General features: G+C 46.0%; 1 protein-coding gene across 2 annotated transcripts; it reads right to left on the bottom strand.

Annotated features, from left to right (window-relative positions):
- Window positions 1-17,859: 17,859 nt before the first annotated feature.
- Window positions 17,860-71,205, bottom strand: LOC135901193 (uncharacterized). 2 transcript variants are annotated; one of them, XR_010564039.1, is made up of 3 exons: window positions 70,837-71,205; window positions 50,538-50,675; window positions 17,860-18,051 (listed from the first exon to the last, which is right to left on the bottom strand). XR_010564039.1 is itself a non-coding variant. In XM_070538090.1 (3 exons), the coding sequence occupies exons 1-3, from the start codon at window positions 71,001-71,003 to the stop codon at window positions 50,229-50,231; spliced, it is 348 nt and encodes a 115-aa protein (XP_070394191.1). In that variant the 5' UTR covers window positions 71,004-71,205; the 3' UTR covers window positions 50,179-50,228. The 2 variants fall into 2 exon arrangements, 1 of the variants encoding a protein (XP_070394191.1); XM_070538090.1 differs by lacking the exon at window positions 17,860-18,051 and adding an exon at window positions 50,179-50,271.
- Between the last annotated feature and the right edge of the window lie 884 nt (window positions 71,206-72,089).

Genomic DNA, 72,089 nt, shown 5'->3' with positions numbered 1-72,089 from the left:
GGTTAGTCCTCCTCGAGCAAGTATTAAGTCTCGCCGCTAATGTATTCACGTCTAAAACGAGGGATAGTAACCAATGAGAATATTTAAAAGGAACTATTAGTACAGATAAGCAATGTGTGAAGGGCTGCAGAGGACGCATTGAAGAGAGGGGTAACAAGCCAGCTCCTTCTGCTTACCGCATCCATGCAACGTTAATAATTGTTCGGATGAAAGTAATGTAGAAGTAATCAATTACTATTGAGTAATTCCTCAATTATTTTCGTGGGGTAGTAACTGGTAAATGTAACCAACATTACTTTTTTGAACGAAGTAATTGTATTAGTAATCGGTTACTTTTTTCTGTAACGTGTAACAAGGCTAAGCAGCATTCGTAAGAGACGAGAAAACATGCGAAGAACATGCACCCTGTTTGCAATGATCAGACGTCACTGCTTAAGGCCTCGTGGCGCCCTCTGTCCTCGGGCCTCTGAGTGAGACGCGGCAGAGCGCGAAATCTAAGGCCGTTGGCAGCTGCATGTGGCTTGGCTGCCGCAGACGTTATTTTGTACGCCATGTTGCAGAATTCGCCTGCGATGAAGACGGCTCAGGACACCGCCTTCAAGACGACCGCCCACGAATACACGAAAGAACCATAAAACAAGGAAGAAGAGTAAACGGAAGTCTGGGAATGTTGGGATGGGGGGGAAATGGCGCGACGTTCAGGGCGACAGTGTTTCTGAAGAGTGTCCCAGGCATCATTCACCCGTTGTCCTTGCAAGTAGCCACATTTAAATTTCGAGCACAACTGCCATTTATCATCAGTAAAGCAAGGGGTAGGTTTACCGAAAACTCGCCATGTACTTCGACCTGCGGCCTGCTACTCTGCGCGTAACCCAGAACTTCAGTTTACTCTCAGTGATTTTTAAGTTTCCTCGTCTATCGCTGTTCTCACCAGCCTGACAAGGCGAACGGCACAGTTTTATGGAACGTGTATAACGCTTCCAATGTATTGGAACCGTTTTGCAGATCGAGTTTATCCAATAAACCTCGATGTAATTTGGTAAGCAAACCAACGCTGATTAGATGCAACGAATCTAGACGTCCGCGATGATGCCGTCGCGCATCGGTGCCGCCACTTGATCCTGGGTGACGAAGGTGCTGCAAATGACAAACCCAATGTCGACCGCCTGACAGTCCGAAATAGTCAATCGCCCTCGCTCGCTACGGCTAGACTGGCGTCTTCACACATTCGCCGAAAGATGTAACAGTGTCTAGATCCAACCTCGACTGCTTGTAGCGATTTCACTACGACGTTTCACTACGGCGTTGACGCGATAGAAATTGGTTTTGCTTGGAAGTTACTTACATGCGGCTATGCGAACGGCCCCCTGCTATTGTTGCTATAACTTCCGAACGTATAGGACATTCAGTCGTCCACCAGAGGTGGTCTATCGGCCAATGATTTGCAGTTCCTTTATCGTTTAGCATTAGAGAAAGTAAAAAAAATAGTAATAAAGCAAAAACTAAAAAGAACCCGCACCTACGCGACGCTTGTGGATCACGCGCGTGCGATAAAACATCAATAACGTCGGACGAAGTAGAATGAAGAGGGAGGGAGAGTTGTGTAGCCTGCGCTGTTCGCGCTAATCCTATCGACGCGCGTGAATTCTCGCGGCTTCCGAGGGTGCCTTTGCCAACGAATACTTGCCGGCCCGCTTCACTTCACCGCTAGCGCGCAGGAAAGCGGCTGCCTGGTAAACGGATTACATCGACCCCAATAAACCCCCGCCCTTGATCACCACCTCTCTGTGAACCGCTGCTGGCGCGCTAATGAATCCGCGGTGAAGCAGCCGACAGCGCTTGCTGCAACGGTGGAGCTGATAGAACAAAGCCAGCTATAGTTATAGTCTCGGTGGACCGGCATCGGGCAAATGAAGCGAAACATGGGCACACCGCCGCACGGACCGAAATTTCCGAGATGAAGGTGCTTTTGGAAACGAGGCTCGGAAAAAGTGGAATACGCTTCGAATCATTACCCCTTTTCGTTGGGTCGGTCTTCTCGCAGAGAGAAGCCAAGACTCGAAGATTGTTGTTCATAACGAACACCTCAATGAGGAAAATTCTGAACGCCTTTGTTACTAGCTTCAGATGGGGTACTGCGACGCGAAAGAAAGGCTTGATCCTTGGTTCTTATAGAAGGAAACTGGCAAGGCTATCCTTTTTATATTGGCGCCGTCTGCCGCTGATGTGAGCCAATTTGTTTGGAACCCAGAAACGAGGCTGCAGTATTCGCCCATTAATGGGGTCCATCTGTTGTTTACTGGCCAGCATAGAAGAAACGAATGAGTGGGAGGACTCGCTTGGGCGCAGTTATGCTTCCTGGTCTTTGCCGATGCACGCTGGACATAAACCCACAGTAATCAGCTGTAATCACGTAGTTTAGATGCAGTAGGTCCCGCTTTTGTTGTTTGTCATGCGTTTGCATTTCATCTAAGCTTTACTTATACGCAGTCCGGCGTTGGATGAGAACGAGACAGTTTTGCTGATGTTTGCCGCACAAAATAAAAAGATGTCGCCAAGGGACGTAATGATAACCTTGGGGCCAAATGAGCGCACCATGTCTGTCGGTCAAATGCGTACTTTTATTTATTTACGCAGCCGTACATGTTTATCTTCTCTAACTTCCTATCTGACTATCTTCAGCGGCTTCTTGAACTCGAGTGCATAACTTTGTATGTGTCTGTGCGTTCTGATTGTATTCAGTGTTTATAGGTCCACTTGTCATTTTATTTGTATCTCAGGCAATGACAAGCATTCGGTGCCATCTAAAACGCCAACCTTTACTCTAAGAATCGCCATTAAAAAAAACCTTTTGAATTCTCTAGCACTAAATGGAAGCAACGCGAGATGACAAATTTTTCACGTCACGTTCACTTTAGCGGCACCTTTTTCATTGCTTGCCTGTCGACAGAATATCCTCGTCTTTTACATTTGTTTATATCATGATCATTTATTATCATGATCATTATTGTCATTGTCATTATTATCGCTATCATTATTGTCATTATCGTTATTATAATGATCATTATTATCATCACCGTTATTGTCATTACCATTATTATCATTAACGTTATTATTATTATCATTATTATCATTATCGTTATTATCATGATCATTCCTATCATTATCGCTATTATCGTTATCATTATTATCGTGTGTTGTTGTTGTTTGTTGTTGTGATTGCAATGGTCACGGTGTCAACAGCGTCTTCGCCGCAAAGCAATACGCACCTCGTTCATGACAGACAAGCTATCTCAGAGCTCGGAAATAACACCAGTAAACGTGAGCATCAATCTAAGCACTGTACACAAACATCATCGCATCGTGCTTACTTTGGAACGTGGATGTCGCTGCCTGAAATTGTACCCTGCTAAATAAGCAAGAAAGGAAGATGTAGAGCTCTTAGAAGTAATCCTTAACTCAAACGAATTTCCTTCTACAGCCTGCATTGCTTTGTGTGCGTCTGATGTGTCATGTGTGTGTCACCCCTTGAACGCGCGTCGATGTACTTACAATATTTATTTCTAGTAACGCTAAATTACTTTATCATATTCTAAATGGTCTACTACAAGATCATCTGCACAGCCTTACAGCAAACATCGTATGACAGATGCTACACAGTGTGAAAAATCACATGTAAATATATTTTGCCCAATTCACTACTGGACGTTTTTTCAGCACTCGCTGAGGATTTTAACTCATTTCTCCTTTCCCCCCCCCCCGTTTTTGTATATTTTGAAAGAATAATTTCTGGTACAGCAATGTCAGGATATAAAATACGCTACAGCTCATTGAGGGCTGTAAAACCGCGCGAAGCCGACGTGAAGAAAAGCAATCGCAATAGGCACCGCAAGAAAGAGTGGTTTTCAATTCAAGATGGAAAATAAGAGCAAAAATAATTCGCGGGCGCTTTAAAATAACTCAGTTACATTGAGCGACGCTTTAAAAGATAAGAGCAATACGATTATCAGCAGCTCTTTCATGAGTTGTGCTTTTTAATTTCTCAAACTGTTTTCAATTTGGTCTTCGATTCCTCTGCGCTTTACTGGTATTAGTCGGCAACGGTGATGATGATGATGCTAGTAAATATGATTTCAAAACCAGCACAGAGTGGTCTGACCTGAGCGCGTTGTTTTTTAGGGCACAACATACTCTGTAAATAAGAAGGGACTAAAGACTTCGGTAGAAATGACTTCTTTCGGCAGAGAGAGCGAAATAACCCAACTGGTAAGACGAATTTACTGAAAGTGTAGTTTGCTGAAAAAAGAAATCGGGAGAGAGCGCATAAAATTGGTTACTTTCTACACATTACGAATCCCGCGTGCCCGTTGAAATCCAGCAAACGTGTTTGCATCCTTTTTCAGTGCCGGTATGTCTCCTATCATTTCGGGACGTGGCCAATTTCGGGAATCTCTGTCTTTGCGCTCTTGCACGTGTGCTAACTAGAAGCCATACTCACGGGATGCGCAGAGTATTAGATTGAGTATCTGAAGCCTCTCCGACACATCACATGTGCAAGAGAAAGTTACGCCACTATCCCATCAAGTCACCACTAGCCCGAGCCAATCAGCTGAATTGGTTCACAGCAGGGTTGCTGAACTTCTTTCCCTGGCCAGACAGGGCCAGATTAGGTTTTCTACACAGCCACATTGCGCAAATGTTTCCAAGTACGCTGCCTAAACTTAAGCTAACTATAAAGCAAGGGCTCACGCTGATCAGGCAAGAACGTTATTTCGCTCGCACGTATATTTTGCGCAAATATCGGTAGCTGTCGTTACATGCTCCACATTAGAGAGAATGGAGTGCACTCATTAAGAAAAAAACGAAACTTAGCACCATGCAGATCCAATAGCTATACTTTGGTGACCAAAATAAAGAATGTGCAGAAATGGTAATAACTAGCGGCCTCCGGCCACGTCATGCACAGATTCACGCAGTTGCGAAAACGGGGATTAAAAGCAACGCAAAAACATCCCCGGAACAGGCACAAAGACACAAGAACAAAAATCTGGATACAAAGGCGATAACCCAATGCATACGTATGCAAGATCGAAATCGAAGCCCGTCTCGTCGTCATCGCAGTTTATTAGGCTGTCGCAATTCCCGCAGGGCCAAAAATGTCGGCTACCGTTAACGTGATATGAGCGACGCGACCCGCGATTTGCCGACTCAACTGCGACATCGAAGCTGCTGTTGCTATTTTCTTTTTTATGCTTCGTTCCGCATCTTTTGTTTTTGCCTTTTATTTCCCGCTTCCAAGTCTTTCAAAACTTTCTCCGAGCTTTCTCCGACCCCTTCGCGGCCCAACAAAGCAGTGGCGTTTCCGAATTCGCGTCTGAACGAGCATCACATTCACTGCGCGAGCTTAGCTGTCGGTCGTTCTTTGTGGATGGCCGCGGAGAAGCAAAAACGGCGCGACAGTTCGAGTGCCCGGAGAGGGCAGAAACGCTGAAATAACATTAGAAGGCGCTGAGGTAGTTAACTACGCATGACACTGTGTTTGTTGCGCGGGGCATGGGAGCGACAGGGCGCCGCCGAATAAACGACGCGAGCTTGATTTGTGGCGTCGGCGGCACTTCGCGCGTCTGGCTTACGCGTCGTATTTTCTGTCGTGTTCATTTTCAATTCATTACCTTCCATTGGAACACGGCCGGCGAAAGTGAATTGCGAATGTCGCTTAAGGCCTCAGCGAATTCTCGGCGGGTTTCAACGAACACCGCCGTTCATTTACAGCCGCTAATCTGCCAGGTTTGCTCATTTGCAATGGCTTGCTTTCTTGTTGAACATTGCCTTACGCCTGCTTTTTGGTGGTGACTGAAGTAGTAGCATGCACTGTGTGAAGTTTCAAAGTTCGGTTGTTGGAAAAGGTGTAAGAGTCCCGAAACGTGAAATCGACTTACTTTGTACAGGTGGATTTCCTTCATAGGGTACGTTCCCAAAACCTGCGCCCGCTTGCATTGCCCAAGCTACGCAAAAACTCTGTGAAAACTGTGAGTTCATGATTCGAAATCACGACGATAACTGATTCGGAACTGTCTGTAGTCGCTTAGGAGCTGTCTTACATAAGTACCTGAACAAAGGCAGACTACCTCATAGACGCTCTCAGACATCTCGTGCCACTGTCAAAAACTTTAAAGATATGAAGACCAAGAAACAGAATACCGGCAAAACAAGGCATGAGATGCAGCTGGAGTGAATAGCACAGCCACTGTTTCCTCTTTTACGCAAGAAGCACTCCTTGCTGAACACGCCACGACAAAGTGTATTCTTTCAACCGCGCTCGAACAACTCTGGATATTATCACACGTGCTAGCATAACCGTAATAATCCAGAGTTACGGGAACAGGATAAATTCTTACGCAGGGGAACATGATGTCATTGCTTTCTGTTACTGCTACACGAATACGTCGACGTTACTTTATGGTAAAGGCTCAAAAACGTGAATGTTTATGTACATCAGTTTTCTGCTCCCATTTGGTGTACGGAAGAGAATTGACAAGATCTAGGAAGCATATTTGGTCCTATGCTTTCTTCTTCAAAGCCAATTCCAGCTTTAAATTATTTTTTATTCCTTCAACACATTAGCCTAATTGACAATATGTAACTTATTTGCATCAATAGCATTACCATTATCGAACTTGTAAATGATGTATGATCCAATAGTTCCTTGCCATTCGTATTTCTCACCCCGCTCTGTCCTCCCATAGGGCCTTTCTGTCCCCTATCCCTTTCCTTATACAGTAGCATGCAGTACAGATGCTCTCATATAATCCGGCAGAATTATCTGTATTACAAAGCTTTTGACCAATGTTCTGGTAAAATGAAATGTGTATGGATGAAAAATTGCCACGCGACTGGCCGCTTGAGAGACTTTGCATGCATTCGCAGGCTTCTTTCACGCTTGGAAAAACTTTTATGCAGCACGTACTGAACAACAGAAAGCTATATCGGGAGTTTTTCATGTTGCCCTACAATCTTCTGATTGACATTTTTCATCTAATTATACGAGAGTTATTAAAAAGAATAAGGACCGTTTGCCTGTATTTACATATTTACACGTCAGAATAAAGCTCTATTCGTGCAGCGCCAACTGTTAATTCTTCGCGAAGGTAATGAAGTTATTGTTTTGGCCCAGTAGTCGTCTGCTTGTCGGGGAATGTGGACGACAATGTCCATGAAAATCGTTGCTCCCGCCTCTCGTGAATTGCGAGCTGTAATTCTATTTTTGCATGCAAAAGGATCATCAGCTTCTCAAATTCATAAGGAGTTATGCCTAGTTGATTGGCATACAGTGATGAGTGAAGGAAAGGTCAGAAAATGGTGTCGAGACTTCAAAATGGCCGCACAAATGCACAAAATGAAGAGCAGAGTAGCAGACCTACCATCCAAACCAATGAAACTGTTCAACAGTTGGACGGGGAATTACGATTAGCTCGAGGACTGACAGTTAGGGGTCTGGCTGATAAATTTCCTCTTTTTGGACGCACGACAAATTTACACGATTGCGATTGAAAAGCTCGGATATCGCAAAGTGTGTGCAAGGTGGGCACCAAAAATTCTTACTGATCAACTCAAACGGCAAAGAGTATCAAGTCGACTAGCATTTTTGGACCTCTATCGACAGGACAGAGACGAGTTGTCTTCGCACATTGTTACAGGTGACGAGACTTGCATGTCCTATACACCACTGCAGAAACAGAATAACCATCAATGCAGTGGCGCCACTCATCTTCACCAAAACCGAAAAAAATTCAAGCAATCTCCTTAGCCGAGTCAGGAAATGATGGCTACCATTTTCTGGGACCCAAAGGGCGTTCCCTTGGTTGCTTTCATGGAACGTGGAACTACGCTTACAGCTGACGTATAATGTGAAACGCTCGCCAAACTGAGAAGTGCGATCAAAAATTGACGGCGCGGGAAACTGTCGTCTGCAATTGTCCTCCTCATGCATGACAACACATGTCCTCACACCACTGCACGAACCAAGGAGGAGCTTAAAGATTTTGGTTGAGAACTTCTTGCTCCCCCACCCTACAGTCCCGACCTTGCACCAAGTGCCTGTTTTCTCTTCTTGCACTGGAAACAGTGGCTTGGGGGACAGGGGTCTGAAGGCAACGTTGTCAACTGGTCCAATTCCCAACTACTATGCAGAGGGACTAAAGAAACTGGTACATTGATACGAAAAGTGCTTAGAAGTTAATGGTGATTGTGTAGAAAAGTGAAGTAGGTTTTTACTAAACTAAACCCGCCAATGAAGGCATTTACTAACGAATATACATTTTATTGGGACCAAACGCCCTTACTTTTGAAATAGCCCTCGTAGTATTTGAGAGATTGATCAAATATATAAGGCTAATTGGGTAATTAGGTGTCATGCGATAAAAATAATCTGAGCACCTGCAAGAGACAGCAAGCAACATTACCTCAGGCCCCGTACACTCTCAAGTTCAACAAATGGCCACAGAGGGCGAAAAGTCAATCGAGGCGCGTTTCAGCGTAAGCGCGCAAGTGGAGCTACTGTAATTTGGTCGAATACTTTAATTTGTGCTTTCTCTGCTAGGGGCGCTGAACATGCTGAATTTTTTACTTTACACAAACCGTTGACATAAACAATCGAGGCGTCTAAGGATGTTTTGTTACCTCAGGCAAATAGGCAGTTGATTTTTTTTTTAATTTGATTGTTGAAGCTGCTTTTTAGTCATAGCGTCAAGGTTTTTGTACTTGATTAACCTCCGACAGCCAACAGCCTATCGGTATCGGTGTGTTTCCTGGCCGTTGGCGTTCGAATACTGCGGCGGTAAAACCGGTAAAACATTTTCGAAAGCATGCTGGTTTCGTCTGCGAGTCATTACATTGACTTGCTGTAAAGAGGTCTACTCTTGGCAAAAAATAGTGCCTCATTTTGTTTAGGCGTTGATTATCATAACGAATGCGGCGGAGGTTGCAGGAGTACGCTTGAAGGTACGTTTTTATGCCGTTGATCTCCATAATACCGTGAGTACGCAAACCGATGTCACAGAACTCCCGATGCATCATTATTGTGTGTTCTCCGTCATCGCTTGTTTGCTGTATGTACGCCTACTAATTCTACATTTCTTCAAGTGTTGTACCCTCCTTTTGTTCTTGTTCTCTTGTGCTTCACTTACAGTATGTCGTTCCGTCAGCTGTAATGCGCATTTGCAAAACCAATACGTTTGATAAGACGCAGTGGTTATCATAATTTCACTACACATGTATTAAGCTGACACATATGGTTCAGATACAGATGCCTGTATGCGGACTTGCACGACGTTGATGCGGAGATTAGGATAATTATGACACCCATAAGGAAGAGGCAGCTGACGGCCGTAAGCTGTTGCGTTCTTTCGGCCAAACTGATGCTGTATAAAAGTGACACGCGGTGACAGGGAAATTTTACTTAGCAGCCGACCGTACGTTTTGTAGCTCGGTCTTCTTTTTTGTGCGTTTGTGCTACCCTTAATTAATGAGCCATTTCTTGATTATGTTCTTGACTATGTAACCGCGTTTGTGTGGATGCCTAGACGTGTGCTTTCTGTTTGTACTTGTAAAATGCAAATAAAATATTTTCAGGCTTACTCAATCTTTGGTGTCATGTGCGTTTATTCCAGTCGAGGCCATCGTGCCACCTGGAAACCGCATTCTGTCAGTAGCTTTACACGAAATGCAACAGCTGGAGCGCGGCGGCACAACTCGGGGTAACGGCGGCGTAATAAACGAAAAACCGCTCGGGATGCCCTTAAAAGTCAGTTCAGAGTGTGCCTTAACTCGATATGACTCAGCGCTACATGTATTCTGCTGCGCCTCGATCGCGCTCCCGCCAGTTTGGTTGCTGTGTGGCAAACGTAGCGCCTACATATACACGTAGGCGCTACATTTGCGACACAGCAACCAAACTGGCGGGAGCACGATCGAGGCGCAGCAGCCAGAAACCCAGTGAAGCCACAGAACACCTGGTAAAGCGTGTGCAAAACCCCGTTTCCGTTTCCTGTCGTACAGCGCCACCGGTGGTCGCATACTTTAGTTCACGACGCCACCGCTACGCTTATTTCCGTAGCACTGTGGAAGGTACAGTTTCCCTTCTCTAAGTTTGTATAGGTGTTCTGTGATTACCTTGGTTCTTTTCAGCTACGCAGCATTTGCATACCTTTAATATTTGGTTAAGGTCATGTGCGGCACCCGGCATAGTGCATAGCCTACTAATGCGACATGATCATCTGAGGTCTTATTGGCGCGTTAGCCAGTTTTTTTTTTCTTTTTGCGAACGTCCAAGATGAAAACAGGTTTTTTTTTTGGCCTTTTTCATCAAGCCCTCTACCATGCACTCACCTTATTTATGGAAATTGTATCCTCACAAATAGTCGTCGAATACTTTTTATTGAATCCCCTTTGTATATTACTGGTTTCCAGGGCTATAACGTTATTCCCGAAGCACAAAACTTACATATGTCATGCTGGTTTCCCAACCACAGTGATCGTTGTGTTATGCAACGCCGTCAGCCTCATACAGGAGGCTAACGCAGACATATCAAAGCGATTTCAGGTCAATTAGACTTGAAACGCGTGAGAACGTTGCCGCTGGCTGAAGCAAATATTTTATAACGATCGGTGCTTTGATGTTTCGGGGTTGCATTAGGTTGGCCGTGCACGAGTTCTCTTATATTTCGGTTCTCACGCCAAGTGGTGAGATAGGGAGAGGATTTTCCAATTCACGCTGGCAATTCACAGACGCCGCTGCTATTCGTGTCTACTGATGCACGTCACATGTTTGCTCAACAAATATGACTTTCCGCATAATGTAGCTACCGTTGCACCGAAAGGCTACAACGCGTTTATTTCGAGGATCTCGTACCACGAGCTAAAGCATCTCCCAATTGTTCCGCAATACAAGCCATTACACAGCGAAAGAACTGGTACTGCACTTCAAGCGCGAACTCTACAGCGCACTGTATAAGTCACTTTAGTAGGCCACAATATATGCCACGCTTACTTGTAAATTCCAGTAACTTTTTCTTCAATAAGACATTTGAAAGCAACAAGTTCTTGCTTTTATAGAATATAGTATAGTCGGGAGCACTAAACTTTTAACCTAATGTAGGAACTTCATTACTGTCTCAGATATAAGCGATTTATGCACAACAGAGCGGCTGGGGATTAGATAGCGCTGTTAGTAACCGACTGCTCCTGCAGCGCGAGGAGAAACAGTGGATTTCCACACTTTAAGTGTTGAAAGGAACCGCCATCAATGATGGAGCGCACTCTGCACGTCATTTTAGTCGGCCACAATATATTGCGCGCTTACTTGTTAATTCCAGTAATCTTTTCTTCAATAAAAATTTTGAAATCGACAAGTGCTTGCGTAACATAGTATAGTCGGGTGCACTAACCTTTTAACCTAATGTGGGAAGTGTATTAACATTTCAGTGTTAATAAGCGATTGACATATAACAGAGTAGCTGCTGCTTAGACAGCACTGTTAGTAACCCACTTCTGCTGCATCCCTAGCGGAAACAAATGAATACTGCACTTTAAGCGTTGAATGAAAGCGCAATGAATGATGGAGCGCACCATTCATGTCATTTTAGTGAGCCATAATATATGTCACGCTTACTTGCGAATTCCAGTAATTTTTTCTTCGATAAGAAATTTGAAAACAACTTCCTGCTTTTGTATAACATAGTAAGTCGGGTAAGCTAACCTTTTAACATTATGTGGGAACCTTAATAACATCTCAGTGGTTATAGGCGATTTATACAGAACACAGCATCTGCTGATTAGACAGCACTGCTAATAGCCCACTGCTACTGCAGCCCGAGGGGAAACAAAGGAACACTACAGTTTAAGTGTTGAATGGAGCCGCAATTAATGATCACTCTGTACGTCATTTTAGTAGGCCACAATATATGCCGGGCTTACTTCTAAATTCAAGTAGTTTTTTTCTTCAATAAGAAATTTGAAAACAACATTTTCTTCCTTTTAAAGAGCATAATATAGTCGGGTGCACTAACCTTTTAAACTAATGTAGGAACTTTAATAACATCTCAGTGGTTATAAGCGATTTATGCACGACAGAGCAGCTGCTCATTAGACAGCGCTGTTAGTGACGCACTGCTGCTGCTGCCCTAGGGGAAACAGGATGGTTAGAAGAAGTTTATTTCAAGAAGAGAGGATACGAACACAGTCACAATGACGGCACGATTACACCAGGGCAATAACATATACAAGAAATGAAGGATTGTATACACGGCACGTTCTCAAAGTAGTGTCCGAGTCCTCACTCACTGACATATAACCACATAGACCAACAGACAAGCGTAGTTACACATAAACTAATTGTCACATGTATAAAATGATGCTCCATATATACAGTGCGCACAAAGGCTACGTACAATGATCATTGGATGTGACAAAGACAATTTGCATAATTTTGAAGTCATGTTATGAGATGTGTATATACAAAAATGATGTGTACGAGAGCACGCGCATAGAATAGTCACAGGCACCTACATTCTGCGCACATTCAATGAACACTTCTGATGGCCTGGCTGCAAGAACCAGGCTCGCCGAAAATTAAGCCGTACCCGTCTATCAGCCACCGACAAGAAACGGCATCACCACTGTCGAAGGACGCTGCTGGTCACCGCCCGATGCTTGCATTGGCGGTTGCCCAAATTTGACATCACGAGATTGGAATAAAGACACATTGGAATAGTTTTACGTTTTAGGGCCCGAAGACACTGATCACGCTGTAACAGATGGAGCAGAAATCGCACAGCAAGCAGCCGGCAGAGGACACAAACGTGTGAGATCGCGAACCCACTGCGAGAGTGTGGTTGCCCAAAGTGCCGCGCGCCAAACCAGTTCTGTAGTACCTGGCCAGAAGAAGAAACCGAGAAGGATCTGCAAAGACCTAGTAACCCGTAATAGTGGCTGTGTAACATGACAAACGTGCCACAGTCGGCCAAAATATACAGACTCTGCTACGTACCTTCTTTCTAATAGGGGTAAGTCACTTCCTTGAGAATCTTGAATATTTGGACTTACATCTGAAAGAATTGAGAGCCACAAAGAGTCTGATATGTCATCACAGGTGGAATCAAGGCCTAAAATACGAATAGAGCCACTCTTTTGAAGATAAAAAACGGGACTTAGGCGTCTCTGGTGGTGAACCAATGAACAAATAACGACATATTGAAAATTTTAGCGCAGCAACTGAAAGATTTTCGTACTCAGTGAAAATTCGAAGGCTAAGGGATAAGCTGTCTTCATTCCTGAGATACAATGTGATGTCATCGGCAAAGGCTGTCACCTTCACAAGACCGCTACCAGGCAGTGGGAGACCACACACGTAAGGGTCTCTCAATCCTGAGCGCAGAAATGGCTCAAGGCTGAGCACAAAGAGTACTGGGTATAGAGGGTGCTCTTGAACACCGTGAGTAGGCAATGGTGCACTTTCCCGACCACCAACAAACAATGTACTTTGGATATTTGAATGGGCAGTGTCCTACTCAGTTCAACAAAATTTGACGAAACGCCAAACGAGGTCAGTACATTAAATATGTAACTATGGTCAAGGCCATAGAATGCTTTTTTTGATCTAGTGAAACTAAGAGACCACGTGCTGACCTGGCCAGCGTGTATGCCATTATGTCACGCGTAACGATCGAGAGGCTGTATCTCTCTCTCAGGGACTGAGCATGCCTGATGGTGTCCTATTAAGGAAGGCATCAGACTTCCCAAGCGTCGAGTGAGAACAGCTGTAAAGGTTTTGCAGTCAACTAGCCGAGAACTCAAGGTTCTCAAAGCTCCGGTTGATAACAGATAGGAAAGTGACACCAATATCTTCCCAGAACGGGAGATAAAACTCAATGGGTAACCCGCCCGGCCCTGGGGCCGAGCCACGCTCCATGGAAGATAATGCTGCCTTCACTTCATGAACTGATGGTCGTGCCCAAAGACGGTCAGTTACTTCAGATGGAAACTGAGGCAGCCCGTTTAGAATTGTACGAGATCCTCCAGAACCAGGATCTATTCGCATAGCGTACGCGTCATGTTTTCAAAATGCGTTACAAAGATCGAATAATCACGCGCGGGAGGCAGCATAACAGGAAGTGCTCTTAGGGCTGCTGAACCTAATGCATTGGGCTGTCTAAAAAGCCAGTTTCTTGCAAAGCGCTGACCTTCGGAGTGGCACACGGATAACATCTGCATCGCCAAGCAGCAGCTGACAAAGACGACGCTGCGATGAGGCATTGGAAACGCCTCCGCAGCTCACACTGCCTTGAGAATCAGTGGAGTCAGTTGATTGACTCGAAGGGCTATACGTAGCTTCATGGCAGTATCCGCCAGTACTTCTGGCGTGCGTCGTCTGAGTGCACGACCTGCAACTGAACAATGCAGACACCACTGCACCTTGAGCGCGTCCCAGGACTCTGGGTCATATCTAGAAAGACAGGCGCGCAAAACTCTTGATAAACAAGACCAGGAGCGCGCGCAATGTAGAAGGCGGATGTAGAGGCGCCAAGGGTTTGCTGATGAAGAAGCAGGGAAGCAAACTTCAAGCATAACTGGTGTGTGATCGGAAATGTAAACAGGAGATAAAGGTAATGTTACCACATCAGATTGGGAGACATACTGAGCTAAATTGCTTGGCTCGTAGGCACGGCCTAACCTGCTTCACGACGCGCCACGTCGCCATGTCCAGACAAATGAACAAACATGAAAACGTCGATATTTATCCAGCAACGAAGAGTGCGGAAGAGGCGACGCAACTCCCGTGCGTTCCAATCAGAGCGACCCCAACGCGGGCATTGCACAGCGCCTCGCGTGCCTAAAATGCAATTAACATCACCAACAGGAACCACTTCATGACCGTCCAAGAAATACACATCCAGGTCACCAAAAACATCATTGGACTTTGTGGCTTGCGCACAAAATACGTAACATAAATGAAGGGAGCCTACAATCAAATGCCAATATCCGCCCTGTCCCATCATAAAAAAACGTGATGATCTCGAAGTAAAACTTTATTGAGTATAATAATACCAACTCCACTTGAGCGTGATTTCATGAAAGAGAAAAAAAAGTTAGGATGAAAGTGTGTTTGAAACAAGAACATGTCCAATGGTGAAAAATTTTGCTTCTTGCAAACACAGAATGTCACAATTTGTAGTGCGGGCAACGCTGATAATTTCGGCTTGTTTTACAGAACTTCGGAACCCCTGTGCGTTTAATGAAATAACATTCAGGGTGTCAGTCATATTTAACTAAAAGTGTCACCGCACTGACCTGGTCGTGTTCAAGCCGGCGCCTCGGGAACAAGCTCGGGGGACATGCAGCACACACGTCACTTCTTCGACCTTTTCGAAGAAGGGCGAGGTTTTTTTTGACTGCTGTTACTCGGGGCGGCGATCCGGGGCGCGGTCCTAGCCAGAGGCTGACGCGTGGACACGCTTTACGTCTCGTGGCACCGTCATTTCTACGTCGAGTTCATGCAGGCATGGTGAGAATCCAACGCTACTATCAACTCTGAGGCTTAAGCTATTTTCAGATGATAATGATGCTAGTAGCGGTTGCGCTGCGGGATCGATGTCATCACCCCGGGCGACTTTGGCAGCCGGGGGCTCATTCAGATGCAATGGCGCGGCGGCTTTTGCAGAAGAGCCACAAATCGGATGGGGCGCTGTAAGCGATGCAACTGAGGCGGTTGAAGCCACCGCAGACTTCGTTGGTGCAGCGAGCGCAGAAATCGCAGGGCCAGGTGTTTTAGCCGTGTCCAAAACTTCGGTGCGATCAGGACTGATCGTAGCAGCCGAAATAGAGGCGCCAGCGGCCACAGCACGCGTGTCCCTCGCTGCCTGGGAGGCCAGCGAACATAGCGTGCTGCGATCAGCCACGTCATCAATAGCACGGTCCTGCCTTTCGGCCAATGAGGCCGGCGAACATGGCGTGTTGTGAGTATCAAGCTGTATGCTTCTTCCTTGTCATTTGCCGACGCTGGTTGAGGTGGTGTCAAGGCAATCTCTTTGGTTGCGGCGTCACGCGCAGTCGCGACCGCAGCTGCGCCGGCGGTAAGGGGGGAAAGGCACCAGCAGTAGCGGCTGGCTATGAACAGCGCACAGGGCATTCATACTATACGGTTACCATCCATGCAACACCGTGCCGGTGTTGCAGGACTGATCCAGGACGATGCGCACCGCATCGCAGAACGCTGCGGTGCGCTCCGCACAGTAGTGGTAGCTGGAGCCGCACCGAGGACACGCGCGTTGCAAGTCGCGGTAGTCAAACGTCACACGATGACCAGATACTCGCAGATAATTGGGGACAGGGGTTGTGATGGTCATTTCCATCCGAACGAAGCGGGTGCCGTCGTCCGCTCATAACACCAGCGTTGACAGACAGAACCTTGCCGTATGGTGGCAGTGCCTGGACGAGGACTTCGCTCGGAACGAACGACGGCAAGAAGAGGCAAGTTACGTTGGGGACCTGCGGGCTGACGCGAAGGACAGGACAACGCTCGCCACCGATGAAGAGGCAGCCAGCATCGACAGTTAGAGCCATGAAAGCCATGCTCTTGGCGGGGACTTGGAAGTTGAAGCCTACCATGCGATGAACGCAATAAACGTCAGAGCGGCCAACTATTCATGCCGTCGCGTCTACAACAGTCTCGGGACCATTCCCCGCGGGGACAACAATATCGAAGACCTGGGCCTTCGAAGGAGTCTACGGCACGGTAGGTGTCATGGCGTGAGAGGTGGATGCCCCTGACGTGAAATATGCAGGGCCGTCAGCAGAAACTTTTCTTCCGACGAGCAAAGTTCGCACACGTGGTTACGGCTACTATCCACACCGTTTCAGGAGTGTCTTAGGGGCCGCGGCCGCTACGTGGCCTCAACGTGGGAGAGCACAATCACAGAAATTTGTGCACTTTAAGGGTTGAAAGCGACCGTAATTAATGCTCGTAATCAACCTCTGCACGTCGTTTTAGTAGGTCACTATATATGCCACCCTCACTTGTGAATTCCAGTAACTTTTTTTTCAATAAGAAATTTGAAAACTGCAACTTCTTGCTTTTGCACAATATAGTATAGCCGGGTGCACTAACCTTTTTTACCTAATACGGGAATTTTATTAGCATCTCAGCTGTTAAAGCGATTTATGCACAACAGAGCAGCTGCCGATTACACAGCGCAATTCGCAACTCACAGCTGCTGCTGCTAAACGAGCAGAAACAGAGGAATACTGCACTTTAAGTGTTTAAAAGAACCGCAATCAATGCTGGAGCCCACTCTGCACGTCATTTTAGTAGGCCACAATATATGCCACGCTTTACTTGTTAATTCCAGTATTTTTTTCAGCAATAAGAAATTTGTAAACTACAACTTCTTGCTGTTATACAATATAGTATAGTCGGGAGCACTAAGCTTTTAAACTAATACGGGAACTATATTAACACCTCAGCTGTTAAAACGATTTATGCACAACAGAGATTAGACAACGCTCTTGGTAACCACTTCTGCTGCAGCACGAGGAGATTCGATGCCCTCATTTGTACCCGCCAGCACACGCTGTGCGGCATGCTCCTCGTCTGCAAACGAGGACGTTATCGTGGTGAAGGTAAACCGCGTTTGAAGTTTGCATCATTGTTAGGCCTTGTTAGGCTGCAACAGGGATGCAGCCACAGTGGGATACGTGAGACGTGCTGCTCGTACTTCCGAGTGTGTATGGGCATCACGGTACAGAAATGACGTAACCAAATGCAAACGTGACATTTATTCAACAATTAAAAGGCTACATGTTTATTTCTCGACTTACGATACGGCCAAAGGGGACGTCTGATGGTCTAATCTCGCAATCGCGTTCTCTCCCTATTCGTGGCCGTGGTCGAAAGTGGTGGGCGAGGATCCTCTGTCTGTGTTCCCGAATTCCTTCACGCCATTTGTGGACCCCACGCGTCGAACGCGGGAACACCATAGCCGAGCAATTGCCAAATTTCTGGAAGAAATTGCGCATTTGTTGCCTTTGTTGCATTTGGAGCACAAGTTTGAGTTTTCTGGGTTATACCTAATAAGGTTCCCGATGTTCTAGTTTCTTTTTTTAGTTTCTTTACCCGAACTGAGTTGAGAGCTATAAAGACTGGATATTTAGTTCGCATCCAAAGTTTTTGGAGATGAGCTCTCACTGCATGTGTCTCACGGATCATGCAGTGAGAGTGAGTCATGAGTCTCAAGATCAGACGTTGAAATGCAAGGAGGTGGTGACAGGACGACTGAGACTCGTGCAAAACCTTGCTACTGGCAGTTGTCCGTGGCACGCCAAGAGCTTTCCGGGCCTTTACAATGCAGAGACTCCAATCGAGCGTACTGGAACTTTCACGGCAATATTAATGGCAACTGTAAAAGCGCACGATACATCAGCAGTGCCGAGTGTAACTTCGACATTGAAGGAAGGTGACTGCCCCAGCGTGCATCAGCCATCCTTTCCGTCACGCTAAGGCTTAGTTCGAGCGACGAAATGATGGTGTCTACAGCACGTCTCCAGCACATCCTGGAGTCAAGTGTTACTCCTAGAAATCGTACGTGATTTACTTGGTGAACTGATGGGCTTCCGATGCTAATGATCATCAACATTACCCTTCACCCCAGCCCAGGAAACAGCACAAAACGGGACTTGTCCATTGAAATGGTTAAATCGACCGATGAGAGATACACTTGTGCAGACGCAACTGTCCCTTGATGCATCAGTTGCATAATTTCCAGGCGTTTGTGCTGGTGCCGGATGGCCAAAGGCTGACATCGGCATATATTTACATGTACGCTGTCTTGCATGAATTCCTCAAAGCTTCTGGTATTTCAGCCATGGCAAAATTAAATAGCAGAGGCGACAATACACTTCCTAGTGAAACGTCTCCTGAAACTGCTCTCACGGTACTCAGCATCGTCTCTAGTTTCACCGGCACCTTCTCATCCCTCATTAGCGGGTTTATAAAACATATAAAGGTAACTCGCGGCTCCCATGTCCACTAGCCGGCCTAATATTGAGCCCTGGAGAACATTGTCATAGGCTTTTTGTACGTAAAGGAAGATTGCAAATTTAGGAAAGCCGTAAACATTGATAGCGATAGCAAAAGTATCAGACAACTACACTAATTCCAGCTCGTAGTTCTATCTACCGTATAAGTTGCACTAAGCATTCGCTTACTAATTAAGTTAACATTCATGGTGTCACGCGCACCCACGCAAGCATGAACAGACCTCACTCAATCAGCGCGAGCACCCGCTGTCACAACCATGGCGTGATGAGGAGGGCCGGCAGCGGAAAGGGAACACTTCGTTCTGCCTCTAGATTCACAGTCTCTCCGAAACTTGAGCTTAAGCGACTTCCAACACTGGACGCACGAAAAGACAGCGCGCACGAATCCACCAGCCAGCTCGGCATTCTAGCCACCCTACACTCGGATCGCCCATACCCTGCGCTGATTGGCTTCAAGATACGGCGCGTAGGCCACGTATGCGCTCAGCAGGCTCAGCCATGCAGACAGCCATGCGCAAGTACTGCTGGGGTAGCGGAGGAGACGCTATAGACGAGGAGGTGCGCGCTCTCCTCCCATAGAGCGCGCTCGATAACGCGGCGTCTAAATTAGGAGGGCGAGCAAATGGACAGCGTGCATCATGCCGTGATCATTCACGGCTCGCACTCGCAGCGCTTTCCCTCACAGCACACGGCTTGCTGGGCGCTACCTTATCGTATTTAGACTTTATACGCAACAGCAAGGTGACGGTGCAAATTCGCCTGGAACGTCCACGTAATTGATATTACATAGAAACGCCACGCACGTAGCAAACGTGGAATGTTGGACATGAGTTTCTGCGCGATGCGGTCATACTTTGGCGCTAATAACATTGGCTTCAGAAAACTAATTAACGAAAGTTCACAAATAACGCTGAATTAGCACTTTGGGGGCGGGGAGGGGGGAGCGCAGTTATTGATATACAAAATGTGGAGGTAGCCACCTTTAAATCACAAGTCTATCCCAACCGAATTCATTTATCCTGTTCAGGGTCGAATGATGAGTATCACCTTGGTTCATGCTTAGCGTAGCAGAGTGCGTAGAAAATTACTAGAAAGCAGAATCTCTTGGCAAATGCACAACCTGTAATACCTTAAATACTCGAAGTAACCAAAGTAATGAGAAAGAAAGAATGGATCGTGAAGTAGAGCTTTCAACATGAATTGCTGAAGTACACCAGAAGCTCTATGTGCAGCTCACAATAAAAGCGAATGTTGACGCTCTTGAAGACATTATTACCACCGTTCATGCCATTGAAAGGTCTGGGCAAACATTGTTTTACAAGTACGATGAAGTTGAGACCCTCTTGAATACCGCTTGAAATGCCAAAGCGCAATTTTTTACAACACATCCCTAGCTGACTTACGCACTTCTAATTTTGCCCACACAATTCTCTCGATTTCCATGTCCAGCATTCATTCTAAATTTTATTGCGATAGTTACGATTGTTCTCGATAGCTTAGATGAAAACGGAAGTTTTGGAATGACCATTCCCCACCACGATTAGTCGCAGCAATAGCTTGCTTGTAAAATTAAAGCACTTTACGCCGAACAATTAAGTCTTGGTGATGACGTATACTACTTTTATAGTCTACAAATCTGTACAATCTTTAGAGGGAAAAATAAAATCTTTATCGACAGTTCTGCTTTCTTTCTTTTCGGACAACAAGCTAAAATGTTTACGAGCAAGAGATATCTTTGCTTATTTCTACTTCAACAATAAGAAAAAGAAGAGAAAAAGAAAACGATCAAAATTAAATGGAAAAAGAATCAGAAAAAGAAAAGAAATTTAATCGTAGATAATTTGCGGGACAGATGTGTTCAAACGCAAAAGAAAAAGAAGGGTATGACGCGCTTCAAGACTGGAATGTGCAGCGCGCAGAGCTCGACGTGACAAATCCTATATGAGCTTCCGTCTATCGAAGCAGCTCAACTGTGTTGCGGGCAACAATTTTTTACCTTGTTTTATTTTCGCGTTACCTTGTTCTTTTCAAGTTCTTCCTTTCTGGATTTTGTACAAGTTCTCGGACACCTCAAAGAAAGCCGAACCAAGCTCTTCTGGCCCAAAACATCTGAGGAGCTTTCGCTCGCGTTCGACGATGGGACTCTACACGGTACGGGATGATGCGTAGACAAAACTAGCAATTTATTCCAAGTCATGAGGAAACAAATGTTTATGTACGTGGGCCAACAAGCGTATTGGAAGTGATGGCACTTGGGCGACCTCCCTGATTTTGTTTGTTCGTTTATTTCTCAATCTGTCCATATCCACTCACTTTTGCCTTAGTCGTACTGTAGCCCAAACCTTTCTCTCTCACTGCCGACAGCGTCCCTGAAGTCAGAGTCTAAGCGAATTACGTCGAGGTATCCAAACAGCGTCGACAGCGAGAAATCGGTATGACTGCGTTTTCTGTCTTAAAAATATGGCGGCAATCTTGTCTTTGTGCCTTCTCAAATTCTGAACAGCACGTTCGCTCGTTCCCTGCATTCAAACAAAAAGTAAGCGATTCCAAAGAACACCCGTAGGTGAGTAAAGGTGGAAAAGCGGAGTAAAAGCCAAGCCTTCTTTTTATTATTAATCTTTTGTGGCAAAGCCAAAATTAGCTGGCCATCTTGTTCACAAAGACAAAGGAACGTCAGTCACGGGATTCTACAGCAGATTGTGAAAAACAGCTGAGCCTTTACCTGGGTAATTGCCGATAGTAAAAATTTAAGCGAACGAAAAATGTCAAATCAGTGATTGAGTCGCACCACATACCAACCGCGCTAAAACACGTAGGATATTAAGAAGCAACTGCTTCATGGTTTATAGAATCTCGGCCCCGTCAAATCTAACTATCGACGAGAACGGTTTCTGAAACACAGAATCGCGCTGCTTTGTAACAGCGCTTGGCCTAAAGAAATGAAGTGAGGTGAACGTAGCGGGCTCTTCTTACAACCCCACTATAGCAGGAAGGAATTCGTATGTCTCACAGATGTACGCTATACCAATCCCTCACAGTATGTAAGAGCCATTGTTTGGAAACAAATAAACACGAAATCGTGCTTTATATGGCTACACAGTTTTGTTAAAACAGAACCTTAAACGGAACTGAATAATTTTCTGGTAAGCTACACGGTCTTTTCAACGAAAATATGTCATTTCTTGCTGCTATTGTGCGCTGCGCCTCCAGCCATATCTTTAGTGGCTGGCTTTGCAATGATCCTGCTGCCTTTCCCACTTCGTCTTCATGTTGTCATATAGTTACACCACGCCGCTTCTGTGAGTGTATATTGGTACGTGCGTGCGTACAGTCCTTTTTAGGTTTTAGTTTCTTCACGTGCGATTCATTGCCGAGCTACTAAGAACGTGCATGCGCTTGAGCTCGCGTATTGCATGGCATATTATTTAAACTAATGTGCGACATTGACATCGTCCGCGTTCTATTATTTCTATTATTTCGTTTTACTTTACATTCAGTAAGTTTCTTTTTCAACCCTTTTCGCTAAAAGTATGCGAATATTCGAGAAGTTCCAATAATATCGAATATTGTATTTTTTTTAATATTCGTATTCGATTCATAAAATAGATATTCGAAAATGTTCGAATATTCGGTTGGATACGAACATACGAATGAAAAAGAATATATTGCTGCGTCAGCGGGAGCAAGCACGGTTTCTAGGATTTGTTTCTATCTACTCGAAGAATATTGGCGCGATTTAGTGCTGAATTTAGTGATTCTGGAGTATGCGAAGGAATAAGTTTACCTAGGACAATTACACACAGGGGACCCTGATTATGAGAAGGAAATTTACAGAAGAATAAAATTGAATTGGAGGGCACACGCCAGACATACTCAGATCCTTACTGGAAGCTTACCATTATCACTAAAAAGCAAGGTGCACGATCAATGCATTCTACTGGTGCTAGCATATCGGGCAGAAACTTGGAGACTGACAAAGAAGCCCGAAAACAAGTTAAGGACTGCACAAAAAGCGATGGAAAGAGAATGATAGGCGCAACGTTAAGAGATAGGAAGAGAGCGGTGTGGATCAGAGAGGAAACAGGCATAGTCGATATTCTAATCAACTCAGCTCCATTCTAATGCACCGTTCTAATAACCCAGCTCCTGTCTAATCGAATGCAGCTGGCCAGGTCATGTAATGGGTAGGTTAGATAAACGGCGATATTCTAATCTACATTAAGGGAAAGAAATGGAGCTGGGCAGGTCATGTAATGGGTAGGTTAGATAAACGGTGGCCCGTTAGGGTTACAGAATAGGTGCCAAAAGAAGGGAAACGCAGTCGAGGACGGCAAAAGACTCAGTGGGTAGATGAAATAAAGAAATTCGCAGGCGCAAGTTGGAATCGGTTCGCGCAACACAGGGGTAACTGGAGATCGGAGGGAGAGGCCTTCGTCCTACAGTGGACTTAAAGAACGTTGATTATTATTATTATTATTATTATTATTATTATTATTATTATTATTATTATTATTATTATTATTATTATTATTATTATTATTATTATTATTATTATTATTATTATTATTATTATTATTATTATTATTATTATTGCTGAATTTTGTGATAACTTCACCTGTAAAACTCAACCACTATATGCCTAGCTCTGCGAAAAAGCCAGCCTCTCAATAGCAAGGGGCACGGGTTTGCAGACAGCGAGGGTGCACTTTTTTTTTTTATTCCTTAATTGCGATAGCAAATATATGGGCACTACAGGCGCATTTCTGCCCTTGGCGTCGCAGCTACCGTTATGTTTCGTATACAGCCCAAGCACGACAACATCGTCGCCGCGCACCGTATGCTCTATGTGCGAGCTAAACTTGTTAGGGTCACCCGACGAACGCCGATCAATCTCGCCCGCTCAAGAGAGGAAAGCTGGGAGGTAGCACGACGTCATCCGTCGCGCGCGAGGCATGGTGGAGGGGGGGGGGGGGGGGGGTTCTACTGCAGCGGCTGCTGCGTACGGCGAGTCCACTCCCGTATCTTAAAAACGATCTCCGTGCGCTGTGGACAAAGTGCGCTGCCGCGGAGGCCTCATTTTCAAAGCGATCTGCGATGTGGACAAAGTTCGCCTACTGCTGGTAGCTTCATATGCTTTGTGCTTGGAAGCTTAGTTCGCGTTGCAGCGAGAGACAGCACGAAAGTCAATTCGCTCGCTGCTGCTACAGCGAGTTTCCGCGGTCATCGAGTGAGGTGCGTTCTGCTTACCTGTGGGCGCGTGACACCGTGCTTCTTTAAGTTAGGTATTAAGCGAATGTTTACAAGTTTATACGGTCGATAACACTACTACCCTTACTTCGTGTAGCTGCCTTCTTATTTGTTATGGCAGCCGATGTTTCGCCTTTCGGGCGAAACTGCGACTCTTCTTTTGCAGCGCCACCCCCGATATCGAACTTATTGCTTGGCAGCAAGTGCGATGAGTGACTCCGGGCACAGGTGCAAATGCCTCAGAGTTTAAGGGCATTTGATGCAGTATAGTAAGGAACAGGCTGGCGAGGACAGCTAGAGCAAAATACTCAATTTTCCTAGTTGGCATGAGCCAAATACACAATGTTTTAGTAGAATGGCTTACTAATCTAGTTTTTAACATTTACAATGCAATTGCAGCATTCCAACAGAACAAATTAACCCAACTTGCTAATAAATGGATGTGCATATCGCTATTGGATATTTGAAGCTACTTATTTGTATTCGATTAGTATTAAAAAAATATGATGCTCGCACACTCCTAATTTTAACCGTTCCTGGCACCGTTGTGCTCACTTTCTAAGGTTTATCAGACGCGTTTTCCTGTTCAACGTTGAATTTTCGCACACATTCAGAAGTAAACTGGGGTAGCAGGAAGCAAAGTATTTCCAATCTTCACACCTAATACTATAGTTAAAGCTACTTAAATCCCATCAACCAATTTTATTATGTTAAAGTTTTGCATGAGTCCAGATAAATAATTCCGAAGTTGACATCCCGACTCTGGCAGCAACTGCCATCAACGCTCAACGAACCTTGTGTTTTCCTTGGCCCGCGTATGAAGAAAAAGAAAGAGAAGAAACAAAAAAGTGAAGGTCAAAGGGTGAAGCGCCTCTGTATCTGATGAAAAACGCGGAAAAACACGGCAGGTTCATGTCTAAACATGCAGTCAACTAATCTTAACAATTGTTTTTCTTTTCCCTTTTTTTTTACTCTATCCGCAGTGCCAATAGTACGGGAAAGAACTGCGTAAACCATTATTGATGCAAATGATAAAGCCACAGACGTCGTCTCCCCTTTTCATTGGCGCGCTTTCGCTACCATGATAGATCACGCCAGAGCTTAACACCAGTGAAGAAGACTCCAAATAAAGACGAGGTGATACAACCAAGGCGTCGTCCCACGACAGGAGTAAGAGGAGCGTGTCTTTTCCACTGCAAGCGCGCGCTGGTGGGCGTTGAAAAATGCGACACGGCTTTTTTGCCAAACCATAAAAGATCACACAGGGCACAATTGCAGAGCCGCCTTGACACTGCATCTGTGGAGCTTCGAGACTCTACAGACAGGCCCGCGAAGAATTCCTAATTTCGGCTGCTGTTCTAGAACACAATGGGGTATATAGGATTAAACGAACGCCGACGCGGGAGCGCCAAGAAAAACGAGCCTGGCTTGTTATGGCGATAATCGGGAAAGTCTACGCAGGCTCTCGAGAAACGCGCGCGTAATCTCTTGCGGCTGGAAGTTAAAGGCGAACGGAACGAAAACAGAAAGAACTCAAAGAATGGAGGGGGTTATACTCAGGATCTCCGAGCTAACTCGCGAGAGAAAGCCCAGCAAACCTAAAGCGAAGAGTCTCCATATTCCAAGCGACGATACGAAATCTCGGAGGATTCGTCCTAATTGCTGGTGAGACTCCCACTCCGCCCACTCCGGCGAATGCGAACGCAACAGGCGGCAGCTGTTCCCCGGGGATTATGTAGACGACGCCGGAATGCAAAGTGGGAGAGAGAGAAAAAGAGGGGAAGAGAAGGGGGGAGAGGCATGGCACGGTGTTTCCCATCCTTGAAGGAAACTAAAAAAAATTGAAAGATAACAGCCGGGATGAAGGCGAGGTGAAGGAGAAAGATGTTCTGAGAGAGAGATTGCTAGAGTGGTTAACGCAGCACGGCCGCACCATCTCGCGCGATTCCTTAGGGGCTCAGCACTAAGAAAAGGGAAAGGAAGGTAGCGCCGCATTTACGTGGCGTAACGCGATCGGTGTACACTTAGGTCGCACGGGATTTGAAGAGCTGGCACGGCAGACGCGTCAATTGTACTGGCTTCTCGGCTTGCAAACTCAGTGTGGAAAGGCACGGAGAAATCGCCAACAACGTTCGCCTCTCTTTCGTGACACCGCAATTGACGCGTTATTTGTGTTGTTGTTTTTTTCTTTTCCATTTCTACGATTATTTTTCTCCAGCGACATATGTTATTACTGCCCTCCAATTCTCATAGGCCGTGCGAGCTTGTACCATGCCTGACCAGCCTCCAACATTTTCAATAAGTTGAAAGAGCCATTACCAGAGAACAAAAGAATTTATCACAAAGAAAATTACAGAACTTTGAGATGAACATATATAGAACATTACATGAGTCATAGGAGTTTCTACGTTCAATTTTAAAAGTCGGTTAGGAGCCGTTATATTGGGTCAAATGCAATAGTGTCGTGAGAAGCAGTTCAGAAAACTTCCAATGTTTCTGCAGGCTCGTAGCGGGAAAACTATACAGCGCATAGAAGCTGGAAACTTTACAAGAAGGTAGTATCCTTCCTCAGAGTGCTCACAACAATTTCAAATGAAAGCATGTCAAAAAATAATGAGCAAAGCTTTCAGTAGATCAAAGTGGCGTGGAAAATGCCGTTCCGGGTTCCTTAGCAGCGCGTCAGGAAAATTCCAAGAATTCTCAATGCAAGAATATTAGTCAGGAAGCCAGACTAGCGAAACTGCAGGCATGCTCAGTTTGTCAAAGGCGAGTTTCCTTATGTGTTTGCTCTGTTTCTTCAAAACTATGAGCATTGTAACAAGTAATTATCAACAAATCCAGGTGCCTTTATAAGTTCACGGGGTTGTCCAAAGTAAGAAAGCAACTTCCGACGCAGATGCTGACACAAAGAAGCAATGTGATCGACATAAGCTAATACATTTACAAAGACATTTACAAGAAAGCTTGAAGAGAACGACCGGGTACGTCTTAAAGTACTAGTAGCTTTCAAAGGGCAGGTAGGCAGTGTGCAAGAATATTAATGTTGTGAATGTACGGGACCTCCACCATTGCATGTGTTCAGCCCAGAGAAAGTGAGGGGCTAAGGTGACTACGACTCTTTCTTTTATTTTCATTTGAATAAGAAAAAGCAATACTCGGACCGCATCGCGGCCGGCCCTTTTTGCACCACTGGTGAGCGCTTAGTCATCGCTGAAGGACCGAATGACGTCACAAAGCGTCACAAAGACTGTCTTATATGGTATTCCTATTTATTTATTTATTTATTTATTTATTTATTTATTTATTTATTTATTTATTTATTTATTTATACATACTGCAACCCTAAGAGGGTTATCGCAAAAGCGGGGCACAATATCAAGGGTGCCACACACACCGCAAAAGGGGGTAGACAAATCAAAGGTACAAAGCAAAGCACTAGTATAAGGAGTATGTTGAGTAAAAAAATGGTCTCAATACATACATATATGCATATAAATATAGTGAATAATACATGGTTTTAAGAATCAAGGGCATCAACCAGTGATTGCCTTAGCAAAATTATCAAATGTCAATTTTCGTATATTAGGGGGAAGTCGGTCCCGCACTTAAATGGTTCAGTTCAATTCCACCAACATCCGTCAGCGCGGTGCCCCAGCGCCCACCAGCGGCACAAAACGTTCCGCAGCCACGCATTCCGAGTATCATTTCATTTCACTTTATTTCCCTGCAAAGCATATCCACTTGTAAGGAATTGTGTGGATGACGCCCTTTACGAGATATGCGCCGTCAAACTTGCGGTAAAAATGCACTTAACAAAACCTCGTCTTACTCATTGAAGCACAAAAGTAACTGGAACGCCAATGCATTTCTCCGCAAAGCTCGGAAATTAATATGTCGAAACTCGTATCATCCTGAAAATTCGTTCCAGGTGGATCCGCCTTGCGAACTCCTTGAGTAGAATTTGTAAATTTAGATATGTGCCATAAGATGATTAGTTAAGAACTGAATTGGTAGCTTGTTGCTAATTAGTCTATTATGCATTTCAACTTTTTGTGCGGCTAATGTCCGTCTCTTCGAGTGTACTAGCTCATGGACTATAATTGTGCTGTCACAGGCAATTTTTACAAATTGTTGAGACTGTTCCCTGAAACAGCTGGTATTAAAAGAAAGTTAGGAGGTGTCAAAACCAAGGAAAAGGCTGGCTAAAGAAGCACTCGAGCATTAAAAAACACACTGATTGTCATATAATTAGACATGGAAAACTGATAATGAAACATATCCTAGAAAAAAAAAATCGCAGTTCCGCCCGAAAGGCGAAGCACCGATTGCGATAGAAAATTAGTAGATAATTGTACGAAGTAAGGGTAGTAGCGTTATCAGCCGTATAAACTTCCAAACATTCATTATCATCATCATCATCAGCCTGGTTACGCCCACTGAAGTGCAAAGGCCTCTCCCATACTTCTCCAACGACCCAGGTCATGTACTAATTTTGGCCATGTCGTCCCTGCAAACTTAATCTCATCCGCCCACCTTACTTTCCGCCGCCCCCTGCTACGCTTCCCTTCCCTTAGAATCCAGTCCGTACCTCTTAATGACCATCGGTTATCTTCCCTCCTCATTACATGTCCTGCCCATGCACATTTCTTTTTCTTGATTTCAACTAAGATGTCATTAACTCGCGTTTGTTCTCTCACCCAATTTGCTCTTTTCTTATCCCTTAACGTTACACCCATCATTCTTCTTTCCATAGCTCGTTCCAAACATAGTTCTAAACATTCGCTTACTAACTAAATTAACAATGATAGATTGCGTAAGCGTGACTCAACGAGGACGTAGACGGAAGTAGACAAACAGACGCAACGCTGTCTTTGTGTGTGCGTATTTCTACGTCCTTGTTCAGCCGCGCTTACACATTCTATCATGTATTCAAACCAACTAGCCCGCCAACGTGTTTTAACTAAATTAAACAGCACGGTTTCGTGAGCGCACGGGTAACCATGAACACATCTCGCTCGATGAGCGCAGGCAGTCGCTGTCAAAAATCTGGAGCAGCAAGCGAACTGACCTCCATCCATCTCTCGCTTCAACGCGAACGAAACGTCGAAAGCACAGTGCATACGAAGCTACCGGCACTACGCGCACTCTGCAAACATCGCAGATCGCTTTGAAGATGAGGCTCGCGCGGGCGCGAACTTTGGTCACATCGCAAATCGCTTTCAACACACACGAGCGCCGGCAACGCGTCCCTACAGCGTGCGCGAAAGCGTCTACTACGGCGTCCGCGATTCGCGTGGCCAACGCCGTAGTAGTCGCCGCGGTTGCCTCCACTATGTACGGAGCGGCGGGCGAGGAGGACATCGAGGCAACCTAGCAGCCGCCGGAGAAGAACGCCCCTCCTCCCTCGCCTAAACACCCTGCCTCGCGCGCGACAGGAGAGGGCACGCGTCCTGGCCATGTTCCTCGTTCGCGCAAGCGAGATTGAACAGCGTTCGCCGGCTCACCCTCACACGCTTTCACTCATACGGAGCCTCACGGCGACGCCGACGGCACAAATGCACTTAGAGCGTCCATGCAGTTGCTATCGCAGTAAAAACTTTATGTAACGCGTAAAGAACAAATACAGGGCAGTGCTGACAGTGCAATTTAATGTGCACATAAACACTACTATACATGCTTTCGCGTGGCGGCAATGAAACTTCAAGAAGAATCGCGAAGCATTTGTTAGTCTTTGTTCAGACTGCATGATAGTTCTTACAAACATCGCGCCACGCCTTTATATGCGGAAGCTCAGGGAATTTGGAATGGAAGTTTAGGCCCGTTTTTCTACATTTCAATATGATCATGCAGATCAAAAAATGTTGCTCTGAAATTATTCGTTCAATTTACTTCACTGCTCGCGCGGTATCTCTAATTTCGCATGAAGGTCAAAACTCTTTGTGACGTAGAAAGATGAACTATACTGCACATACTGCATCTGACCATAGGTATTCGTATATTCATCGTTGTATTAAGCACGCTGAGCTCACTTCACACATTTTTCTTTAATCTAGCTCATTACGCATCAAGAGCCGTACGCATTCTGTTGCGCTCAGAGTAAGCTGTCAAGCGCGCATACTTTCAAGCATAAAGCTACTTGCCAAATCAGTTGCAGGTTTATTTTGGCTAGAAATAATGGCTAGAAATATACCGTCAGCGTCAAAAGTTTGGTAGACGCACAGTTTGACGCGTTGTCTGTGTCTGGCGCCTGCGAAGCAGCGTGACAGATTGTACGCTTATTGCGCGCACTAATGTTAGCTAGAAATCTGAAGTCGAGGCTGCGTGCTCAATTGAGGCTATACTAAGTTTCATCATCATCATCATCAGCCTGGTTACGCCTACTGCCGGGCAAAGGCCTCTCCCATACTTCTCCAACACTTCTCCAACAAACTCCAATACTAAGTTTACTGGAGGACAACTCCAGTTGGGTAGCCAACCTGAGGTATACTTGTTAACCGTCATGCACTTCCTTAACACTTATCTCCCACTCTCACTAGAAGGAAACGCTGAGTTTGCGTATGGTCCCACGCACTATGGTGGTGAAGCCGTCCTGAAATCACGGGCAGTACATACATTTGTCAAAGCTTTGTCCTTATAGCCTCAAACCTCCTGGCTGCTTCTTATATTGATTTTGCTTAGGCTAATTTCTCTTCTCAAGTTCATTCTATCGCCATTTTAATTGTAATTCAGCGGTTTATTTCTGACATTCGACTGTTTTGAGAAAACTACAGAGAAAAAAAATTCACATGGAGGCTTGTACCAGTAACATACCATCTAAATATCGACATTAATAGTCGAAATTGCCCAGGTTTATTTAAGTGCTGGCGTTTAATCGTCATAAGTTGAACTATTTCTAGAAGTTAAGCATTCAAGCGCTCTTACAAGAAGTCGCGAGGCTTGCGCACCACTCAAGTAAACGACGACGAACAAATTCTGGAGAGAAGAAATGAACGTGTCCTTTTTTATACTAAGGGAGCCGAGCCAAATCGCAGAAAAGGATCCGCGTTACCCATGATTCCCTACGGTGGTTGAAATATTTCAGCACTGCATTTCGCTGTAATTATCTCAGTATATATAAAACATTAAGACGTTCCCAGGTTACGGAAAGCGCGCCAGCTGTTCGAGTTCGCTTTTCCCGTCCCGACTCGATTCCCTCCCGTTTCTCGCACACACCACCGTTTGCCTCCGTCCAACCATGCACGCCGTTAACCAGGGGTGTCGGCTATTCTGGCAGTGTTTCAGCGACGCTACACTACGGTGCTCGCACCATCGGGCGTGAACAGGAGGAGGTGAGGGACATGGAAGCCGATGTAATCCATTTAGCGCGCAGCTGTTCGCTCACGCGCCTCCAACGCAGTCAGGTGGAAAGGCGGTTATTCGCAGGGAGCCTCCGCACACACGCACATACACACACACGCACACACACACACACACACACGTTCTAGCGTTGTAGCTATTCGACGGAAAACCCCTCCTCCCCCCCCCCTTCGAAGTCTCGCGAATTCACGCGCGTGTCGACGAGATTAGCGCAGCCGCACGTGACGCTCGTTATTTCGTGTTTCTCGCGCGTTGCAGTTGCTTCATCGCGCATCTGAGCTCAATGAGAGGAAGGCCAGGTACAGGGCTTTGTTTTCTTCGCTCTTTTTTCCTTTTAACCTCACGAGAGCATGTGTGTGGAGGAATCTGAGTAAATTATACACCTGTGTGACATCGATCTGCCAAGCGCCTATGGCGACGGTTTTGAATCCTTGATAGCTTAGGAAGTTCATTTGACTGCGACATGCTTTCAAACCTCGCCATCAAATATGTTTTCTATTTATGCGGAACACTGTGTGCAATTTCACGTAGATTCCATTTCAAAAAATGCACAACATTGTTAATCTGAGCAAAACAGTCAATTTTCTGGAACAAGTGCCTTTATCAATAAATCATGAAGCATTTTCTAACTAGCGTAAATGACAGAATAATACGCTTGACAGGAATCAACAGAATAACATCGTACGCTAAAAAAATATTTTTAACCAATACTCTTCATGAAAATCGGGAGTTTGCGTCTGTCCGAGTTCACTACTGACATTCTTGATGTCACTTTCAAGGACACCGTAATCGCCGACGCTCTATCGTGGATGCACGCCAACGTTAGCCGCTCTGCTTGTCCAGCCGTCAATTACCCAGCAGTGCCACCCCAACAAAGTGTACGAGAATATGGTCCCCTTCTAGCACACCTCAAGTCAGACTGCGAGGTCCAGAAGTTCCGCGACGTACACCGACTAGCTGATCTTCGGGGCAACTTTACTGACTAGTTGCTAAGTTCACGTGGTACGCGATGCGTCTACCGTCAGCTCTCACTCGATGCGTTCCGCCAACGTTTCATTTCATTTCCCCCGGCGCGCCCCTGAATTAGCGTAGAGCAACGCCTCGTCATCTCTCGCTTACAGTGGCCACATATGAACTTCGACTTCCAGCGCTATACTGCGTAATCGCTAGTGCGCGGCCACTGTCAGCGGGTGAAACTGGACTGATACATCGTGACTCCAGCTGCCCATTGTCGACCGCATGATACCCAGTTCATCGGCCACGGCGATCTTGTCAGTCCGCCCTCCACCGTCCTCGCCGCCAGCGTGCCGTGGAGCAGCTGAAGAAAACTCGTGCGAGCCCTGGACACGCGGAAAATTTGGTACCCGTCGCTGCGGAAGGCCCAGCCGTAACACCACCACTGCGGCGAAACAATCGCAGTCGCAGACCTTCCGACAAGTACATCGCTGACGACTACAATGTCAAGTAGCCAGCTTTCCTAATTAAGATCTGTTTTGTTAAGAAGGCAAGAGCGTTTTGTAACCACCAAAAGAAAGCACGTGATCGTCACTTGCGTAGCCTTGATAGCGCGCCTTATATAAGCAGCGCATTATTTTGTTATAAACATGTATTCGCTTCTACGTTTGACCCCTGCGCTGGCGTGTTCGTGTCGACAGCGATGGAACAATACGGTCCACGCATGCCGATTTACTTGTTAGTCTCAAGAAATGCCCCTCTCCGCGCACCATTTCTGCTCAGGTCATCGCCCACGCTCTTCTCCCTCTGCGGATTGTCAGTCACTGAGCGCCTAAACCATCACCGCAAGTGATCAAAGCAGCTAGACACGGCGCACTTCCGGACGCTTGGCACAAACAAAGTTTGCTCCAATCCAATCCAATCCAATCCGGACGCTTAGTGTCGCACGCATGCGAACCACGGCCTAGCAAAAATTATATCAAGTGGCACACACAGTGGCGCTGCAGAGAAAGCACATGGGAAGCTCATTGTTAAGTTCGCATAAAATGTAGAAATAATCAGGTAAAACGAACTGTAAATGATGTATGTTCGGTCCCGACCTACAGCTAGTTGTTTTTTTCATCCACTTTCATTCGCATTTATTTGATTATTTCTCCATCGCAATTAAACGTACGAATTAGTTTCTCCTAACCTAGCTTGGGCTTCAATGTCTGTCATGTTGTGTCATTATGACTGAGAAAAAAATCTAGCTGCTCAGATCCCCCCAACCTACCACACGCATTCTAAGAACACAATTGAGCGCGCGATGTACGCAAGGCGCTGACTCATTGAATGGCGTGCTCCGCCTTGGTTCTTCTTGTCCTGGGGACCTTCGTCGAAAGACGCGTTGACGGACTTCGTCAATCTCGTAAAACTAAGTGTGTGCGTTTTACGGCTAAACCTATTTTAAAATACTCTCTGGCAACCTTTCACTCAAAGACAGATGTGCGGCTATTGGACGAACTGTAACTAGTACACGCGGTGTCATACCCGTTTAAAAAATTACATAGCCGTTACGCTCAAACAAATTTAGCCATGCGAACAACGGACTGGGCAGTGCACGGCAAAACACGCTCACCATCGCTCTCAAGTGCACGCATCATACGAGAAAAGTTCTTCATAACTAACCGGCACAGAGAAACCGGATACAGTCTGAAGTATCGATGCCTCGCTCCGCTTGTTGTCCGAACCGCGAAAGATGACTCAACCCTCAGGAAGCTGCACAGTGCGGGACCTCGCTTTTAAGAAAAAAGAGATACAGACTTTCACGTCCCTTGCCATCAGCTTCATTCTCCCAGCAAAGGAAGGTCGCATGGTGCGCGGGCGGAAGCAACGGAGCGATTATAGCTACAAAGATGGCAAGGAGAAAAAAGGAAAAGATTGGGGTTGGTAGCGTTAAGTACGCTGACCATGAAAGGCTTTGGAAAAGGGAGAAGACGTGAGTAGCGAAACAAAACTATATCCCGGAAGCTGGCCGGGCGTCCTTCGCTGTCATACGAACCACTCGGCGCCGGCCAGTAAAACGCGGCGCAACCCGCTGCCCGTCCGGGACATCGATTTCCGATGTGCTTTAGCCTCCGCATACGCCGGCCCCATTTGTCAGGGCCTGTTTGGCAGGCCAGAATATAAGCACGGCGTCGCGCACGCCTGTAAACGCGGACATATAAACACGCCTGCCCAAAGCGCGCTACTTTCGTCTAATGGCTGCGCCGCAAGCAAGGCTGCTGCGTTGCCACCCAAACCCCATCTGCTCCGTCGGAGAAAGTGCTTCCCCATCCCTCACCTGTCCATTGACCTCGCCATTCAGACACACAGGACGACAGCCATAGTTGAAGCCGATGGCTATTACCCCTAAAGATGAACGCGGCGAGAAAAAAAAACACCTCTTTTTGATAGTTTGGCCCCGAACTCACCGCCTGCTCTCTTCTAAACCCTTGACGTTGAGGCACTCACTGCCGCTGAGTCCACGTAAGTCCCAATGTCCCCTGGAAGGGTCTTTCTCTCCCTTCATCGGGGCTATACTTCAGTGCTGTCCGATGTGCCACCACTCCCATATTCATCGGAAGCTTCAAAAATGGCGAGTGCGTTTTCTCGGTGCCACCGCCAGCATACGCGTACATCTGACGTAATTTGCATTGCCACCAAGTGCCCGACGGAAACTTATTTTGGCGTTATCTGGCCGGGCAAGCAAAGCGTCTTATTCGTGTCGACGGTCTATACGCGTGAATAGAGGACGCGGTTGCGCTCGCAGCTTGTTATTGATAAGGAGTGCCGCCCTGTTATGTCAGCCAGGAACAATGACGCGCGCCAACAGGCACGACCGAAGTGGCGAAGTAGCTGAAGTCGACTAAGTGGTAGCACTCGCTGCGAGGGCACGGCCAAAGGCTGTTCCTTAAGCGTGATGTGGGTTCGGCGTACCTCGGGCTTGCTACATTATGTCCGGTTGGCATCACGAGTTCGCAACGTGCGCAACGTCCTAAAAATTGACAAAACCGTTTTTATTTTAGATTGACGGATAAAACGATTGCCAGTTTCACCCAACGTGTAAGGGAGTGGCAGCCATAGATTTCTGTATTAACAATAAGGAGACATATATTGCGTTGTGTCAGCGTTAACCGCCAGTAAGTAGTACTTAGAACGCATAGGGTGTCCCAGCTAACTTTAACCAGTTTAAATAATTGCCGATGCCCTCTAAGGTGACGCCACCAAATGCATGTTGCTGACTATTGTATGGAGTAGGTCACACTATTTATTTATTCTGCCTAATTGCATAATTAGTTTAGATTAATTATTCAACTTCTGAAGCAAGCAAGTTAGACAAAAAATTCGCATTAGAAAGTTGTAGAGCGCTTTGTAAAACGTCCGGTTAAGCAGTGTCTAACTTTCTTTCTATTAGAGATTAGTGTTTTTCCGCTTACTGCAGATGCCCTCAAAATACAAAAAAAAAAAAATACCACGTGACATGCCCGTTGCGATTTGCGATTGCAGCGCTCGCGATTCGCGATTTGAACATAGCATCTAGCAGGGTGTGCTGCCGCTTAAAAGGCGACAGGGCAGTGACGCAGGCGTTGGCTGTGCGCTTTACGCCACCGACGTGCTTCCCTATTAATAAAGGTGTTTTACTCTCGCGGTGGTTCATGATAGCGATAAGCAGGTGCATCGGCAGCGCACCCTGCTAGATGCTATGTTCGTTTGTATGCGGAACGCTTGGGGGTATAGTGCAATCACGACGCGCAAGCGGACATGTCACGTGGCTTTTATTTCTTTTATTTCGCGGCATCTGCAGTAAGCGGAAAACACTAATGCCTAATAGATAGAAAACTAGAAACTGTGTAATAGGACGTTTTGCAATGCGCTTTACAACTTTTTAATTTGAATTTCTTGCCTGTCTTCCTTGCTTTCGAGGTTGGTTAAATAATCTTGATTAATTGTGCAATTAAGCAGAATACAAAAATAGTGTGACTTACTCCACACAATAGTCAACAAAATTCATTTGGTCGCGTCGTCTTACATCGGCATATTTTTTTTAACTCTGGCTAAAGTTAGCTGGGATACCCTATATATAACCAGTATATGAGTGACAGTTCAGCCACTAAGAGAATGGTCGGTAGTACCTAGATGTGTCTAAATTTCGTCCTTCTGGCTTCGATCAAACGACTCCCTTGAAGGTAATTTGTCCCCCAAAGTTTGCTCTATCGTCATATTTCGAACTTATTTACTCATTAATTTCTTCCTTTTGACTAACCTTTTTTTAGAACACTGTAAACCGAAATAATTATCTCGAGCGTCAAAATACTGACCCATGACATACGTCTTCCTACTGAAATATCACTGAGACTTGGGAGCATACGTACATCCAAGTGTAAGGACAAATTGGTGCGCTAAAACTTGCTTTACAAAAATACTCCGTTCTGAAAGTTAACGTACTCACCCTCTCTAAAGAAATGTTTCACATTAATTTAACCCTAAGTAACATTACAAGAACTCGTACAATGCGAATTACTAACAATGTCATTTCAAATCGTGGAAAATTGGAAAGATTTATACACTCCCCATGATTCTCGTTGTGATTTGAACAGCCGTAGCGCCCCATGTCCACCCAGTGCTCATCGTCATCATCCCCATCAGCCAATATCATCACTGCAGTGCGAAGGCATCTTGCAATGATCTCCGATTACCTCTGTCTTGCGCTGTCTGGAGGAGGAGGAGCATGGTGCCAACTACAAGCTGGTCTAGCCTTTCAAAGGCCTACCGGCAATCGGTCGACTCCAGTATCTCATTTTAACTTATGAGAGGTAATTCAGAGTCTGGAGTAAATATGCCACAGTTACACGTGGCGTAATCACACATCCCTTAGACCTAAAGCTGTTCCACGCCTAACAAAACCAGTCGGCCCGCACCGAGCAGTGCGCTGTCATAGCGTACCTGGCCATATTTCTAACGCAACACTTCGCCCGGAGAAGGTGGGGCAAGTTCGCAGTTCTCGAGCCGTGGTCCCTGTCCGGTGTCCGATATCGAAAACTACGCTTAAAACGAATCCCGAGTGACAGACCGACGCAAGGCCGTCGTCGCGAACACAGTTGTCACTTCTGAGTCCTTGCCGTATTCGTGACTCTGAAGGAGAAGTGCCGCACCATTAAGCCAAAGCGTTCGGAGGAAAATAAAACGGTCCCCTTTTTCTTTCAGCGGCCCATCTCCTTGCTTCCTTGGAGGTCGCATCGCGTCGTTCCTTTTAATAACGCTTACGACCGCGAAGACATATACACGCACATCTCTTTTCCGAGCCACAAAGCAGCCAGTGTCAGATGGTGGCGACGTTTTGGGGTCACTCTGGATGTAAATGGCTCCTTTAATACTCGTCCGGACGCAAGCAATGGATAACAAGCTGGAAACTGCACTGAAGAAACGAAGGCCGACTCGCTTACTGCTTGCTCTCCGCGTCGTATACGACAATGAGAGGCGCCACTCGCTTTGGCCCCGACAAACCGTCGAGACGGGCCTCTTTCCTGCGGGCGGGCCTTCGCTAATGTTGGCGCCTCATGGAGCGATACGAGACCCCGTGGTGGCCGTGCGCCCGTTTCGAGCAGGGAATCCCTCAACAGCGCTTTGTCAACGCCGGATCACATTTCGTGGTCAGTATAGCCATCTTAGGATGCGGAAGGTCAAAGTTTCGACACCCTTTGCCAACGAATGCCCGCCGTTAAAAAAAATAACTGCAGTTTATAAATCACCACAGCTCAGAGATTTGTTCCAATCTTAACTCATCTACTGCGACAGAGTGTAAATAATATCCTTACTCCTACACTATCACTATCTTCCTACCCACTTTCTCTATACCTTTCCTGCCCCCCCCCCCTTTTAATCCCAACACCCCTGCTGACGGCCATCCAGGTGATAGCAGGGGGCTATTCTGCAAGTGTCCACATAGTGGACTGTCCATTTCGGCCGCCGCTGATTGACTGGAGATGTACGAGTGGAATGGAGACAGGCTGGGGGGTGTTTTCGCTAGAACCCCAGTCCAGTTAATCAGCACTTCAGCAACAGTCGAAATGAATAGTCCACTAGGTGGACACTAAGACAATACCCTGCCAGATGTAGCTAATCACTTACAATGCAGTCAGCAGCAATTTTCTTACACCCCTTTCCTTCGTGCTGAAGTCGAATAAACCACCAAATTTATCAAAACTAACCATCGCTTCTGAGTACTACGTAATGTGGAAAAAACTAGCACATCCCATCGATGACGGCATCACGCTAGCGGTCACAATACAGTCCCCCGCTGTTCTCATTCTCAGTCACCGTTTGACCAAAACCGATCTCCACGCGTTGAAAGTGCTTGAAAAGTCGGAGGCCGGTTTGGAAAGAGTGGGAAGCGATTCGGGAAGAACAAAGCAAGTAGGCGGCAATATGCGTCCACACTGTTTGTGAGGCAGAATATTAGCAAGAAAAATTAAAATGAAGGAAGCAGAACCGCGCATTTGACAAAGGGATAAACAGACGGGAAAGAGCGGGCGGTTCCTCTTACCACTGCGCTCCAGATCGCATTGTCCGTCTCACGTCTTATCAAGCCTTACGCGGAACCTTCCAGCCTGGGTCTTTATTAGCTAAAAGGAGAAGGTCTTTAGAGAAGCAGGTGAGAAATTCGAAACTTTACACGAACTCTCCTTTTCAAAAAGAGCACGGATCTGCGTTGATGGAAGTTGCCCGTTCTCTTGTGTAATGAGGGCCAGTTAGTAAAAAGTACTGCGGCGAAAATACGCACTGCTGACGTATTCATTATAAAGGTTCGTTTTACTGGCGGAGTAAGTTAGTTATATCGACGATCAATGAATGCGCTCAGAAACATCAGGCGACCACAGCTGGTGGGCTTTCCGAAGATGCTGCTTGGGGGCGCGTCAGTCACTGTGAAAAAAAAAGTGATTCGCATGGGGGGAAAGATACATAAAAGTAAACGCTAAATGTCATGCTCATGAGGTGGAGCAGCAGAGAAAAGGGCATTAAATATATGTCCAGAGATACAGATGCACTGTACTAGAAGTGGCAATACAAAAGAATCCAGCTACGGAGCAATATCATACAGCAAACCATATATGGTAGAATCTCAGCAAACAAAAATTGCTTAAGTGGAATTGCCCTTTAACGGAACAACAGCCTTATGGTTGGTTGGTTTTGCAGTAGGGTATACAGCACCAAATTTTCATCTAACTATATGTAAACTGAACTAAAGTTAACACATAAAACGAAATTGAGTTTCCAATCTCAGCGGCATCATGATACGCATCCCTGTTTGCGCCTTTCCTGCCTTTTTAATGCGATTAGCATTGTCTGCCTACTTCAGGCTTTTGAGGCTATCTATCTATCTATCTATCTATCTATCTATCTATCTATCTATCTATCTATCTATCTATCTATCTATCTATCTATCTATCTATCTATCTATCTATCTATCTATCTACCTATCTATCTATCTATCTATCTATCTATATATCTATCTATCTATCTATCTATCTGTCTATCTGTCTATCTGTCTATCTATCTATCTATCTATCTATCTAGCCAGGAAGCCAGCCAGCCAGTCAGCCAGCCTCCTACGCCGGCTCAAGTGCTCCAAGTTGTCTACCAGCTTGGGCTATTACCACAAAGTATGTGCTTGTTGTAGCGATGTCATAGTAGTCATTGTGCCATCGTCATTCAAGCTTCGTTATCTCACTATCGTTATGCCGTCATCATCATGCCTTCTATGCCGAACATCCCAAGTTGTCCAATAGCTTTGGGCACTAGTTATGTGCTCTCAGTCGTGATGCCGTCATTGTCGTTGCATGGTCATCGCCCTAGCTTTGTCATTTGATTCTCGTCATGCAGTCGTCGTGGAATCGTTCTCATATCGTCGTCGTGATGCCACCGTGGTAGTTCCATTGTCGTCATTCCAGCTTCATGATACGAGCTCCGTCATGCAATCATCGTCACGCCGTTGTCCTACAGTATTCCTGATACAGTAACCGTCAAGCCTTAGACCTAATACCATTGTCATCATGCCGTTGTCATGCCGTCGGTGTCATTGCATCATCGTCATACAGTTGTCTTACATTTGTTGTCATATCAATGAAGTGATGCCGTCATGGTCGTTTAATCGTCGTCATTCTATGATCGTCATCCGACACTCGTCATGTCATCGTCGTCAAGCCCTCATCGTCACACAGTTGTCATACCATTGTCGTCGTTCCATCGTCGTCACGCTGTCGTTTTACCGCCATCACCAATTCAGAAACGTCATCCGATTGTTGACATTCCATCGTCGTCATAGCGCCCTCATCGTTCCATCGACGTCGTTCTTTCTTCGTCGTTGTGACGAAGATAATCACCACTGTCTTTATTCATTAAACATGCTAAAATTGTCATGACATCGTCGTCATGCCGTCGGCGTAGGAAAGTCACTATCATGCATTTGTTGTCTTACCATCGTCATGCCGTAATGACCATGCCATAGTTGTCATTATAGCTTCGTCATACGGTTGCCGGCATACCGTCGTCGTCACGGGATCGTCGTCATACACCCGACGTCGATATAGCGTCATTATATCAGAACCGTCATATCATTTCTGTCTAGCCATCGTCGTCAAACCACCTTTTCTCGTTACACCAACATCATTGCTTCCTCGTTACACTGCGTCGTCATGTCATTTGCGTGGCCCATAGGCATCAACTACGTTAAGGCAGCGAAGCCAGTGCCTCCGCCGAAATTTACCGGGGGGGGGGGGGGTAGCTTTCTCCAGAAAACTTCGAGCCAGCCGCCCTCGTCCCTGCTACTCAGGGAAACCACCCTCCCCTCAAAAAAATGAAACTACAAGACTGCCGAAGGAAAAAAGGGCCACACCTATACACGTAGGCGTCAGCTCGAACGCATCTGATGCTAGCGATAACGATTATTTCTAATTGCTGGAAGAAAGAAAGGAAGAGGACAATTCTGCTGGTCGCACCTGCGACGACTGCCACCTGAACAACGGTCATTAAGAAAGCTCCATTAGCCACTATTACCGCAATAATTTACTCGGGGCATTTGCAAGGCAAATCGTCAATGCAGGCCGCTAGCTGACACGATATGTTTTGTGCCCACGGATCATTATGAGCAGAGCAGGATGTGCATTGTTCACATCTATGCTCATGGGCGACCGCGGGGACATTTTAATGTGGACACACCAGCAGGTGTGAGCTAATGTCGGTGTAAATCCACACACTTGGCAGTGAGGCGTACTTGGGGCTTGTGTAGTGTGAAGTCATTGGCTAGAGATTGAGTTTGCGCCTGCCTCAAGAGCGTGTTTTCTTGGAAAAATATCAGGCGGTCTGGGAAGCTCTCTACTTGCTATCCGGGGGGTTTTCATGTGTGCCCTTTGTTCCTTATGGCTCTCTGCTCGGTTCACTGCGGGAGGGAATCAGGTAAAACTTTTGTACCCATAAGACGCGTCATGAGGAATTCGTCAAGACTGGATAAAAACAACTTACGGGCAAAAAGTTTTTTAATTTTTTTTTTAGATACGTGGCTGACTGTTTGTTTTCGCTTGAGTGTAACAAAGATTCCTTCAAATCTGAAGCCTCTGGCGCACTAGCGTTGGTTCAAGAATATTTGCAGTCCTTGGAAATCGCGCATGAAGTACCGGGCCACGGTGGATCTATGAGGTTCTAGATGTACGTTTCCATTTTCAGGCTAACCGCACGTGCTAGTCTTATCAACCTAGGGGAAAGATTGTCATTTAGCTCCTCCTAGTCGAAATTCATTAAGAGGGGCATCGTCAGACACTGCCTTGATAATGCTCTCAAACAGTCCTGTTCCCATCTACTAGGAACCAGCCTTGATAACCAAAAAGCTCGCCTCACGCAAGCAGGTTGTCCTGGCCCCATTTTGGTATCGGTTGCGGAAGCACTCCTCAGGAGACAACCTTCAAGATGACAGGCCTACAAAACAGCTGTCATCGTTAGCCAAAGAAAGTTTGCCACTATGCCATACTTGCACAAATTATCCCACAAAATACAAAAGGTGGGTGCCCGGGCAAACGTTAGTGTTGTATTCACGGTCCCGAACAAGCTGAGCGAATTATGCAATAGCAGCAATCCAGTTGTTGATAGAAGGGTAGGCTGCGACAAGAACCATAGATCACGGTTTTGTATCCGGCAAAGAAGGCGTCGTATACCAGATATCGCTATCGTGTGGTAGATACAACGTCGGGTAAAACAGACGATGTCTAAACGATAGGCTCAGAAAACACTGCAAAAATGTGAATAAAGGTGGCGACGGCTGGTTAGCAGCCAACTGCAGCGCATGGGGTTGCTCGCCTCCCTTCCAAGAATGTTTAGTTGACAAGGAAATTTATTCACCCGCAGGCACGCTTACAACTGTGGTATGAACTAAAAGTACAATATAAGGCACATCACATGTAATACATCATACTTGATGTAAACAAAACAGATTAACAAATGAAATAATAAATGGTGCCTTCTTGACACTGGCTTTGCCACACACAACAACAACAACAACTAAACTCATTACCGCATCCACGCAAAAGCATTATTGTCAGCCTCGAATTTATGAAAGTGGAACTATTGAGAAGATAGACCAGTAGTGTTAGCACGCCTTCCCTATGATTAACAAGCAAAAAATTATCGTATCTGAATTCATCTCTGTTTGCGCGTGCCTGAGTTGGTGCATGGCATATGTAATATAGTCGTCCGGCTTCCAATAAACATTTTGTTGTAACTTAGTGCTTGTGTGTTTCCCTTCCTGTGTACGTGTTAAAAAAATATTCGTGCTAAAATACTACATTAAACATGTCGCATCAACAAGGCCAGAAATCAATCCTTGCCATGTGAATGTGTTGTACCGGTGGTACAAAATAAACGTCAAAGGAGAACAGTTTCTATAAAGGCTTTGTCGAAACATTTGGTTATGGTGGAATAAAAGCCATCTCTAAGACGGCATGTAGAGTCGACTTAGAGCCTTGTAGACATTAGGAAAATCCCGGTTTTGCCAAATTTTAATACAAAAATCGCCATATCCCCGATGCCCCGATGCGCTTCGGTGGTCGCGGGATGTGCTTTCCGTTGAGGCGTTCCTTCCCCGACCGAAATGCCACAGATCTCTGAGGCCTCATGCGCTTCGCGCAGAAGCAGTCAATCAGTTGATAAGAATCATAAGGAGTGATGAGGAGTTATATGGGTCTCATGACGGTTAGCAATAGTTCGACGCGGATGGATAATATGCTAAAGAGCGATAAGGGCTTATAAATGTCGGAGCATTTCTGATAAGGTTGATGAGGAGCGATAAAAAATGATAAGGGTCGGATCAAATCTAATACGGTTGATAAGGTCCAATAAGAGTTAATAAGGGTCGGAGTATGTCTGATAAGGTTGAGAAGAACCGATAAGGGTTGATAGAGATAGGATATAGTCCGATAAGGTTGATAACGATTGCTAAGGGTTGATAAGCTTTATACTGGTCGGACCAAGTTTCATAACATTGACAATAACACCGAACGGCATGGATATGAGCAAGTGGCACAATGCTTATGCATACTTAGTTAACTCCGAAAGGAATTCCTGCGAGTATTTTTTATGTGTTCCCTTTGCATACTACTGCTTTGCAGTGCACAAGGACAATGCCGAAGCCCAAAGCTTATCATGCTGGTTTACCCGCTGCAGTGACTGCTGTGTTGGGCAACGCCATCTGCCTCACACAAGATGCTAACGCAGACATAGCACAGTGATTTTAAGTCTACTAGGCTTGAAATGCGTGATGACGATGTCGCTGGCTGACGCAAATGTTTTATAGCGATTGGCGTTTAGATATTGGCTTGGCCGTACATGAGCACTCTTATGCTTTTTTCACTACGCCTAGCTGTCGGACAGTGACAATGATTTCGCTGGCAATTCACATATGCCAGTTTTCACCGTTGAGTGAAAACCAATACAAACAAAATAGTTGACAATATTACATTGTTCAACTTAATTTTATCAACTGGAAATTTCCACAGGGTAGGCTAATTACTGAAGTTGTATTATTTTATAAGAGGATGACAAAAGTTGGATGAAACGCTACTGGCACATCTCAATTCTACCGATTTTCTCTAAGGCGAACGAAAAAACTCATAAATTACCGGTTATCTAACAACTTTTTTTTTTCTAGTACTCATGACTAAAGAAATATCAACATGATCTTCCAAAACACCGTACGACCGAAACCGCTTTACTGAAGCAAAAAATAGATTACTCCAAAAAAACATTTCAAACGGCTACCTAATGTTAGGAGTATACGTGGACCAGTCAAAGGCATTCGATTCCCTGCACCAGAATAGTTTTGTCAGTAAGTACAAGATTACGCGGTATCCACGACTTCACCTACGACCTCATGTCCACGAACATGCAACGTCGCAAAGAATGTTTTCCTCGGAGAGCTTTCTTCTGAAGTTAACTGCGCCAGCACGGGAGTGCACCGAGTAAACATTTTGTGGCCGCTTCTCTTAAATGCATGTATTAACGATATTTGCTCTGTATCCTCCATTGAGCACGAGGTCGCGGGATCAAATCCCGGCCACGGCGGCCGCATTTCGGTGGGGGCGAAATGCGAAAACACCCGTGTACTTAGATTTAGGTGCACGCCAAAGAACCACAGGTGGACGAAATTTCCGGAGTCCTCCACTACGGCGTGCCTCATAATCATAAAGTGGTTTTGGCATGTAAAACCCCATAATTTTTTTTTTCAGTCTCCTCCAACCGAAAAGTATCTCTCATATGCTATGCCGACAACAGGACAGCGTTGATAACGGGGAAAAAACAACTCAAGACACTAAAAAAACCTGCAGTGACGTACTACATAACTGTTTCAACTGGACAAAACGAAACTCGTTTATAGTAAGAACTTAAACAGCAAAAACACTATTTTTCCGTCCGCACCCCCCCCCCCGCCCGCCCCCGTTTAAAAAAAAGTTATTGTAGCACTTAATTTATCACTTGGCGCTCAAATAATAGAGGTGATAGGGAGTGTGAAAATACTGGCAGTTTATTTCTCCCGTAATTTAAGCTGGAACATTCATCTCGACGAAGTCCATAAAAATTTGTTTAGAATAACAGGTTTAAGAAATAGCAATATGCATGTTTTACCTGAACGAATAAATTTACTACGGTATAATACTAATAATGATAGTAACCCACCATATATATATATATATATATATATATATATATATATAGCAGCATGCGGGTGCATACCACGTGGTCTTACCAGAAAGAATGCGTGTGCCCGCTGCAAAAAGCCGCATGCGCGTGCTTAGCACGTGGTCTTGGGCGACTTTCTTGTATTTGTTGTTTCGCCGATTATTAACCCTAACACTCGCGAAACTCCGTGGCCACTTTGCTGCCAACAAATAATGACACCATGGACAACATATGGGAAATTTGAACCACGGTCCTCTTGCACGGGAGACGGATACTCTACCGTCCCCGCAGTAGTTAAATTAAAAATTAAATTATGGGGTTTTACGTGACAAAACCACTTTCTGATTATGAGGCACGCCGTAGTGGGGGACTCCGGAAATTTCGACCACCTGGGGTTCTTTAACGTGCACCTAATTCTAAGTACACTGGTGTTTTCGCATTTCGCCCCCATCGAAATGCGGCCGCCGTGGCCGGGATCCGATCCCGCGCCCTCGTGCTGAGCAGTCTAACACCATAGCCACTGAGCAACCACGGCGGGTCCCGCAGGAGTTGTACGCCTCATTTAACCTACAGTGGTGCCCTATTTGATCAGTCAAGGTTGACCCATCTGAGCTCGGTTATACCGCACGGATGGCACTCGGCTAGAGAACCTGGTATTTATCACTTGCACATGTGTCGCCATACCTAAGTGAGGATATATATAATTTTTTTAGGAGGGTTCCCGTACAGTCGTAAAATAAAGGAAAAGACATTAAAAAGAAAGTAAAGAAGAAAAAAGGGAAAAAAAGGAACATGACAGGTGGTTAGAACTCAAGATCATTGGATGTTGCCCGGAAAGATAGCTCGGTTGGTTCATCATGCCCCAGGTTACTTTCAAGCGCCATAGCTCCTGCTCCGAGCCTCATACTTACGTGGAAAGGGACTGATGTTGTCCGCGACAGTGAATTTTTGCTGATTCTGAGTGGTTGGAAGGCATAATTTCCTGATAAAATGGGGGAGGGGAAAGATGAGAGGGGGAAATATGCGCTCACCGAGAGGGCATCGTCAGCACGAGACCACCACCAGGCACCTTACTGAGATGTGGGGAGCTTCGCGGCCGGAACGAAGCCTCCCTTCTCCGCCGGCCAAGAGGGGAAAACGCGCTTTCCGATCTCTCAAGGTTGCGCGGACATAGCAGTATAGCTCTAGCGTCTAGGAAAAGCTTAAACAGGTGCGAGGGCGGCACGCATAGCGTGGGAAGCTAGCCGCCAGAATAGCTGTCTCAAGGACTGCTGCTGACGACGGCGAAATACCTTCCTGTAATTATAATAACCCTAATAGGACTACTTTCGAAAGAACAAAAAAAGAAGAAAGGAAACGGCCCAGAAGGCTATACTACGAGAGCTATGACTGAAAATTTTCTATACATATATGTATTCATCTCATCTATGGGATCGCATGCGCGCGTTGTTGCTTTGTCTCTGCGTGTATTAGTGAAGAGAGCTAGATTAAGGGCGGAGAAGAATGAAGGAAAGGAAAGCAAAATTGCAGCGCCGTGGTTTTAAAGCGCACCCGTGGTAGAGAAACGGAAGGCGATATAAGCGTGCGTGGCTATGATACGCACACGATAGCACAGCAATCAGCACTCGAATATAATTAAAACCCTAATAATAATTGTAAATATTCATCTCATCTATAGGATCTAATGCGCGCGTTGTTGCTTTGTCTCTGCGTGTAGTAGTGAAGAGAGCCAGTTTAAGGGGGGAGAAGAATGAAGGAAAGGAAAGCAAAATTGCAGCACCGTGGTTTTAAAGCACACCCGTGGTAGAGAAACGGAAGGTGATATAAGCGTGCGTGGCTATGATACGCACACGAAAAACTGCCTTAAAATAGTTAGACTTGAGGGAAAGCTTCGTTAACAAACAATAGCACAGCAATCAGCATTCGAATATAATTATAACCCTAATAATAATTGTAAATATTCATCTCATCTATGGGATCTAATGCGCGCGTTGTTGCTTTGTCTCTGCGTGTATTAGTGAAGAGAGCTAGTTTAAGGGCGGAGAAGAATGAAGGAAAGGAAAGCAAAATTGCAGCGCCGTGGTTTTAAAGCGCACCCGTGGTAGAGAAACGGAAGGTGATATAAGCGTGCGTGGCTATGATACGCACACGAAAAACTGCCTTAAAATAGTTAGACTTGAGGGAAAGCTTCGTTAACAAACGATAGCACAGCAATCAGCATTCGAATATAATTATAACCCTAATAATAATTGTAAATATTCATCTCATCTATGGGATCTAATGCGCGCGCTGTTGCTTTGTCTCTGCGTGTAGTAGTTAAAAGAGCCAGTTTAAGGGCGGAGAAGAAGGAAGGAAAGGAAAGTCTCTGAAGTAAAATTGCAGCGCCGTGGTTTTAAAGCGCAACCGTGGTAGAGAAACGGAAGGCGATATAAGCATGCATGGCCATGATACGCACACGACAAACTGCCTTAAAATATTTAGACTTGAGGGGAAAGCTTCGTTAAAAAACTATAACACGGCAATCAGCACCCAAATACGACGAGAGAAATTATTGAGACATGGAAAGTTCCCTTGAAATAAATATGGTTTGCGAGACAAATGCTTGTAAGTATTGAACCTCTTAAAAGATGAGGGGGGGGGGAAATATGCGCTCACCGAGAGGGCATCGTCTGCCCGAGACCACCACCAGGCACTTTACTGAGATGTGGGGAGCTTCGCGACCGGAACGAAGCCTCCCTTCTTCGCCGGCCAAGAGGGGAAAACGCGCTTTCCGATCGCTCAAGGTTGTGCGGACATAGTAGTATAGCTCTAGCGTCTAGGAAAAGACATACCCCATCCTAATTACATGCACCTGGTATGGAGAGCAGTGATTAAATAAAATGTAATGAGGCTTTTATTATTGCAAAACAAATTTTGAGGATTACGGCAAACGCTCCTTTCTTCTCTCATACTGACGGACAGTTCAAACAATTCAAGGTTAATAAAATAAATTACTTTTACGACCGTCCACTCAGCCCCATACACAATTCCGCTTTTAAAATTAATAATTTTTTTTACCATGATCTAGCCACACTAAAGAAGAATGTTTCACATAAAGCACGTTTTCCAGACACGTGATATGTGAGTGAGTGAGTGAGTGAGTGAGTGAGTGAGTGAGTGAGTGAGTGAGTGAGTGAGTGAGTGAGTGAGTGAGTGAGTGAGTGAGTGAGTGAGTGAGTGAGTGAGTGAGTGAGTGAGTGAGTGAGTGAGTGAGTGAGTGAGTGAGTGAGTGAGTGAGTGAGTGAGTGAGTGAGTGAGTGAGTGAGTGAGTGAGTGAGTGAGTGAGTGAGTGAGTGAGTGAGTGAGTGAGTGAGTGAGTGAGTGAGTGAGTGAGTGAGTGAGTGAGTGAGTGAGTGAGTGAGTGAGTGAGTGAGTGAGTGAGTGAGTGAGTGAGTGAGTGAGTGAGTGAGTGAGTGAGTGAGTGAGTGAGTGAGTGAGTGAGTGAGTGAGTGAGTGAGTGAGTGAGTGAGTGAGTGAGTGAGTGAGTGAGTGAGTGAGTGAGTGAGTGAGTGAGTGAGTGAGTGAGTGAGTGAGTGAGTGAGTGAGTGAGTGAGTGAGTGAGTGAGTGAGTGAGTGAGTGAGTGAGTGAGTGAGTGAGTGAGTGAGTGAGTGAGTGAGTGAGTGAGTGAGTGAGTGAGTGAGTGAGTGAGTGAGTGAGTGAGTGAGTGAGTGAGTGAGTGAGTGAGTGAGTGAGTGAGTGAGTGAGTGAGTGAGTGAGTGAGTGAGTGAGTGAGTGAGTGAGTGAGTGAGTGAGTGAGTGAGTGAGTGAGTGAGTGAGTGAGTGAGTGAGTGAGTAAACATTTTAATGGGTCCAGCAAAACGCGATAAAACGCGCACCCGGCTAACCCCACGATGGGACTGACAGATCTAGTCTGCCGGCCCGATCGCGGGCGTGCTGGATGGCCAGGATTTGGTCCTCAAAGACGGGACTTCATAGGAGCGCGTCTAACTCTTCCTTGGTGAAATTCGGGCCCAGTGACCTGCACTCCCAAAGCATATGAGGCAAACTAGCAACCTCGTCACAGGTCACGCTAGAACAATGCGGATAAATCTCGGGATATGTGCTGTTAAGGGACGCCGAATTTGGGTAGGAGTTCGTTTGCAGGAGTCTGAGTGTGGCCGCCTGCGATTTGCTTAGCTTGGAGTGAGGCGGCGGGAAAACCCTTCTCTCTAAGTAAAAGAATTTAGTAAGTGATATGTGCCCACTCCGCGTAACAAGTGCGAATCAAAATCAATTAGGCCTTTGTGCAGGCTCTTTGTTTTAAGCATTAAAAGCTTTTAGTTCCCGTTGTCGGCGACCTTCAAGTGACCTTCAGCCAAAAAGCCACAGCCGTTATCCGGGCACTGAAAAGAGAACACCCGGGCAAGTTGCGAGTACAAAACGAGATCATCCGGGTAAGCAGTTAAGACCGCATTACACACGTTAGTTACTTCCAAAACAAGTTACAAAAAAATACTGCTTCCGAGTTCTTCTAAATGTTTGTTCACAATATCATTCAAGTTCTAACTTCTAGTGCGCTGGACTTTTATTTATCATTTCTAATAGCGGCGTTCAAAAGGCAGATATATGGCACTGTACTCTTCATTGTCATATTCTGACGCCGACTTACCTGTGCTTTTTTGCAACGACAGCGGTCCGTGAGGGCCGCGCCGCGTCTGAAGCGCCGACTGTGTCCAAGCCGGTTGCGTGCGGCACACCGCGGATGGCTGTTACACCGAGACCAGACTTGCAATGTTGCAATGAAGTTCTGTAAGTGACAAGAAATCATTGCGTCCATATGGACCACCACACAGTAGGGCGTGGTGTGCAGTACCGTTGCGAACATGTGCTGCACATATTTTAAGATTGTGGCTAGTATCATCTCCATGGACCAATTTGCTTTGCCGGTAGCCATTTCATGCTTACATCGACTCTCGATTAGGAGAGATCCACCACTTTTTTGTGATCCAACTAAACTTAATCACAGACATATTTGAAATGCTTCATGGAGCCGCAATTGCTTGGGCGCGGCTAACATACTCTATCTTGAGCCCCGAGTCTTGCTCTTGTTAGTCTTCAGATTTCTCCTGCATATCTAATTTGCGGAATGTGCAACTGCAACACACTGATTTAGTAATTTCACTTTGGAAGCTGCCTTCATGTCCTTTAATATAAAATCTCTGAATCCGAGGCAAATATGCCTGAAACTGGGCTGTAAAACTGTTTGTTACTAACGGACACCGAAAGAAGTCCGTGATGCCGCGGTTGAGACTCTTGTGACAGAAATCGCACAAATACTCGATGCGAGTTCAGTTGGTGCCGCCGAAGATGTGCGCTTACGACACGGATCTGCCTACACTGGTCTCAACGCAGCGGACAGTACACTTCAAAGTACGAACACTGACGGTGCTCCTTCTGTCTCTAGGTAGTGAGATCGGCACCCTCAAGGTTGCGTGCGCCGCGCGATTTGCCAATTTCGCGTTTGCACCGAGAGCGTATAGTGCCCGCAGCGCAGGTTATGTCAACGGAGCTATTAGCTCCGAGCATTATTTTGTTGTTGCTGATGCTGTTTGTCGCCTCTGTGCTACCCGGAATTCACCTCTACCCCAAGCTACAAAGTGCCATTCCCAGCTGCATCGACAGTGAAGTTGTCCATACATATATATAGTAGGCCTTTGTTCACTGCACCGCCGCTACGATTTTCCTGACCACTCGTTGCAACGGCGAATCCATCACGGTTTCCCCGAGGCCGCGATATCGTGCCTTAGCTATTACAGCTGCTTTGTTGCGTGGTTCTATATACTTCTTACCATAACGCGTGCCTTTTCCCCACTGACGCAGCTATATTTGTACTGCCACGATCATTGCTCCTAGTCTGAGTATGTTGCATGTCCGCGTTTTCAAATTTGCAGGTACAGGCATCGTGTCGTGACGGAATAACTATAATTGTCAGTGCTAAAAAAGAAAAAAAAAGAAAGCGATGTAAACGAAACAGAGATCAGGACAGGCAAGTAAAATAAACAGTGCAAAGTGAGCGAACCGCACGGAGAGTCACGAGATGGAGGGACTCCATGAAGTCAATGTCCACAGCAAAGCCTTCACGGTTTTAGTCCTGGCTTTCTGTAAACAACGCTTCCGAAAAGGAGCCGAAATGTTTGTCTTTGCCTCCTTTTTCTTTTTTTTTTTGTCGAGTCCAAAAATTATGAACGCTACAATAACAAACGTTTGTGTTAGTTGCCTTCTTGTAGCGAGTATTTATATACTATGTTATCTCCATGTATTTTTTTTTCTGCCAAAGCCTGCGTGTGTTTAATAAGTTTCCTTGTGCCCGCTTGGGGGATTGGTAGTGAGGCGCCGACTAGTGCGGACGCGCAAACATCGGCTCCCGTTATCACCGATGATTTCACGAGGTTATTCATCCCAAATCAAAGTGAATTGCGTACCAGCGAAACCAGCAAGTTACACGGATTCCGTCGATACGGGATTTATTTCGGTGGGCGGACTCTTTCTCAACATTTCAGCATTCGAATTTTCAACCTCGGCGTGCAAAGGCGGGTAGGCCTAGGGCTAACACCGCAAGTCGCTCATTCAGGCACGTACCCAGGATTTTTTTCAAGGGGGGGGGGGCACCACCTCCATCATCATCATCATCATCATGTTTTATGTCCACTGCACGACGAAGGCCTCTCCCTGCGATCTCCAATCACCCCTGTCCTGCGCCAACCGATTCCAACTAGCGCCCACGAATTTCCTAATTTCATCGCTCCACCTAGCGTTTTGTCATCCTCGATTGCGTTTCCCTTCTCTTGGTACCCATTCTGTAACCCTGATGGTCCAACGGTTATCTAACCTACTGAAAAGATTTTGGTTATCTAACCAGCGCATTACATGACCTGCCCAGCTACATTTTTTCCTCTTGATGTCAATTAGAATATCGTCTATACCCGTTCGCTCTCTGATCCAAACCGCTCTCTTTCTCTCTCTTAACGGTATGCCTAGCAATCTTCGTTCGATCGCTCTTTGCGCGGTCCTTAACTTGCTCTCAAGTCTCTGCCCCATATGCCAGCACTGGCAAAATGCACTGATTGCACACCTTACTTTTCAATAATAATGGTAAGCTTCCAGTCAGGAGCTGGCAATGTCTGCCGTATGCGATCCAACCTATTTTTATTCTTCTGTGAATTTCCTTCTCATGATCAGGGTTCCCTGTGATTAATTTACCTAGGTAAACGTACTCCTTCACAGTCTCTAGAGGCCGACTGGCGATCCTGATCTCTTGTTTCTTTGCCCGGCTATTTATAATTATCTTCATCTTCTGCATATTAATATTCAACCCCACTCCTACACTCTCTCTGTTAAGGTCTCCAATCATTCGTTGTAACTCGTCTGCATTGTTGTTGAATAGAACAATGTCATCGGCAAACCGAAGGTTGCTGAGATATCTGCCGTCGATCTTTACTCCTAAGCCTTTCCAGTTTAATAGCCTGAATCCTTCTAAGCACGCAGTGAATAGCTTTGGAGAAATTGTGTCTCCCTGTCTGACCCCTTTCTCTATAGGTATCTCCGTGCTTTTCTTGTGTAAAATTAAGGTAGCTGTAGAACCTCTGCAGATATTCTTACGCGAAGGACGAGTCAGTAAGACGAGAAACTACTTACAGAATATATTTACAACAGTGGTTGCAGCGCTGACCGGTTAGATTCACAGCACGAGCCCAGTTCGTTCTTCCTCCTCTTTTCTGGAGTGATGGCGCCTACGTGTCTCGTTAAAACAAACAAATACCACACGCATGTAGCAATATTTTCCAAGCTTTTTACGTAAGCGTTCTGTACTCCTTGATTACGTAGTGCCTTTATGATTACTGGTATCTCTGCTGAATCAAATGCCTTATCGTAATCTATATAAGCCACATAGATAGGCTTATTGTACTCTACAGATTTCGCGATAACCTGATTGATGACATGGATGTGATAGGCACGTAACCCCCCCCCCCCCTGGGTACGTGCCTGCGCTCATTACCACCTTGGAAATCGTCACCGGTGACACGATATCGCCAGAAGACGCGACTGACCCGGGCTGGATCGCGGGACATAACCGCAAACCAAGTAAGGGCTAGGCCAGTAAACCCCAAGAAGCAAGTTCGTCAAGTACACGAGGCAGACGAAGGGACGGCGATCGCACCGCCGGACCGAACAGCACATACCAGCGCCTCGTCGCTATCTCGAGACTCCCTCAGCTACCGAGGGACACGTTCCGTATCATCGTGAAACCCCGAGACGGTCTCAACGTGGCCAAATCCACACCAGTGCAGGCTGAGCAAGCCCTTGCAATGGTGGCAGCCCTGGCTCCTCAAGACCTCACGGAAGACTCCATCTGTCCCAACGTAACTCAGAATATCTTCATCATCTGTACCCCCAGCAAACGTAACGCAAGAGCATACGCCACGGAGCAACAGGTTCGCATGAAAAACACTATGTATCGGGTCGCGGTATACCCGGCCCCACCCGATAATACCTGCAAAGGCGTAGGCCGAGGCATTGACCTCGAGCTCAACGACTCCCTACTCCGAGAACTGATCGTCACGAAACGCAACCCCAATGCCTTGGAGGTGAAGAGAATAAAGAACACCACAGCCGCGACAATCCCTAAGAAATGCAAGTACCAAGTTACATCTATTTCGGAGCAAGCATTGTTCGATGCACGCTCTATCGCAGACACACGGAAGTTTGCTACAACTGTGGCAACATCGGTCACCGCGCGGATGTCTGCCATCCGCAACATCCGCAACACCACGTGGTGCCGGAAGTATGGCCTCAAAAAGCCACCAGAAGATCACCAGTGTACTGCTCACTGAACCCTGTGCGGCGGACCACATCCAACCACCAACAAGGACTGCAAACGCAAGTTTCAAGTCCCTTACATCGTGCGACAGAGACGCCGCCGCAGCCGCTCCCGAAGACCCAGCGGCGCCAGGCACAGCGACTGGAGCGCCACCTCGGGAATTTCCGTAGCGACCACAAGGAGTCGCTCGGTCACGCTGACACCCGAGCTCCGCAGCGCCCTCCGCAACATCCGCTCCCGCTCCAGGGGGCGCCCTACATCCGATGGCCACACCGCACAAACACAGTTCCTATATCCGCCCTACATCCGGCAAAGCACAGTTCGCAATAGGGGATCAGAAAATTTGGGTGTGGTAGTCCATAGTGTTCTTTTTTTATTGTTTAACCTAAGTAGGACATTAGGCAATATAATAGCTAGAGCTTGGTGGCGCAACCCACCGCCCCGTTCCAAAGGGGACGCTCATAACATCCGTCCACCCATCCAACCGAACTGATGTGGGCCTATTGAGTACGAAGGAAACACCAGCAGTAGCAACCAGACGGGTAACGCGGTCTTCACTGCCCGAGCATGAGAGCGAGATAGTCACAGCCCTACGACAGGACCTAGCGGGTCTCCGAGCCACTATACAAGTGCTTACAGAGCAGCTTAATGACGCGAAACAGCCGATTCAAAACCTTAAAGCTCCCAAACAAGCACAACCCCAAGAGACAAACGCAAAAGTAAGCACAGCCAAACGCAAACCCCTTCCGCTCCCAGAGACGGAAGAAGAGAGTCATGCAGCGCAAGACACCCTAGGCGAAATTCTGCGCCTCATGCGAGAGAAACTAGAAAGTATTCGTACCCTAGCTAATCGTGTAGAGGGGGTTGAAAACAAAGTCGCCATAAAAATTAAAAACAAACCTACTCAGCCACAACAGATGGACACGACGACGCACCCTTTGTCACCAATAAATCCCCCGCAAGACCACCATGGCTAACACCGACATGGGATACCTTAGAAATTCGGCAGTGGAATTGTGCTAGCTATGCGAAACGCAAATCCTCCTGCAACAGTACATACAAATTCAAACCAAAAAGCAGCAAGCAATACTATTACAAGAAACCCTATGCGAAACCCTCACGCTCGCAAGGTACAGCCCCGTCTGCCAAAGAGGAGGGGACGCCAGGAGAGGCATCGCCACGCTCGTTAATAGAAAATTCGCGCACATCGTTCATGACGTCCTACCGAAAAACAGTCGCATCGAGACGATCCTAATCGAGGTAGTACCTAACCGACTCTTAAAACAAAGCGTTTTTGTACTAAACGTCTACAGCTCCCCCGCGCATAACAAACAATCGTTCCATGCGATCCTTGCTAAAGACGTATCATTGGCACGAAACTCACCGCTCATTATCGCACGTGACTTCAACGCCCCCACCCGTCATGGGGTTTCCCCACAATCAAGCCTAGCGGCAACAACCTCTAGCACGCAATATACTACCTCTCCCTCATCCTGGTGACGGACCACAGTTTCCCCACCAGATTGGGCACGTCGACGCGACGCGATACTAGCTACGCCGGACCTCACGTTACTCCGAAATGTAGCAAACTACACATGGACAAACACGCAAGAGAACCTGGGCAGCGATCACTTCGTCATATGCACAGAAATACCAAACACGACGGCCCCACCCCGATCTTTCACCCTCACAGACTGGCACGTAAAAGGACTGAGCTGCCTTTACGTGACTTTTACTGGTATGCGTGCCGGAAGGCTGATGTAAGACAGAATACGAAGTGAACATCCCAAAAAAAGCTTATAGTACAAGCACATATTAGCGATTCGACGACGAAGAGCAAGATTTATTAGACCGGATTTCACTTTTAAAGAACATTTTTTTCGTGTACTTTATCTCTGGTGCAGCAGTAGAGTTAACCAGTTGTTACATATACATGGGCGTAACCTTCTGCGAATACTTTACTTAACCTGGCATGAGTATGTCACAAACAACTTGCCATGAGCTAAAAGAATCCTTGGCCTCTTAAAACGGCACTTGCGCCATGCACCATCAAATGCACCACCATGCACAACCAAACTTCTTGCATACAGGTCCTTGGTACGAACAAAACGAGAATTAGCATCCCCCATCTGGAGCCCTGACCAAGTCTATCTGATAACTTCACTAGAATCACTACAGACTCGATCCGCTAGACTCATTCCTTCGTTTCTGTATATAAAAGATAGAAGGGGAATAACAACAAAGCGTGAACTCGATGTCTGCCATCTCACAATGTGCATGTTCTGTTTTTTTTTTTACACTACAATAACTGTTATGGGGTAATTCCCCTAATTATTTTGACGCCCCCTGGTGTCAGTCGCGGAAATGCCGAAGTGCGTAGTTGTGTCAATGTAAGTTATCGCACACTGTGATTATATATACAGGGCGTTTCAGCGAACACTTTCAATATTTTTTAAAGATTGCCTGTGGCAGATAGCTCAATTCTAGCTTATGAGCTCGTCTGCTCGAAGCGGCGGACACTACTTGCACAAAAAATTGAAATGCAAAATCGACTCATTAACGAGAATTCACTAATTAACTGCCTAGCTAATCACCTTATGACCCATATTGCAATTTACAAATTCTAGCCGTGGACTTCGCAAGGCGGATCCACTTGGAACGAATTCTCAGGACGACAACAGTTTTGAGATATAAATTCCCGAACTTTGAGGAGAAATGCATTGGCGTTCTAATACTTCTGTGCTTCAGTGCATGAAACGACGTTTTTTTGACAAATTAACTGGAACGCCAATGCATTTCTCCCCAAAGTTCGGGAATTTATATCTCGGAACTGGTGTCACCTTGAAAATTCGTTCCGAGTGGATCCGCCTTGCCAACTCCACGGCTAGAATTTGTAAATTGCAATATGGGCCATAATGTAATTAGTTAAAAACTAATTACAAGAACACAAGGTTAATTACCATTCAATATTTGCAGAAAAATATTTTGTATAGCACACAATTCTATTTCTTATACATTTAAACTGACTCTTTCAAAAAATGCACCTGAAAAATCAGGTTTATATTGAAAATACCCCAAGAAAGAAGTCGACAGCAAAGTGCCGGCACTGCTGCGAAACGCTTAATCAACGGACTTAATGCACCATCCGTTAGCAAAATAAAGAGGAAAGCAAAAAATAATAATCTTGAAACGTCCTTAGAGCAACGCAGTAATGCAGTCGATACATCTACTTGCCTTTCTTTTTATTTTTTTTTTCGCTGAAGCAGGACCCGGAACTGAATGCAATCAAGAGAGCACAGTCCATGCACGGGAGAAAAATGTGTCGGGAAATGCAATTACAGGACGTCGTACTCCGCCAACTAAGAATAGATTGGTTCCCAATTTCTTTCCGCCCATCTTGTGCTACGGCATACATTCATCGAGCTTGAGAATTCAAAAGAAAATGAAGAGATTAAATGTAGAGCAATATAAAGTTAGCGCTACTTTGGCCCTGACCGAGTGTTTCGCCTTAATACTACGCATGGTGTGGCAAAGCCAGCTTCTAAGGAAAGATCACGGTCAAGCTATAATTCAAGGATTTCAAATAAAATGCTACAACGTATAACGTCGGTAGATGATGTTGCAGAGCACATTTCGCCTTCAAATGCCTCTGTATTAAGGTTGCATTCCTTTATTCTTCTCAAATAGGTACTGTTACGCAGATTCTGTAGTTAGACGTATTTCTGGATGACGCAGAAATGTGCATATCCCTTCAAGTCTTAAATTCCAATAACGTTGTAATTTGGGCCTTTTGGTGCGCCTTTAGTACAGATTACGCCGCGTGTTGCGGACATGAACGACACAAAGAAACAAATTTGCTGAAATTTACATAATTTGTTTCTGTCTTCTGTCCCGTCCATTGAGCGCGCGCAAAATATCCCCCAGGTGCAGGGGCGTAGCCAGGGGGGGGGGGGGGGCTTATGGGGCTTCAGCCCCCCCCCCCCGAAATTTTTTCGTGCTGTCCATGCACCGCCGACCAAAGCGACCCCCGGCGCCGGAAATCATGCTGTATTTTGTCTAGAATGTCTTTTTGACGCTCGAAAAGACATTTAACCGCGAAGATTGCAAACTCGGGCTGGATTTCGTGGCAACGCCCATACACCGGGAGTCACATAACGCCAAGCAGTCCCATCCGAGCAGAAAGTTTCAAGGGCGCTTTGATGGTGAGCGGGCTCGCCGCGGCATCTCACTGAGGCGACGGAATCTATGGAGCGCATGGATATCAATTGCGAAACTTTATGGGTATAAATCTCATAAGCTCTTGATGTGAAAGGTGCATTGACATTTCCAATGTTGTGCTTTATATTTTCAATTGCGGAACTTTGTGGGTTTAATGTTGTTATAAACATTTGACGTCAAAGGTCCATTGACTTTTCTAAAGTCTTACATCGGAATTAACATACAACGAGGCAAGCCAAATCAACACACTAGCAGACGAGTTGACAAAGCAGGCAGCGAGGTCCAATGAGACGAAGCGTTGGGGTGGTTCATTTGTGCCGTCATGTCACATAAAAAAATATCAACATTTTTTTTTAACCTACGCCAGGACATCCATGTCAAGACACTAAAGCCAGCCAAAGTAACTACGTTTTTATTTATTTTTTCTACTTTGACTTTTATTCGCGAGGACACATTGAGTCTCTTCAACTTTTTTTTTGTTCTCGCTACCCTACCCGCGGGCTGCCAGAGCCAGCCAGAGCGCATACGTTTTGCTCGTATGGCCCCGACCACCGTGCGGTGCACTTCGGTGCGCGTTCGGTTTGCTCTGGCCGAGTGGATTTTCACCGGACAGAGTTTTGGACGCTTTCTGGCTAGCAGACGAGAAAAAAAATGGTCGCTCGCTGCCATCACTGTAGGGACTCGAAGGATTGCACCGCATTCCTTGAGCGGAACCTTTCCGGAAAGTCTTGTTTCGCCGCTGTAGGATACTGAGCAGTATGCGTATGGTTCTCAGTGGACCAAGCGTCTCATGTTTTCTTCGGTATTCCTTCCGTAGCCCCATTAGGTGCCCGAAGTCGGCATTAGATTCTGGCCAACATACTTTCCTATGCGTTTTTTTTTTTTCATTTCGGTGCCTCCGCCTCACAGAAAAAAAATACATTGTTGCGGCGCAGCGAATTGTCGCATGGTGAAAGTTCGATTTTGATACTTCTTTTGCGGAAAGTAATGGGCGATGGGACGCTTCAGTTGCCGGATACGTTTATTATATTATTGCGAAAGCAATTATATGGACACTCCAGGCGCATTCCTGCCATCGCCCTCATGTTTCGTATAAAGTCCAAGGGTGATAACATCGTGACCACGCGTTGCATGCTGTAAGTGCGAGTGAAAGCGTAGGAGGGGAGGTGGAATGGGTGAGCCGACGATGGTGGCTGTCTTGTGTGCGCAAAGGAGAAAAGCGGGGAGCAAGCGCGCCGCCTTCCGTCGCGCGCAATACATCGGGGGGAGTGGATGGAATGGGGGCGGAATCTAGGATTCTGTGAATCTATGATTGTGCAACATGTTTATTTGCCTTGTTTGACGCATTATATACAGTTACTTCTTCTTATATACATAGACTCATTGGAGACTTATACGTATACTTAAATATCTTGTTGCGAGGTTTTGTGTATACATGCAGTGAACTTTGTTACCAGTGACACTTTTTTGTCCTTTATCAAGCCGTATTTTCGCATTTGCATATCCCATTGTATCTTTGCATTTCTAATGTACGAGGGCGAGTCAAATGAAAGTGAGCCTACCCTAACCGCGCAATAATGGTTCGGTTCATTATCTGCGAGGCATGCGCGTAGGAGAGCGGCATGTCTCATTTACAAAAGTGACACGCAGGTGTGAAGATAAATGTTCTTTAATGCTCTCATACACTGGGTTGAATGTGGTTGCGTCACATAATGGACACTTCAAAAGTTGAACAGCTCGGTGTGGCGAAGTTTTTGACAGCTGAAGGTGTTTCCAAAACAGAAATTATCACCATATGACTGCCGTGTACGTTGAACACTGCCTTTCATTGACCACTGTGAAGCGTTGGAGCAAACGGTCCAAAGGACGTTGCAAAGACATTCCAAGACCGGGCCAAAACCATCGTGCAATCACCCCCCACACAATTTCAAAGGTTCATGAGCTGCTGAAACAAGAACGGAGGATAAGCATCGATGAACTGGCAGACCGTCTGAACATCAGTCATGGTTCGGTTCACGCCATAATTCATGAGCTTCTCGGTTATCGTCTCTTTGGTGCGCAATGGATCCCCAAGATTTTTATCCATCGCGAGAAGACGGAGAAGTTCAGCTCTGCCTTGACTCATCTGATCGGGTATCACAATGAGCATGACGACTTCGTGTTTGCAACTGTGATCGGGGACGAACCTTGGTGCCACTACTACGAGCCTGAAAACACGACGGCAAAGCTTACAATGGAAACATTCGAATTTACCACGCCCAAAGAACGTAAAGGCCATCATTTCCGCTGGAAAGGTGTTGTTGACTTTTTTTTTCGATCGACAGGGTTCATTACTGACAGAATTTGCTAAATCTTGAGAGGCTATCAATTGTTTCCGATATTGTGAAACGCCAGAATGGCAGCGTGTCGCAATCAAGAACGAACAACGTGGAAAATTGACGAATGGGGTCATCTTGATCCACGACAATGCCTGTCCCCACGTCGCTTATGTGGTTAATACAAAACTGGCAAAGTTCAAGTGGGAAACGCTGCAACATCTGCCATACAGCTCAGACCTGTCACCTTGCGACTTCTACATTTTGGGGCAGCCGAAAAAACTGCTCAAGGGAACCAGACACAGACTTTTAGAAGCAGCAACCCAAGGAGTTTTATAAGACGGGAATCACGCAACTCGTTAGTCAATAGGACAAATGTCTAAATTCTCATGAAGACTACTTTTAAATAAAGTACCCCGTTGTTGGCTCATTCATTTGACTTGCCCTCATATATCTTGCAGAACTCCTGCTTTTTATACGTGCTCTCTGTCGCGACTATAACTTCGGGGCAATTACTCACGATACACGACAAGGGACAGCTACTCCTGCGTAATACATTGGAACAAACGACAGCGTCATTGAGATTTTTCACTGGCCATTGCATATATACAAGAATGTAAGCACGGTTCTTGAATGACAAAGTTTCATTAACATATTTGTCCTCAACTTGTTCAGTTCATTGCCTTTTAATTTTTCATATCAGTGACATGTACTGCTTTCCTGGTTTCGAACTGATATAGTTCTAAAGTTCGTGTGGTATTTTCTTTACTTAATAAATAGACAAAAAACATGGAAGCATCGACGTCAGTTATGTTGGGCACAATTTTTGGCAAATACGAGTATAATATTTTATGAAAAAATACATATTTTACTTGTATTTACAGTGCGTAGCTTTCAAAAATTCGTTTGTAGCATCTTTGGCAATGACAATGCAGTTATTATTCATGTATTTGATCCCTCGATAAACTGTTTAAGAGGAAGCTTTAGCTCGGGCCCAATCCGACGCGGCTTATATATTCAAATACTTGTAAAACGCAGAAGCGCTTTTCTGAGATAATCCTGCTGATGGCTTTTATTGAAATTCATTGCATTTGAGAGAGAAAGTTAAATCCTAGTGTCTGTTGGAAACAGAACTTCAATTTAGGGCCTGAATTTTGTTTAAAATATTTTGGAAAATTCGAAAGTTACAAAAAATAAAAGCATGACGTTTACAAACTAATCGCTATGCATGAAGAACAGATATTGTAGTTCTGTAAACGGCATTTATTATAACAGTCAAAGCGGACAAGTTTGCTGTGTCACTTTGTATCTTACGTGAATTGGTTACGTTGTGTACAAGGGTTCTGCAAAAGCCGTATTTCCACAACACTAAATATTTTTGAGATTTATGTGTAACATATCTATTTTGTCCGCTGTAGATGTACTATTAGATGCAATCCACAGAATTGTGATATCATTTTTAATTGTTGAGTCACGGAGTTTTAAACTTGATAGTTTCGTTTTCTGAAAATTTTCAATTTTGACCAATTTTTAATAAATAATTGACCACCTAAATAAAAACTTCGAAGCAAGTAGTCACTAGAATTAAACCTTTTCTTTTAAATGCAACAAACCTCCTCAAATTTGGTGAAGTGGTTGCAGGGAAAAACGAATCCCCCTTCTACATGTACTTAAATAGGAGCACCCGAGCTAAAGCTTCCTCTGAAGGAGGAGGCTGAGCTGCAACGTGCAGCTACACACACACACACATATATATATATATATATATATATATTGGGCCAGTGGCGTAGCCCCCCCCCCCCCCCGAACAAAATTTCTGGCTACGCCACTGCCCAGGTGGTCAAAATTATTCCGGACTCACCCAATACGGCACGCCTCATAATAAAATCGAGATTTTGGAACGTAAAACACCAGAATTAAATTTTGGCTTTCGAAAAGTAGTAATTGAAACGCACCGTACCCCACGCACGCAATTGACGGACAGGGAAAGGAAATAGACCCTGCGTGTAAGGTAATTGTGCCCCACGATAAAAAAAAACTGCGTCTCGGCGGCAAACGTGTCTATTACGAAATGCGAAAGATGGGAAATCACCACTTATATGCGGATGGCAAAAAACACGACATAGAACATGCTAGCACCCACCTACCGCCAACCGCGCAGCTTGATAACACGGACCAGTACACTCTTGCTACCAACTGTCACCATGGTTATAGCGACACAAGAAAACCGGTATCACAAGTGCATCTGGCGGAGCAAAATATAATAAAATTATTAATACTCTGGCGTTCCTACGTGCCACAACCACGACCCAATTATGAGGCGCGCCGTAGTAAGAGACGCTGGAATAATTTTGACCACGCGAGGCTCGGGGACTGGCACTCAATGCACGCCAAACGAGCATTTTTGCATTCCGCGCCGCTCCTATAATGCGGCTGCCGCGGCCAGGTTCGAATCCACGACTTCGCGCTCGGCACGGCAATGCGATAACCACTGAGCTACAGCGGCGGGTAAAATAATAACACTGACCACGCTGCAACTGGCGCGAAGAAATGTTTTCAGGTAAAAACGAGAATACAAATATTATTATGTGTATCAAGCTTCAAGCCCACTAGCCGAGAAGATGAAAAGATTGTACTCCTTTTATCCGTTTCCCGTTTGGTCAGTGCTCCGAGCCTGCATAACATTCCGCCTACATAACATTCCGCCTGCATGATCACCTGGATTGTACGTTCATCATCGGTGGATGATGAGAAAGGTTAAGTTAAAATTAAATTCGGGGGAGTTCCTCGCTAAAACCAAGATACGATCATTAGGCACGCCGTAGTGACAGCCCAGTTTCAGGCATATTTCTCTTGCATTCGGGTGTATTATATTAAAGGATAGAAAGAAAGCTTCAAAAATATAATATTTAAATCCGTATGTTGCAGTTGCCGATTGTGCAAATTAAATACGGAGGCGAAATCTGCAAACTACCCAGAGCAAGCCAGGAGGCTCTTCAAGATAGAGTATGTAAGCTCCAGCAGCAGTATCTTTGGGATACAGTTTGATGTTTTTTGACGGTAATTGTGCACTACGGATTTTTTTTTTTACGTGGGCTCAGTATTGAATTAAACAAGTTTCAATCCTTAGAAACAAACACACTGTGGTATGCGACTACTAATGCGTTGTTTTATTGCATTTTTGTTTTACAGCGAAGTTGAATACCTCAACCGTCCAAGAAAATTTTCCTGTCGTTGTGGTAAGCAAAAAACTCCCCATAGGGGGGCCGATCCCAGAGCTAATGCAATACCGGGCCGACCCGCGGCGGAGGTGAAGCATCTCTTAAGCACTCCACATACGTGGGCCCATCCCGAAGATTGTGCAATGCCAGGCCGTCCCGCGGCGGAGATGAAGCAGGGGTTCACTCCCCATACGTGGGCCAATCCCGAAGATACTGCTACCGGCCCGATGCGCGGCTGAGGTGAAGCACACGTTAGGCACTCCCCATACGTGGCCCGATCCCGAAGATAGTGCAATGCCGGGCCGACCCTCGGCGCAGGTGAAGCAGGCGTTAAGCACTCCCCATACGTGGGCCGATCCCGAAGATAGTGCAATGCCGGGCCTACCCTCGGCGGAGGTGAAGCCGGCGTTAAGCACTCCCCATACGTGGATCGATCCCGAAGATAGTGCAATACCGGCCCGACCTGCGGCGGAGGTGGAGGAGGCGTTAAGCACTCCCCATACGTGAGCCGATCCCGAGGATAGTGCAATGCCGGACCGACCCACGGCGGAGGTGAAGCAGTTGTTAAGCACTCCCCATACGTCGGCCGATACCGAAGATAGTGCAATACCTGCCCGACCCGCGGCGGAGGTGAAGTAGGCGTTAAGTCCTCCACGTACGTGAGATGATCCCGAAGATAGCGCAACGCCGGTCCGACCCGCGGCGGAGGTGGAGTTCGCAACTAAGGGGTGTTAGGTATGGCCGGACGCCATGGGCCATACTTCATCATGGTCGTGACATCGGGTGTGCTTACCTCGTCCCCTCACTCTACCCCCTGCGCCGGAGCTTACGAGCGCCGGAGAGGTCACTCACCCGACGCTCTCCCCAGATTCGTCGAAAAGAGGATCGACATCTCCTTCCCGTGCCTGGTATTGCAGGAGGAGGGGCCTTCTCTCTGTGCCTGTCACGTGTCATCGCCGCAAGCAAGATCCCGCCCACACGATTGTAGCAGAGCCTATTTAAGGGGCTCCGAATTGTATACCATATACTTCATACTTGATTTTCATTCTCTTGACTTTCATTCACTACCTTGGAATAAAACAGTGCAAGTTTCGCACTAGCAAAACGTCGTCTCGCCCTTACTCGGTCGCCATGGTCTACCGGATGCCTGCAGCTCGCCGACAACGCCACGCTACCCAATAAGTAATGTCGGTGGAGCTTCGAGAGACAGGTCACTTGCAGTGGGATCGCCTACAAATGCAACAAGCTGGTTGCTAACGGAGGGACCGCCCTGAGGGGCAGAAAAGGGGGCCACCTAAGCAGCTTCGCTGTTCATCCTTCTTCACAAAGTGGAAGGACACTGATATTTTTATTGTTATTTTCTGCTTTTTTTTTATTTACAACCCATCGCGAGGAGCCGCACGTGCATTCTCGCTTGAGCGAACGCTGTTGGCGCGCAGCGAAGCATGAACGGAACGCGCGGAGTGATAACTTTTCTTGACTGAACTTCTTGCGTAGCTTCCACAGCGTTGATTGCTATGTATGGAATGGAGTATGTCCCAAGAATAGGGCTTTAGGCCGGTATCAACAACAACAAAAGAAGAAGTGACCGACAATTACGTTACTGCCTGATACTAAATTTGAGTACAGCTGTATACGTGTTTTCATTTCCCGATATATTGAGGGAAAAAAATCACCGCCCCTTCCAGTCCGCAAAAATTGTCGAACATTGAAGCTGTGTGAGTTATACCGACTGTTACACCATGCAAGTCAAACTTCGTAAGCAGTCTATACTGTAAATATTTTGTTTCACCATTCTGTGTTTCGCCGCGCTCTTGTCTTTTTTTTGCATGCAAATTTCTCCACCCCTATTTTTGTCGCCAGTAATGAAAGCAAGGTTTGGCGGATTGGTTGGATTGGCTTGACGATTGACGTAGCTGCCGGCACTTCTTGCCGGAGCAAGAACTGCTAAAAGCCACGCGCTCTTAGTGTCACTTTTCAATCGCTGCGCACTGTTCGTTGGTCGCAAACCACCAACATAACATTTGTGTCTCACGCGTCATGCTGTAATCAGTCATCGGTAAATTCGATGCCGATGTGGCTCGATTGCCGAAAGTGCACCGTGTGACAACCGTATGAGATTCGCGAATAAGATAGTATTCTCACTTGGCGAAAGGGGCCACTCCAGCCTCTGTCCTCCTGCTGAGCTCTTTTTCTCTCCCGCTAGGTCACGTGGCCCTTTTTTAGTAAAGTCTGACAACGACGGCATAGGGTCCGCATAAACAGCTTCGCTGTAATAACTTGAGACCGAAATCACAGCACCGACTGGCAGTGGGTCAGTGCCGCCAGCGCCTTCGCAGAGGAAAAGCAACGTGGGCACGCCGACATACAATACAATACACTCTTTATTGTGCATAAAGGAAAGCAAAGTACAGATAGCAGGCCTACCAAAGCCTCAGAGGACTTGAGTGGCAGTGCCTGACAGTCAGGTCACAGAAAATTGCACAGGGTTATTAATAGCGGAGATTGCTATTAGCGGGTAGGAATGAATATGATCGGAACATGATGAGCGGCATCGGAGCCAGCTGTGGAATTAAAACAACAACGACGAACGCGCGAGCGCGTTCGTGCGGTTACGCCGAGGGACGCCGATGTTCAACCCAGGAACGGTCGAGCTGCGCTCAAAGACAGAGAGCGATGACTGGTGCTGCCCACTCCTTCCAGTCAGCTGATTTTTGAACTATTTAATGAACGTGGCAAGATGTATGATAACATTGCATGGCCGCAAGCGGTTGTTATGAGTAGCGTGTGTTATGAGTAAACTTACTACATTAAGATTTGCAAGATTTGTGAGGGATGAGTCAGAATGTTGTATATTCTGACTCAACAGCGAAGACATTTTTTACCGCTTCTCAGCGATAATATTTCACAGTCGGCCTGAATAGCAGTGAAATTCGCAATATTAAAACATTTCATTGATTTATTTGCAGCTGTTAGGACGCCGCCTCTAATTTCATCAGCGCGACGCTGAAAGTATGTTGCGTGTTGCGGCAGAGTCCATACTTCACCTTTCGCGCGATGCCATGTTTCGGTAATCATGACATCGAAAGCATATTCTAAAGCGTCAAAAATCAATCGAGTTCTCCTCTGTAGCTTGTTGAATGAGAATTAAAATCAAAGAAAGACGCCATGTTTTCGTTTTTATTATATATAAGACAGAAACGTCCACTAGAAGTGAAAAGCGGAGACTGTATGAAACAGGCACAAGTGCGTTACTGCAATGTGCTCAGATAACTTCAAGTCATCCACGGAAGTACTTTGAACACGCTGCGCAGATTCTTCTTGACGAAAATACGCCCATTGCGCGTCCACACAAACGTTCGTTGCTTTTCTTTTTTACATACGTGATACCGCCGTCCGCATCAACCTTCAGGGAGCAGGCGTAACCAATGAACTACCGCGGCGGGTAAAATAAAAACAGTGACCACGCTGCAAGTAGCGCGAAAAAAATTTTTTCAGGTAGAAACGACTATACCAGTATTGTTATCTGTGTAAAACTTCTAGCCCACGGCCGAGATGATATAAAGAGTGTATTTCAATTTCTATCCGTTTCCAGTTTGGTCAGTGCTCCGAGCCTGCATAGCATTCCGCCCACATTATCACCCCTAGAATGTCCATTCCTGATTGGTGGATGATGGGAAAGGTTAAATCAAAATTAAATTCGGGGTATTTCCATGCTGAAAACCAAGATACGATTGTCCGTAGTGGATGGTTCTCTGGATAATTTTTGATGACCTGGGGAAGGGGAGGGGGGGAGGGGTCTTTAACACGCCCCCGATGCGCGGGACAAGGGCTTCTTTTTATTATTTTGTGCTTCTCGCCTACCCGCCAAGGTAAATATACCTGGTAGCGAAGCTTCCATAGGAGCCCATACGTTAAAAACATGGCGGTCCATTGCCGGTTAATGGGGCTTAGCGCCATCTGTATGTGGTGGGAACACTTCCGGCGGAAGAAAAAATAACGTGATGCCATGTCCGTTAAAAGCAGAAGTGACGTCATTTTGTTTTCGAAAGCGCGAAATTTGTTTTGTTGTTGTTCCTTTGGAGATATATATTCATATGCCCCGCCATTCGACTTGATGGGCGTTTCGAGCTTTCAACGTGGAAAGCGATGCAGGAAAAGGCCAGCCGTACGGTTGTCGAAATCGCATCCCTGCACAGAACATATGGAACATACTTTCTTTGGAGGCCGACGAAAGCTTTAGGTGTAGAGTGCTGATCCTATTGTCGGATGCCAAGCCCGTCGGCCAGCGCAGTCGCACGAAAACAACTACACAATTATCTGGCGGTCGTAACTCACTACTTTTGACTGAACAGATTAAGAAGCAGTGAAGCTACCCGCGTCACCAAATTCAGACAAACTTCGACAAGCAAGAAAGCACAAATTGTGAGGGGGCGTATTTCAACAGGTGATACGAGTGCGCCTTTCTGTCCATTTGAAGACGTGCATTGCACTGCGAGCGATAGTGGCGTCAACGCCCCCTGTAGCGATGGGCGCTGAAAAGAAATGCATTTATTAATAATAATAAAATTAAACGTATTTTCTTAACTCATCACGAATATATAAAATTCACTAGGAATTTTATTTTCGTTGAATGAATCTAGCTGTGTCTCGTTTGAATTAAAAGACGCGTTTTTCTTTCCGAATGTTTGTTCCCTCCAAACATAGTCGCGCTTCAATCGCTGCTCCCATAACCCCCCATGCTGATGTCGGTGACAATCTGTACTGAACCGCTTTTCGCCCGAAGTTTCGCGACCTATTTGGATCGACCTTGTACCCGCTTCCCTCGAAATGCAGCCGCTATAGCCTGGATTTCCTCCCTCGCCCTCGGACTTAGCAGCGCAGCGCCAAAGCCACTTTTGGGGCCGAGATCTTACGGAGTCGCCATCTGTCGGAAGCGCCTCGCTAGCGTAGTAAGAGGGATAACGCGGCGCGCTCCTCATAGGTTTGGTTGTCAGCGCTCAATAAAAAGACCACGCGGGAGCCCTCCTGGACTTTTCTGTAAGTACTCTCGAAACGACAGAAGTTCTTTATTGTCAAAAATTAGTCTTGGGCCAACGGAAAGCACAGAATGGCTTACAGGCGCCATCTTTTTACCGAATACGTACAGTGCACGTCTACTGCGCGCGGTCGCCGCGATGGAGTCCCCCGAACCGGCTTCTTGCGTAAAAAGTAAGCAGTCGCTGAGAGCAAACTATCTAAAAAGTGTTTTTATAGTGGGTTGTCTGTATAGCGAAATTCAGCATAAAAAATGAAGCCTCAATTCAGCGATCGCGTGGGTTTGCAGCGGCCGACTCCGCATCTGCATGCGTGTCCGCGCACAATGTTTCGCTACGTGCCGTGAGCTTTAGGCCGCAGCATACATATGAGCATTTGACGGGACACAAGCAACCATTGTAGCGTGGACTATCAGACCTGTACGGCAACACCGGCCGAACGCGCATCGAGTACTCGCGCAGTTGCTACCGCGAGAGAGTCTCAACTTCGACATCACGCAGACTTCTTTCGGTGTCCGTTAGTAACAAACACTTCGACAGCCAAGCTTTAGGCACATTTTCCTCGCATTCGGAAATTTTATATTAAAGGGCATAAAGAAAACTTCAAAAGTGTCATTTAAAAATCAGTATGTTGAAGTCACCCACTGTGCAAATTGGATATGCAGGCGAAATCCAAAGTGTACCCAGAGCAAGCCCGGAGGCTCTTCAAGGTAGAGTACGTTAGCCGCGCTTCCTAACTCCGGCTCCGTCGACCGTGCAATAAATGCCATAGGATGCTCCTTTCGGCTGGTATCAACAACAAAAAAATAAGTGCCGTACGATTGCGTAACTCTCCAATGCGAAATTTGAGCTCAGCTGCGTGCGTGATTTCATTTCGCGATATACTGAGACAGATAACATGACGCCAAAATGACCCCACCGACTGGCGGTCGGCCAGTTCCGTCAGCGCCTTCGCAGTGGAAGGGGTACTGTGGCAACGCAAGCACGATGGGCGGCGTCGGAGCCAGCTGTGGAATTAAGACGACGAAGTCGCGAGAAGTTGCGCGATCTCATTCGCGCGGTTACGCCGAGGGACGCACTGACGGTTGCTCTTGTTCAGTACGGCACAAGTGCCCGTATAAAAAAAAAAAAAGCTCAACGACACAACTTTGCTACGAGGCCAGTATAGATGAATACCTTCAGTGAAAGCACTATGGCCTATAAATAGGAGGAAAGCACGAGCTCCAGCCTACTTTGAGTGCTTGTCCTATTTTGCATAATCTGTTCTAGACATGATTTTTTTTTTTTCGTTGGAACTTACTCGGACAGCTGCACGTGATGTACCCAGGCACGTAGCCGTAGCGCCGAGGTATACAGAGCCTCCGCTTTGGCTAAACGTGACCGTTGCGCGTTCGACCATGGGTGCCGCGCCGGTTCGCCAGAGTCGCCAGACTGCGCAGGTGAAATCTCCATCCTCGTCGTGGTCATGGTACCCGGTGTTGGTGTCGGGTAAACACCCTGCGGAGGAACTGGAGCCTCGCAATACTCGCCGAAACCACTCGAGCACGGAAGGTCGACGATTCACGAGAATCGGGTACCGATTCCGTCAGCGCTGATTCTAAGACCACGCTAAACTGTCGATAAGCGGAAAATTCCACCTTGCTCACTATAGTTGCTGCAGTCGCGCTGTCAATACCGCCAACCGGTGTAATGTCAGAAAGATGTGCTTTACATGTGGCGAATCCGGCAAAAAAGCCAGCGAGCCTTCTGTTTTAGTTATCACCACGATCACCAGAAACGTCTGCGAACAAGTTATCTGGGCCCATATTTTCCAACGTGCTATGTTCGATTCCTTTTTATCACCCGGATCGCTTAGTGGCCGATCCCAGCTATAATGGCGTCGCCAACCATGTCCGACCGAAGCAGTAACGAAGTTCAAAAACAATGAAAAATGAGGCATAAGTGGCTGTAAGACGCGTATGTGAGCAAATTTCGTTCCCGACAAAAAGAACGAAACAGAAATACAATGTTGTAAAAATAAACACAGGTGCCTCCGTTACAGCCTCCTTCATAACCAAGCTGCGCCTATGTGCACTAAATGAGTAACCAGTCAGAACGTCGGCTATGTTACCACTTCCCAACAGAATGAAGCCAGTCTATGTGTATTCGCCAACACTTCGTGGTTCGTGTTAGGGCCCATTCACACCGGCGACCGAGCAGCCAAGCGAATGACACAGAACCGTGGCTTTTTGGCCAAAGGGACCATTTGCAACCTGTCGCATTGCAACCACATTTGGTCGCGCGACTTATGCGAGTCGAAAGCACGAATCGGCCTTTACGTGTACTCAGACACCAACATCGGCCTATCTGCCTTACCGAGCCAATTAAGAAGTACAAAAACAGAAAATAGGTTTGGGGTAAAAATAACTTACCTTAAAGAATACAAATGCTTGCACTGCCTGTTGCGCCTGAGTATCGCAGGCTGTCAAACTAAAATAAAGTGAATTGGGGATGCGTGACACCTGAATTCTTTCAGAAAGGAGGAGGAATAAACTTTTATTTTGGAAACAGTAT

This window comes from Dermacentor albipictus, chromosome 4 (genome assembly GCF_038994185.2).
Source record: "Dermacentor albipictus isolate Rhodes 1998 colony chromosome 4, USDA_Dalb.pri_finalv2, whole genome shotgun sequence".
Classification (NCBI taxonomy): domain Eukaryota; kingdom Metazoa; phylum Arthropoda; class Arachnida; order Ixodida; family Ixodidae; genus Dermacentor; species Dermacentor albipictus.
Note: the sequence above shows the minus strand (reverse complement) of the source record. Positions and strands in the feature narration are given on the sequence as shown.

Coding starts and splice junctions, on each gene's coding strand:
- LOC135901193 (XM_070538090.1), bottom strand. CDS start 71,003: ATGACCACGACGAGGATGGAGATTTCACCTGCGCAGTCTGGCGACTCT. Junction 50,676..70,836: donor CATCACGTGCAGCTGTCCGA/GTAAGTTCCAAC, acceptor TGTCACTTACAG/AACTTCATTGCAACATTGCA. Junction 50,272..50,537: donor GTCGTTGCAAAAAAGCACAG/GTAAGTCGGCGT, acceptor TTCTCTTTTCAG/TGCCCGGATAACGGCTGTGG.